Source organism: Anguilla rostrata, chromosome 8, assembly GCF_018555375.3.
Source record: "Anguilla rostrata isolate EN2019 chromosome 8, ASM1855537v3, whole genome shotgun sequence".
Classification (NCBI taxonomy): domain Eukaryota; kingdom Metazoa; phylum Chordata; class Actinopteri; order Anguilliformes; family Anguillidae; genus Anguilla; species Anguilla rostrata.
In genome coordinates, this window is record NC_057940.1 from 50959488 (window position 1) to 51021610 (window position 62123).

The window sequence follows — 62123 nt, forward strand, 5'->3', positions numbered from 1 at the left end:
TAAATCACAACAGAAGAATATATGATGTACCTCCTGTCAAAATGATTGATTGATGCCCTGCCCCCTTGACCTTTTGACCTCTGATATGGTCCGTTTTTTATGGTGCCCATATTGTCAAGATTTGATTGATCAGTTTGAACTTTCGACTTCTGATATGGTTTGGTTGGTGAGGGATAAGGGGATGAGGAAAGGGGGGTTGTGGTTGCCAAATGGTGAGGATACAAAATAGAAAAAAATATAAAATAAATAAAATAATTAAAAATAAAATAAAAAATAATTTTAATGTTCAGAATGCTTGGTGTAACTATACTCCTTGTGGGGCAAAGTGCTTGTGCAACTTGAAACTTTTTTAAATTCTTTACCAGTAAAACAGGCAATATGTGAGAATATGTAAGTAACTAAGTTTTAAAGCAGTGCTTTGGACGTTACACTGTTATCAAGGACTGATGTAGGACCTCATGAGAAGGCAAAGCTGTACACGGCTGTTTTACAAAGATTCATAGCTCTTGTCAAGCAAGGTGAAAAAGAAACAAATCAATTAAAACTATCATTCCCCACTGCTGGGGATTCAGAATCAGAGGCCAAAGATGCTCAAGCGCCCTCTAGCGGTGTGACCGATACTGAAGATGCCCAACTGGTTCAAGATATTATATGAAGTGTTCCATCTAGAAGCAAAAGAAATGGCACCTACTTCTTAGACAACATGTCTAAATCCGGAAATGTTGCAACATGGAACGACAAAGGAGAGTTTGTTTTCAAGGGTAAAGCTGTAACCGGCTCGCATATGTTGGATCTAATAAAGAACATTACAGCGCCTCACAAGGTTGGTGATGATAGACGACCCCTGGGGTGGCAAACATTTATTGAAGCCATAGCCACGATTAATATGCCTCTTTTTGTCATACCTAATCACGGTGTACGTCGCACGATAAGCGCGCACAAAGAAACTACCAATAGCAATCCGGACACCGTTGAAAACTCGAGAAGACTATGAAATCCCAGAGCCTGCTTTTTCAACTCCAGTTTTAGACCGTTCAACATGGTTAGATTTTTAACATGTCTAGTATAAATGATACGCTGACAAAAATGTAATTTTGGTTTAATGTTTTAATAAAATTACATTAAAATGACATTTTACTTTCGAACTTGTGTCTCTTTACTTACAAGCATGACATTTTTAAAGGTTTTAAAAGAGTTCACAGTCTGTATACATGATAGCATATTTTTCACACATGTATCCAGGTATATTTTATCAACATATTTTGAAACCATTGCATCATTCATTTTTAAATTATCAGAGTATAGTGATATAATTCGGCTAAAATGGGTTCCTTTAGCCCGGTGATGTAAATAAAAGACGCAATGTTGTCCACACGTAGCGCTGAGTGTGTCTTGCACTTGCACCGTGTTGTAAACAATCCGATCGCAGTTCTTTTACAGAAATTTACTGATACTGTCTGGGAAATAATCATAGTCTGGAGGGTTTCCGTAGGAGTCAAAGAATTCACCCGTTTTATCCGCACACATATACAGAGCTAGCCAGTGTTCTCCAGGTTTATTTCGGGGGTGCGTATTCACAATGTACAAAGCGGGGAAATTATGCAGGTTATTATCCGGTAGCTCCTCGCAGGCCAACACCCCTTTAAAGTATTTTCCTGTATGTGGGTTGTTACTCAAAACGGCTGCTAATTCTCTGGTGTTCATGATTAATAATAGTCATACAGCACATTCCTCCTCTGGTTCACTTCAACGATATTGTCGAAACACGCGTAAACAACCAAATTTACGGTTCTGGGTAGCGCGTTTCTGAATCTCATCTCCAGTCGCATGTTCCCCGTCTTGATCAGGGATAGATGCTGACTGCAACCTTCTTCATCGGGGGTCAGATTGAAAACATAAAGCGTGTAACCGCTTGTATATTCTTGACGATTTATTAACAAGGGCTGGTCCTTCAAATGTCTACCGGTAGCGAGGATCAGGCTATAAAACTCTCGAATAGCGCAACTGTTACGATGATGAGGTTGAAACGGCTTGGCCGGAAACTGCTGACCACCGACATACATTGCCACAAACTGCATTATAGTGTTGGAAATTAAACGGGTTCTTGCGGTAATCCCCTGTAAAGGCATCGTTATCAACCAATCCTATAATGACCGTTTTTGGTTGCTGCCCCCAAAACATATTCTCCTGATTACAAACTCGACTACCTGTGGCTAATGAGAAAGTCTTCATGCTAACCATTTTAATTTTATACCATTTATCAGCAACTTCTCCTGTAAAAACATGTCCGCGTGTATGTGTCCGAGCATTTCAAAAGTTTTGCTCTCAGCTGTATATAGGGCTCTGTTTTTCAGACCCTCGTTCTCCCCGGTGGGGTCGGGTCGGTTTCGTACATATGTCCGCCGGTATCTTTATAAGAGTCCGGCTGTGAACTGGTTAGACAGTGTCTCATGTCCATAATTCATTAGACATTCTATAACAGCCCGGTAGGGGTAAGTACTGCTAGACTGACTCACCACAGGTACGTAGTGTGGCTTCTCATACGAGATTGTGACGATGTCGTTGTTTGCCCCAGATATATGTACATCTCATAGCAGGGGTACAAAGCTGTCACCTACACGTTGGTAGTCGATAACGTCCGTGTAGACGTACATTGTGTAGAAGCCGGCTCTGATATCGGCAGGGTGTGGCGCCACCGGTTTCACAGTTGTCAAGTCGACTCCTGGTTCAAGACCGAGCATCCTAGCCAGTTTTCCTACAGACACTATTGCGATGTGTGCTTCGCATACGATGTAAATTTTGTTTTTTATATGACTGTAACTTCAAGTCCTTCCAGCATGGGTTCAGCATTGTGGTTAATTTCATCCAGTAGACTAGATACAGTCTTGTAATACCCGGTATTAATCGTATGAACGTTTCTGATTTTTAAAATATTGTTGTATGTATAAAAAGTACAGTCATCACGTGTTATTGAACTCCAAGTGTGTGGGTACTGGATTTTGGCCAACCTCCCACTCCCTACGCAGTTCAATGGGTCTGGCAAACTTGGTTGTATAGCTTGAAATTTTGTTATCGGGGTAAATGTTCATAGATGCATTACTCGGGAGAGTAACTGTATCCTCCATGGTTACCTAATGCGCTTTTAGTGCCATGTAAGCTTCTCGACTCATTTATGGACTAGATATCAGCCACATGGCTTGCCGGTATCCAACTGTTGAACTTTTCAGGCCAGCCGACCCATTTGACTAAAACCAGCTTTTTACCCTTCTGCTTCTTCTCCGCTACTATCTTTTCAACCTTAAACATTTTGTCTTTTCCCCACAATAACCTTCTGTAATTCCTCCTCATAAAATGTGCCTTCGATGTTTTCGCCGTCATAATCCTTCAACCTATATACTGGCGGGGTTCTGTGGACCCTTTCAGCAGCTGTGAAATATTCATCTGTATATGTCTGTTCATAGCCTTTCGCAAACTTTCCACGCACTTTGGAAACTCTGACAGAGTCACCCTCCTCAAACTTAAACTTTAGCTTTTTAGGTCTTTTTAGAAACAGACTGTACATATTTTTGAACACTTTAAAATTATTAGTTTAATTTACGTCAACAGGCTTCATTTTAATTGTACTGTGGTTGCTGTTATTGTATGACCAGACCAAATCTTTTACAGTGTCTATGTACCGTCTAGTGTTGTGCGCTGTGAAGTAACGCCACATTCTCGTTTTCAAGGTTCTATTAAACCTTTCCACCACAGAAGCTTTCACATCATTACCTGTGGCAAAATGTGTTATGTTGTATTCCTTCATCAGCTTTTGGAACCCCTTGTTGAAAAATTATTTACCCTTGTCAGTTTGTAGTTTTTTAGGTACATGTCCTTGTGAGAGAATGTCTTCAAAGGCCCGAGCCACTTTCGCACCACTCTTGTTCTCAAGAGGACAAACCCAAGCGAATATAGAAAAGATATCTATACATGTCAACATAAATTTCATATCATTGTTATGTCCAGATAAACTAGACATGTCTACTAAATCAGCTTGACACGTCCCACCCGGTTCCTACGCCAATGGCTGGAATCGACCCCACAACCTTTGGAGAGGCTGCTGTTTTCTGCACTTGCACCCTACTGTCACCCAACTGTCTGTCCCTGCCTGCTCTGGAGTTTCCCCCTTCCCAGCTGAGTAGCAGTTCCTCATGCTAATGCACCTTGTTGATGTGCATACCCTCCCCCCCACACCAAAAAAACCAAGGAGTGAGTGCGAGTGCATTGTGAGGTATGTGTGTCCCCCATGGGTACCCTGGCCAGTAGGCTGCATTTCACTATTGCAGTTCTGTACATTTTTCTTGTGAATTAAGAAGCTGTATAAACTATATGGACCAGGACGCTGCTCTTACACTTGGATGAAATAACTGCACAGGACAGGGATTTTAAACAGTAAAATGTTTAATAGGAAACAACATTGGTTTGTGTTTCAGCCAAATTTATAATGGAGGTTACAATGCAGACACCTCTATCCTAACACCATCAATGCTCTGAATTGGCAGCCAATTAGAGATAAGCCTTATTTTATCTGCCATCGATGTACAAAGCTTGTTAGGCTGTGGTATTGTGAGCTGGATGGGGCTCATTTTTTGGGTTCCATGTCACACATCATCTTGTAGGATTTCCCAACAAGGTCCGATATCATGTGCATAAACTCATTGATGTCGATTAAATTGTCCTTGTTTTTGTCCAACTTTTTCATAATATCAGCTGCATCTTTTGCCTGTAAAGGGAGAAATTCAAAAGAGGATATGAGTTGGCACTATGGAACTGATATGATATGGCAGAGGAGGAGATACTCAATGAACACACTCATGTTAAAGGTGAGCAGGGGTTATACAATTCCTTAGTGAAGTGGTCGCCGACACCAAAAACCCACAAATCGGTAGAGCTTACCGTGTGCTTTAACCAGTCTGAGCCCCTTGCAAAACACTACGATTGGTCCAATCCAATGAGTGACTTCAACTACATGCTAGCTCCACCCACTGGGCTTTATGAAGCCTCCCTCTCCAATCGATGCAGTACACTTATTCAGGTCGGAAATTAACGTTTTCCAGATGATTTTTCACCGCAATAACTTTGATTAACTATATTTTGACAAAAAAAATGAATAAATCCCAATTGGGGCAGTGACACATTGATGTTGAGAAGTAAGGCAACAATTACCTGAAAAATGAGCGGGAACTCTTCCTTGACAAGTTTCCCGAACTCATCTTTGCTGAGAGTTTTCTTATCACTGTCTCCTGAAGCATACTGGTTGAAAACACCAACGAGTAATATTAAGCTGGTCTCAGTGGCTGTGAGCTCTGGAGCTTCCATACTGAAAGATACTGGGCAGTCTGGAAAGAAAGCACCAGCACAGAGAGCAGAAATGTCTGTTACTGACCGAGAACAAGCATGACCATCACTCACCAGGGGTAGACCTGTTAATCGCTCACAGAGTGTAAACTCAGATAGGAAATGCCCCAATCACTCACAGAGAGCAGGTGCACTCATCATACATGGAGAACAAAACAATCTGATCACTCACAGACTGCAGTTATCACTCACAGACTGCACGCAGATCAAGTGCTTGCAGAAGGCATATTTCCTTACTCACAGATAAAGCATGCATACATCACTCACAGAGTACAGACACTTATATCGCTGACCGCAAACAGCTAGATATCATAAAGACCCTCGTTTTCATTCACCAAGAGCAAGCAGTTCAGTCTCTCACAGAGAACAAATATCACAGCGCTTCATTCAAATCAACTGCTTTTGTACATTGAAAAATTTATTTCAGTCATCATTAAAATTGCAAAGTGCATTGTAAAAGTTTTTTGTACCATATTTTAAACATATAAAGCATTTCATGGAAATGGTCCTGTAGTCCCAGAACAGTGAACTCTCTTAACACACAACGGCAGTTGATCAAGTGAATACACGTGTCAATAGGACACACAAAAGAATGAATATGCTGCAAATGATCTCCTGTCCTCTCCCTCTATGATGCCGTAGGGATTGGTGCTGCTGGTCTTTGCTTTCCTACCTGTTTGGAGAAGAGTGTTCCTTAGGTGAGTCTGTGGGGTAAGGAGGAGAAGGAGAAGCTGAGATTATATACAGTTCAGCCTGACACTCCCTGCAAGTCGTACCTCCCCATATCCTCCTACTTTTCCACTCACACATTTATACATGTGAATTTCAATCCTGTGGTTGATACTCTGTCATTTTAAACTGAGCTTTGGAAATCTTTGATTTGTTTTTGTTTTTTTTACCTGGAAAGTTGTAGGTCGCTGTCTTGCCTCCTGGTTTGACTTAACATTAGCCAATGCTTACTGTGTGAACTGCACTTAATGTCTACATGGCTATGAAAAGCTATTACATAATAAGTATTGTACCTTATCGGACCTGTGTTTTGTAGTTGTACCAATGACCTAATTATATGTAATTATAGCCTTCATTTAGATATTATTTTTCATAGATCAAATGCAGTCCTTAATGAAATTTGTTAAACACATGTAAAAATATGTACCAAAAAAAAAAACCAATAAATTCAATACAATACAATACAATACAATAATCTCTTATATAGCACTCTTTGTCAAATTGTCAAATGTTAATTGCACTCTAGATTAGTAAACAAGTTATATAGTTAGGCACAATCCCTTCAGAGGAAACATATGTGTCTTATGTTCAAACTAGAAAGTCAAATCTGTGGTCAGTAACAGGATATACTTCAGTGACTACAGGCGTGGTTGAATAAAAATGCTACAATTGTCGTAAAATAAATATCCTGCTGGCAAAAAATAAATATGAAAGCAATGGAGTTCTAGAACACTGACTTTGAATTTTGAACAAAAACACTACTCTTCAAAGGGTTCATTTCAATCTATTTCCCCATGATCTCAGTTGAGTTGTTTATTTCAGAAGAGAATTTAGAAAAGGGTGTTCTCTTACCGAACATAATCGGCCTTGAACCAAATCTCACCCAGTATTTCGGGTTTGTCAGTGCTTCTCCTCCCTATGTCACCTCACTCTGCCCAGAATTCCTCAACTGCCAAAAACATTCCCTACAGCTAATTATCCATCTCAACAGTCCATTTGCACGAAGGTTCGGCTGCAAAAACACACCTGTAAACTAAAGTAAATTCAGATTCTGGAAAAACTAACAGACCCTGAAGAATCAGGGTTATACCACAAACTATTGATTGTTGAACCCTTCCTGAAGGAAGAATTAATTTTTATAGACTTTTATTTTTATTAAATTATTTATGCCCATAGGCTTGATTAGTTTTCATTATTCGATGTGTAACAACGCCTTTTTTTTGCTTTTTTAGTATTTTGACAAGTTGTGATTTTCTGCAAATAAATGTTCTGGAATGATAATATTTGTTTGTTTGAATTAAAGGCAAATATGGCCAGTAGTTCACGAAATAATGTCAAAAGTTAGCTTTTACACAGACATATTCCTAAACTGTGAAACTGAAAATTTGATGTGGATTCTCTATTTGTTCCCAGAGCTGTAATCCATAGGTTATGGGGGTATACTAATACTTTTGCCCATAGCACAGCTGAATACAGACTGCTACAGGTGGAGCATTTCTGTGTGGGACCTCACCATATAATTATTCAAATGAATAATTACAGCATACACAATCCTTCTGGTTTCATTCTGTATGAATTTATGTAGTGACAAATTAGATGCAACCATAAAGGTGCAGCTTATTATAATGTGCTTTTCAATGGTAAAACTATCAGTGCTAACGCCTTAGGTTTGGCAAATAAGGTGTGTTAAGTGTTGAATGAATTTAACATATACTTATTCATTATTGAATCAAATGAGGGACATTAAGTATATTGACAGTAGGTGCTTCCTCAGTTAATTAAGCAAATTCAGCTAATGAAATCCCAGCAGGTAAAGACTGTGTATAGGCATACTGGGCAAAGGCCCAGCAACTCATTATTTTTCCCACCACAGAAGAAGAGATCTCAGTAACTTTGAAAGAGGGGGGAGCTGAGGCATGTCCAGATGGAGATTCAGTGATGAAGACAGCCATACTTGCTGATGTTGCACAAGAAACCGCAGCTCAGTCGATGGTGGCATGGAGGTCTGAGGGGAAGAAGTCATCGACTTGGTTGAACCTGCGGTTGAAGGCACACACTCCCCAAACGTGACGCCCATGCACCGGGTTTGAGGAAAAACGGGCGAGTTCACCCCAGGTCTGATGACTGCAAATATCCACGGGCCTGAGCTTAAGTGAGATTAAATCCACTTATAAAGCTGCACTTCAGATAACAGCTTCTGAGTCATGCCTGTGCAATGGCGGTTTAAAAATATGTGGTGTGTGCTGGCAACATCACATGCCTTGGAGGAGTATTCAGGTTTGTCTGCTCTTTCCCACAATCACTGCAATACCTTTATAAGAAATAGGCCACCTTGTCCTGAATGTGATCTGTGTGTATTCACCATTTGTTTTTATATTTTTTTGTTTGTTTGTATTAGCATAACAGAACTTGTACTCATACTTACTGTATGTTCTCTTGCATTGTTAAGATGCAAGAACCTCCGCTAGTGTAGTATAAAGTAAGCCGTGTGTTTGCTTTACTCTCAATTAATTTTAGTTTAAAATTGCTTAATTACAGTGTGGCAAGGTGAGTGCCACCGCTCGGATATAAAGAGAGAGACGAGTTCGTATGGTGCACATCTTTTTATTTTTAGCCGAACACCCAGCTTTTCCGACAACAAGGATTTTTCCTTATGCAGCACTTCCTCCGTGCAACACGTCCTCTGTCACCAGACCCCATCTGTCTCCGAGAACGCCTTTCAAGCACCCAGGCTCACTGTCAAGGTAATCAGCACATCGTTAAACAATGAAACATTTAAAGAGCGGTGCTGATTAGCAATCCCTAACAGCTGTGGCGTAGAAGTTACTATACTGTTGCCAAAAATTTATACAAATAAAATGCATTGTGCCCTCCATAATTTATTTTATTTTTTTATTTTTTTGGCTCTTCATTCTGTATTAGATTTGTAATGAAACAATTCACATGTGGTTAAAGTGTCATGGTTTTGTGTTCCTGTCTGTGTTTCCCTTGTTGGGCCGCCAGATGGCGGCACTTCTGTTTTGTGTCCTGCTCTCCCCTGTTAAATTGTATGATTGTTTTCAATTGTCTAATCATTGTTTTCTGGCTGTCTCGTTTCCCCTTCCCTTCCGTGGCCTGATTGTTCATGGTGCCCTCCTGTGTCTCGTCAGTGTCTCTCTATTTAAGTTCCTGTCTCCTGGACTCAGGTGCTGGATCCTTGTTGGTTGAGTTTTTGCGCGTGTTTCCACATGTGTCTGCCTGAGCGTTTCCCCGTGCCTGTTTTTGTTCACCTGCTTCTGCCCTGCCCGTTTAGCTTCTCTCTTTGGATTTTCTGTTTTCTGTTTTTTTTTAGTTTTTGTCATTAAAGCCTGTATTCCCCTTTTGGAGTTCATGAGTTTTTTTTTAACTCTGCATTTGGGTCCATTCCCTCGACAATCCGTGACATAAAGTGCAAATTCACATGTGGTTAAACTAAATTCTGTCTGCTAAAGAAGCAGTGTGAGAGTTCATAATGGGGACATCAATAAGGTTTTATTTTTACCTTAGGGACAATTGTATGGCTCTATGTTCAAGTCCTTTAAGTAATTGGTCTAGCCAATTATTGTGACCCGGAAGTGGGGTGGGGTGAATTCCTTATTTACCACTCGGGGTTCTGGCGCAGAAGGAGAAGTTTTGCTCTGATCGAAGGACCAAGATGGCCGCGTCCTGAAGAAGGCATGACTAAGGATTCCAGGTACCACTCATAGCTCTACCTTTTGCGTATTAAACAAAGTTTACAGTCATTCAATTGAATCAACCATACGGCACAAACCAATAGCCGGAGAACCTTTTAGAAAACCTGAACCAACGAAGCTGGACGCAGCTAACGCTAGCTTGCGACCGCTTTCGTGACCCTCGAACGCCGTCGTCGATGCGGAGGGCGATCGGACGAAGACGCCGTGCCCAGAAGCTGGTAGCGTCTTCCTGCATCTGCGTTGTGGTAATGTCAATTATCTATTCTTTGTACATGTAAGCAAGCCATGTGTGTACTCAGTTGCATGCCACACTGGGTGGTTATTATGGAGAGATATTAATGCCCCTTTTGACAACAAACCCTCTTCCGTGAATTACAATTCGGCAATGCATTGATATTGATTGGCTTGCTATCTCTCTGCCCAGTGTGACATTGACAACTAGCTAGCTAACAGTCAGTCAGTGGGTTTACATGATGTTTGAAAAAGTTGATTTATTGTTTTAGTCCAGCTAAAACTGGACCTTTAAAAATCATGTAAACATCGTAGTCCGACTGAAATCGTACCAATATGAATTTTTCAAAGTCGGACTAACATACCTAGATAATGCAGTTCGGGGTCGATTTACTACGGCATGTATACGCTTCAATCGGACTACAATTGGCCTAGGCGTTCTGCGCATGTTCCATAATTTACATAGCAACTTCACACTCATGGTGGCCAAGCGGAATCGATAACGTTTCAGAAAATATGTAACGTTAAAAGATTTAATTCAATCTTCTACTGGGACTTTTGCCATTTATTGAGGGTGTGACTTAAATTCCAGTGCCGCTGACTATAATCAAATGTTTTTCACATTTACTGTTCGATTGAGCAAGTAGCCTGCCATTAAAAGTACATTTTTATGGGTTAGTGCTGTCCGATTGTAGCCTACTTCACATTAACCTTGTACGGCGATCAATAAAGGCTATCAGCACAGTACCACTTAATTATTGTCACTTCTATCGCCACTGTAATGACCTAAAGAAAGGCGACAAACAACCTTTTTTGTGAGAAATGCATTGACGTGATTAGAAATCCCTAGCAAGCTGTGGGGCATTTCATACATTCAAACCCAGTATTTCAAGTAGAGAGCCCTGCCAACCTTAAAATTGCAACCATTTCCCAAACATATCTTCTAAATGAATTTAAGTGCTTTTTTGGCTTAAATGTAAATGAAAGAAGTAATCACATGTGCCTCCACCCCTCAAGATACATGATGCTGTAGATCTCATATTATAGACCTACCTTTAGCAATGGGAGAGGTCAGGACGGCTAACGCACCTTGTTTATGTGCACTACCCCCCCAAACCCCCCATCCCCAAGAAAAAAAAAAACTAAAGAGTGAGTGTGAATGCAGTGCATTATGTGGTATGTGTGTCCCCCCCATATACCCTGGCCAGTAGACTGCATTTCACTATTGCAGTTAATAAACTTTTTATTGCAAATTAAGGAGGTGTAGGCTATAAACTACACAGACCATGACACCACTCTTTACACTTGGATGAACAATGACAAAAAATAATAAAAAGCACCGGAAAGGGATTTTAAACAGTAAAATGTTTATTGGGAAACAACATTGATTTGTGTTTCAGTCAGATTTATAATCAGGTTTGAGTTCAGGCACCCCTGTTGGAACAGCATCAGTCCTTTAAATTGGCAGCCAATCAGAGAGAAGCTTTATTTTCCAGCCTTTTTCCCTGCTACGGATTTCAGCAACGTGGCGTGGGACATTGAGCTAAGCACGGACATTAGATTCATGAACTCGTCGAAGTCAATGGTATCGCCGGCAATCTTGTGCACTGCTTCTTTCAGTTGGGCCGCATATTTATCCTGCAAAAGGGAGAATAAAGCGTTTACGTGGGCAGGCAATGGAGGAGTCCTGAAAGCCACACAATAGGTGGAGCTGACCATGTGCTTTAACCAATCAGAAACTTTTATCAAAACATTACAGTCGGTCCAAGCCAGTGAGTGACTTGAACTACATGCTAGCTCCACCCACTGGGCTTTACGAAGCCTCCCTCTTCAATCAGTGCATTACACTTAATCAGTTTGCCAGACAATCTTTTACAACAATAACGTTAACCTAATAAAAAAAAATTTTTTAATCCCAATTCAGGCAGTCACACAGGCTGATGTTGAGAAGCAAGGCAATAATTACAGGAATTAAGTTGGGGAACTGCTCCTTGACGAGTTTATCGAACTCTGATTTGCTGAGCGTTTGTGCATCCCCGTCTCCTGAAGCGTACTTGTGGAATATGCTCACGATTGATCCCAAGGCCATCTCACCGGGTTTAAGGTCACTTGCCATCCTGAAAGAGACTGGGAGACTTGACGAGAGCACAGACACCGAGCGCAGAAACGTTAGTTGCTGACTCAAGAACACGCATTTCCGGAACTCACGGGGAGTAGACCTGTTAATCGCTCACCGAGAGTAAATTTGTCAGTCACACACATGGGACATACGACAATCGCTCGCAGAGAGCAGGTGCATCAATCGCACATAGAGAACAATGCAATCCGATCACTCACAGAATGCAGTTATCGCTCGAGGGCAGACATCACATATGTCACTCACAGACAGCACACAGTACTTTGCATAAGACATAAATATTTCTTTACTCACAAATAAGGCATGCATACATCACTCACACAGTACACTTATACCGCTGACCGCAAACAGCTAAATATCATAAAGACCCTCGTTTTCATTCACTGAGAGCAAGCAGTTCAGTCTCTCACAGAGAACAAATATCACAGCGCTTCATTCGAATCAACTGCTTTTGTACATTGAAAAAATAATTTCAGTCATAATTAAAATTGCAAAGTGCATTGTAAAAGTTTTTTATACCACATTTTAAACATATAATGCATTTAATGAACATGGTCCTGTAGTCCCAGAACAGCGAACTCTCTTAACACAACTGCAGTTGGTCAAGCAAATACACACGTGTCAATAGGACACACAATAGAATGAATACGCTGCAAATTCTCCCCTGTCCTCTCCCTCTACGATGCCGTAGGGATTGGTGCTGCTGGTCTTTGCTTTCCTACCTGTTTGGAGAAGAGTGTTCCTTAGGTGAGTCTGTGGGGTAAGCATGGAAAGGTGAAGCTGAGATTATATACAGTTCAGCCTGACACTCCCTGCAAGTCATACCTCCCCATATCCTCCTACTTTTCCACTCACACATTCATACCTGTGAATTTCAATCCTGTGGTTGTTTTTATTTGTTTTACCTGGAAAGTTGTAGCTCGCTGTCTTGCCTCCTAGTTTGACTTAACACTAGCTTATGCTTACTGTGTGAACTGCACTTAATGCCTACATGGCTATGAAAAGCTATTACATAATAAGTATTGTACCTTATCGGACCTGTGTTTTGTAGTTGTACCAATGACCTAATTATATGTAATTATAGCCTTCATTTAGATATTATTTTTCATAGATCAAATGTAGTCCTTAATTAAATTTGTTAAACACAGGTAAAAATATGTAACAAAAAAATAAAAATTAAATAAATTCAAGGAAAAACACTGTTCAACACACTAAAGGAAAAGAATGGAGAAAGCAAAAGCTATGTAATTGATGGCACCAATAAATACAAAGAAAAACCAAGTAATCCTGTAGAAAGCAGTGAACTGAGGGAGTATATTATTGTCACAGAATCCAGAGGCTGATGGAAGAAAAACATATGTAAAAAACATAACTTGCTGAGTGATCATCAGTATGGCTTTAGAGCTAATAGGTCCACCTTAATGGCAGTGATGGAACTGGTAGAAGAATTATCTATGGCAATTGATAATAAGGAATATACAGTAGGAGAGATTTTTAAAAAGCATTTGATACTATTGATCATAGATTGTTAAGGAAGAAGCTTGGAAGATATGGGATTAGAGGGGTAGCACACTCATGGCTGAGCAGCGATCTTGAAAATAAGCATCAATATGTGCAAATAAATAATGAAAAATCAGAGTGGCTGAAGGTTACTTGTGGGGTTCCACAAGGTTCAGTGCTGGGCCCGAAACTGTTTTTTACTGTATGTAAAATAGGGTTAGAATTCGAAGGACCCTGTAAATGTATTAAATTTAGGTGCTAGTTTCTGACCGGTATTAAGCTCCACAGGATACAAGATATCAGTCGTTCAGGAGATTTATTGAAGACCTTTACACCCAAGTCACCACTCAATAATTTCTTGGTTGCTGTCTTCTATAGCCATGTTACTGTGCCTGTAAGCGTACATTCAGTTCCTGCCTGTTCTATAATAAATAATAAACAAATAAATAAATAATAAACTAACATGTGCTTTTATGGGGTCCTAACAACTACTAAGCCCCTTTCTGCCTAACTAAATGTTCATTAGGGGCACTATAACTAAATGCAGGTGAGTAAGCTGGCCTTTTGTACAGCCGCCCCCAAATCTGGACCACAGGTTTGCTCCTGATAGGCCAGTTAAGTATCAGCATCTTCTTCAGGGAGCGCTGGGAGGCGGATGAGGCAGGCAACCGCCCTGAGAGAGGTGCGGTCCTTGACGAGAACTTCAGCAGTCCTTACTCTCCCATCTGCTCCAGGGTGGACAGCTTTCACAGTTCCGACAAGCCAGAGAGCCCTTGGCGCCTGCTAGTCCACCATCATCACCACTGTTCCGACAGCTAAGTCCTCCTTGTCCCCGAGCCATTTCTGTCGGGTTTGGTGTGCAGGTAAGTAATGGAGAGTGAATTTGTTCCAAAACTGATCTGCCAAAATCTGGCTGTGTCTCCATCTCTTCCTACTGATGAGCTCAGACTACGGGTATATCACCTGGGGAAGTGAGGAGTCTGGCTGCCCCATCAGGAGAGAATTTGGCGTGAACGGATGACCGGATCGGGGTCCACAATGTCAGAAGACACATACCCTAGTGGTTTAGAGTTCAGTATCCCCTCGATCTCTGTGAGAACAGTTCTCAAGACCTCTTCAGAGACCGTCCGTGAGCTAAGAGTGGTATACAGGGTGGCCTTTATCGACCTTATCTCCTTCTCCCAGGAGCCACCGAAGTGGGGGGCACTAGGGGGATTGTACCAGAACTCGATCTGCTGAGCTGCTAGCTGGTCTCTCAGGGATGGTTCAAGGTTATGAACGGCTTCTTGCAGTTCAGTGTTGCCGCCCTTGAAGTTCGTTCCATTGTCGGACAGCACCGCGCAAGGCTTCCCTTGGTGAGCAATGAACCGACGAAGAGACATCAGGTATGAGTCTGTGTCGAGTCATGTAACTGCTCAGGTATGAGTCTGTGTCGATACTTGCCAGTAGGTCGATGTAAACTGCTCAGGTATGAGTCTGTGTCGATACTTGACAGTAGGTCGATGTAAACTGCTCAGGTATGAGTCTGTGTCGATACTTGCCAGTAGGTCGATGTAAACTGCCCTGGTCGTAAGACACTTGTAGAGGATGCCCCAGCGTTTCTCATTCCGCCTTCCTATCTTTATGAGGAAGGGACTGAAACAATCCACGCCGGTGGAATAAAAAGCTGGGCGGAAAGGTCTCGGGCTTGAAGGGGGCAAGTCGGCCATCATCGGGTTGTCAGGTTTGGCACGCCATTTACGACACTCTGCACAGCTGTGCTGGGACTTGCGTGCAGCCTCTCTGCCTCTCAGGATCCACTAGCGTCGTCTGATCTTGGCAAATACCCGACCAGGGCCAGGATGACGGAGCTGGTTGTCAAAATGTTGGATCAGCATTTTGGCAATCTGATGTGCAGGGTCTAGGACGACTGGATGACGAACATCAGAGCTCAGTTCGGTGCATCTGCGAAGACAGCCTCCTACCTGAATGAGCTTAGTGTGTGAGTCGAACTCTGGCGCCAGTGTAGCGAGGCAACTGTTTGACGAGACTTGATTTCCTGCTTGCAACTGAATGTAGTCCTCTGGAAAACTATCCAGTTGGGCCTGTCTGAGAACTTCTAGCTCAGCTTGTGCGAAGTCATCAGCTGAGGGGTTGTCCGTACCTTTTACCGCCCCGTGAACCAAGTGTGCTGTGGGTTCTACCAGCTTCTGAAATGTGTCATGCCGATCCATATCAAGATTCAATGGCTGAACGTTTGCCATGGTGGCACCGCAGAAGGTTGACTTCTGCAGCTCCTCTGTGACGTCAGGCGGTGTTTCTACGGGACTATTCAGCCAGGCTGATTCTGGTTGCCACAGGAAGGCTGGCCCTTGGCTCCAGCGATTGAGTTCACTGATCTGGGATAGTGTCAGGCCGCTTGTAATGTCGTCAGCAGGATTACTTTGGGAATCTACATACCGCCACAGATGGGGATCTATAAGTTCTTGCATCTCAGCAATCCTGGTGCCCATGAACACTTTAAACCTACAGGATTCAGATGTAAGCCAGGTCAGTACCGTTGTCGAATCTGTCCAGTAGGTGGTGTTGTGGAACTCCAGGGTGAGTTACTTTTTCAGAGTAACGGCTAGCTGAGCTCCAGTGAGTGCACCGCAGAGTTCTAGACGGGGCATTGAAAGTTGACGTTTGGGAGCCACTCTAGATCTAGCTGCCAGAAACACAACCTGAACCAGATGCAACCTCAGAAGCATCTGTGAAGATGTGTAGACTTCGGCTGCTCATGGTAGGGTCCAGAGCACTGCTGACATTGCATCTCGGCAATCTGACCTCAAACAGATGAAGAAGCTCCTTGTAGGTTGGGATCGTCCCACTCCCCCTTTTTATCCCACAGCATCTGGACAAGGATTTTGGCTCTTGTCGTATATGGCACGATGAAGCCTAGTGGGTCGAACTGCTGGGCAAGGATCTGATAAATGTAGTGCATAGTGGGTTGGACTTTCTTCATCTGACCGTGTTTGTAGCCCAGGATATCGGACTGACACTGCCAACGTAATCCAAGGGTGCGTTCCTCAGGGTTTGCACTCTCCTGGCTGAACCAGAGCTCACTGCTCTGCGGCCTGGATTCTTGAGGCAGATGACTGATGATCTCAGGAAGGTTGCTAGCCCACTGACGTAGATCGAATCCACCATCGGCAAGGAGATGACACAGCCTGTCCCGTAGCTTCTTGGCCTCCTCAGTGGAGTAGAAACTTTGCAACCAGTTATCCACGTAGAAGCATCGTTCAAACACGTGTCGCTGAAGGGCGAAAGTGGCACAGTAGGGCCTTGAGGTAGTTCCGAAGGGAAGGACCTGCCATTGGTAGACATCAGGAGGGTCAGTTCTTCTTAGGTCTCACCACAAGAGCTCACCACAAGAACCGTTGTAGGAAATACAACATGTATGCAATAAACATCTAGCTGAGAGAGTTAGGATAGCTAAACATGTAAATAGCTTAAGGTAGCCATGCAACATGAGCTAAGTAAGGCTGTACATGAACCAAAAGGTACTTAACAATATTAAGTAAGAGCACTTAGCAACATATCAGCATACACAGATTAAGGATATCAATTAGATATTACACAGTGCTAACTAAACAGTAATTTCCATGTTAGAATGCTAATCGCGATGCTAACAGTATGCATTACAATAGAATCAAATAAAGATAGTGTTAAGTTATACCAAATATATTGTACATCAAACAATATGTAAAGAAATGTAGAATGACTTACATTTTACTGTATGCACAACTTAACACTGACGACCAAATGCACAACAGAAAAGGAGCAGCAGGGGTGATGTCTTCACATTCCACACATTATGGAGAAAACTAACATGTGCTTTCTTGGGGTCCTAACAACTACTAAGCCCCTATCTGGAAATGGCCAAATATGTGCCTGACTAAATGTCCATTAGGGGCACTATAACTAAATACAGGTGAGTAAGCTGGCCTTTTGTACACTGTACATAAATTATATCTGCAAGTTATCTAAAGTCTTAAAGTCTGTTTTATTGTACTTCCATACATACCTACTGTGTGGAGGTATGGGGAAACACTTACAAAACCAACACAAATCCAGTTTTCATGATACTCAAGAGAGCTATAAGAATTGTAAATCAGGAACCAACCAATACATTATTTATAAATAAACATGCTTTAAAATTTTATGATTTGGTAGACTTTAAAACTGCATAAATAATCTATAAAGCAAAAAATGGAATACTTCCTGATTGTATCCAGAGGTTGTTTGAAATTAGAGAGAGGCGGTATGAATTGAGGGGAGTTGGGATGTTTAAAAAAAACTAGAGCTGGGACAAATATAAAGAACAGATGTACAGTACTGTGCAAAAGTCTTAGGCACCTGTAAAAAAAAAAATGCTGTACAGCTAAGATGCTTTCAAAAATAATGAAATGAAAGGTTATGAATATCGAAAAAATAATATAAAGAGCAGTAAATAGTTAAAAACTAAATAAAAACAAAGATTGGTGTGACCACCCTTCACCTTTAAAACTACATCAATTCTCTTAGGTACACTGTCTGGCAGTTTTATAAGAAAATCGGCAGGTAGGTTGTTCCAAGCATTTTGGAGAACTTGCCACAGTTCTGCAGATTTTGGCTGTTTCGCTTGCTTCTGGCTCTCCAGGTAATCCCAGAGACCCTTGATCAAGTTTTTATCTGAAAAGTAGTCTATTACTTAAAATATTACTTTATTTAACAAAATACAAAAATGTATCTGTAAAATTTTATTTTTTGGAAAATTCATGCTTGGAAATCTCAAATTTGCTCTTTTCTACTGACACACTAATGCAGAAAAAATAAACATCTAAGACCAAATATATGCTTATTTTTATAAAATCTAGGTCCTAAGACTGCACAGTCTTATATCTTCAAGGGAACTGGGAACACTGTGACAATGAATTAAAAATGTGTAATACACTTTGCAAAAAAACAAAACAAAAAAAAAAACATTTAAATAAGGTGGTAAACAAATACAAATCTCAGGTATAAACTCTATATGTATTGTGTTTGGAACTCTTGAATATGTTTTTTTATTTTTATTTCTTCATTCTTCTTTTTTCTTGTTTATTTCTTTTTTTATTTTCATTTTTTGAACTGAAAGGGTAATGATATATTGTAAGAAGGGTAGGTCAAATAAGCTAAGGCTTCTTCCTACACCTTTTCGGTCATTTTAATATTTTTTCTTTTTTTTAAACACCTATTGGAAAAATTACTTATTATTTACTGCTATCTATGTACACTCATCTTTGTAAATAAAATGTTAATGACTGAAATAAACTATCTATCTATCTATCTATCTAAACACTGTACAGGTATTTAAAATACAGGGACAATAGTACAATGGATCTGCAATGTGCATTAAAGCCTCTATGTTGTATCTTCTAACATTACAAGGAAGGACTCAGGGGCCTTAGTCTATCCAGGTTCAGCACAAGGAGACTAAGGGGGATTCCATTTAAGTTTTTTAATTTCATTAACCCTTTGAAGAGTAGGTTTTTTGGAATGTTTTTTTTTTTTTTTTTTTTAATTCTAAGTCAGTGTTCTACAACTCATGGTAACATTGCTTTCAGTTACCAGTAGTGATTGTTTCATCAGCATGTTCAGTTAAGAAAATTCTAATTACATAACTGTGATCTTACACCTTAAACGATTAAAAGAGTTAACAAAATGAACCACCATTTTTTATGTTGAGATCTGTTAGTATAAGAAGGGGATATAGGTAGAAATGTATTCAAACTAAGATGTGCACTGATATCAGCATTTTTATTTCATTCATTATACATCAATGTCAATGCATGTAATACATTTGCAGGTAATGTAGTAGAGGCAGAGGATTTTGGAGTGTTCAAATCATGGCATTGTCAAATGTCTGTTACTCTCTAGATTAGAAAAAAAGTAATATAGTCAGGCACAGTCCCTTCAGAGGAAACATATGTGTCTTATGTTCAAACTAGAAAGTCAAATCTGTGGTCAGTAACAGGATATACTTGAGTGACCACAGGCGTGGTTGAATAAAAATGCTACAATTATCATTAAATAAATATCCTGTTAGCAAAAAATAAATATGAAAGCAATGAGGTTCTAGAACACGGACTTTGAATTTTGAACAAAAAAACTACTCTTCAAAGGGTTCATTTCAATCTATTGTCCCATGATCTCATTTTAGTTGTTTCTTCCAGAAGAGAGTTTAGAAAAAGGTGTTCTCTTATCTACCATGATCGGCCTTGAACCAAATCTCACCCGGTATTTCGGGTTCGTCAGTGCCTCTCCTCCCTATGTCACCTCGCTCTGCCCAGAATCTCTCAACTGCCACAAACATTCCCTGAGTTTACAGCTAATTATCCATCTCAACAGTCCAGTTGCACGAAGGTTCGGCTGCAAAAACACACCTATAAATTAAAGTAAATTCAGATTCGGGAAAAACTAACAGACCCTGAAGAATCAAGGTTACACCCACTATGTAACCTTGATTGCTTGAACCCTTCCAAAAAGAAGACTTAATTTTTATAGACTTTTATTTTTATTAAATTGTTTATGCCCATAAGCTTGTTTAGTTTTCATTATTCGATGTGTAACAACACTGTTTTTTTGTTTTTTTTTAGCATTTTGAAAAGTTGTCATTTTCTGCAAATAAATGTTCTGGAATGATAATATCTTTTGTTTGAATTAAAGGCAAATATGGCCAGTAGTTCATGGAATAATGTCAAAAGTTAGCTTTTACACAGACATAAGTCTACGTGAGATTAAATCTACTTATAAAGCTGCTCTTCAGGAACAGCTTCTGTGCTTCTGTGAGTCATGCCTGTGCAATGGCGGTTTTAAAAGATGTGGTGTGTGCTGGCAACATCACATGCCTTGGAGGAGTGTTCAGATTTGTCTGCTCTTTCCCACAATCACCGCAATACCTTTATAAGAAATAGGCCATCTTTTCATGAATGTGATCTGTGTGTATTCACCATTTGTTTTTATATATTTTTGTTTGTTTGTATTAGCATAACAGAACTTGTACTCATACTTACTGTATGTTCTCTTGCATTGTTAAGATGCAAGAACCTCTGCTAATGTAGTATAAAGTAAGCAATGTGTTTTGCTATACTCTCAATTAATTTAGGTTTAAAATGACTTAATTACAGCAAATGATAGTTTTTATTTTTATTTTTATAAAACAGTCTAAGGCTGGGGAAGAAAAGAAAAGCTTTCTACCATTAATATTCTTGCCACTCACTTTTGTTCTTTTTTCTGTATGAAACAGAAATTGCAACATTTAATGGTTGCCTGTTTAATTTATTTATTTAGGACAGGGGATTGTATTTTTAGTGCGGATGTTTTGCACCAAACATTTGCAGAAAATGCTGAGACTTCAGCTAGACCCTGCCTCTGTTGTGCACATTTCACACGTGTGTAATCAGAAGTTACTATACTGTTGCCAAAAATTAATACAAATAAAATGCATTGTGCCCTGCATAATTTTTTTTTTTTGGCTCTTCACTCTATATTAGATTTGTAATGAAACAATTCACGTGTGTTTAAAGTGCAGATTCTCAGCTTTTATTAAAGGGTATTTTTATGCGTTTTAGTTTTACCATGTACAATTTACAGAATTTTTCTTTTCAGCAGGGTGTGGTAGCTTGAATATGCATTGTTTTGTTTTGTTATATAACAGCCTCACCCACTGGAACTAGTGGTTGAACCCGTTTTAAAAATAAAACACAACTTTTTAAATTTTGCAGTCAATGTAACCCTCACATTCCTTTTGGTTTCCACAACTTCTACAATATTATGTGTTGTTATTGTACCTCCTGGTTTTGTTTTGACTTATAAGAGGCCCTGCTTTTTGTAGTTTAATTCAGTAATGTATTTTGATAAGGCCAGGTTATGAATGGTTTACCCCCTGATGAAGCCTTGTGTCTGTTGTGTTTGCTTTATTTGACTTTATTTGACAGTGTATGTTTAGGTTGTGACTGTTTACGTGATGCGAATGATGTGGGCATTGTATTAATGTGTTTTGTGAGGTAGTAGCGCGACACGGGTGACGTGTACCTGATGTAGGCCATGGCGTGAGGTCTGGACTGGAAGGATGGTCCTGGCATTGTCCATGGGGTGAGTGCCATTGGTCGCCAGCAGACCAGGTCATTTTTGGTGTAGGGAACTAAGTCCCGGGGTACGGCCAGTTCCACCGAGGAAGAAAGGCGGTCCTCCTCAGGTGCAGTTAGGCGGTCCACCATCACCCATGGAAGTCTGTCGACCAAGTTGTCGCCATGGAAACCGCCCTTAAGGGAGTCCATGGAAGCTCTCACACAGGCCATCAGCCTGCCGGCGGTATTGTGTGGTGGAGTGAGCCCAAAATGTTTGGCATTGGGGGGGGGGGGGGGGTTCCAGAAGCTCAGAAGTGAACTGTGGCCCACGATCGGAGGAGAGGTTTGCGGGAACACCATACCGGACGACCCAGACGCTGGTGACTACGCAGGGCATGGCGCATGGCGCAGGGCGTGATGAATCCGCTGTGGTTGTCGGCGACAGTGGAATGGCCTCCGGCAGTGATTCCCGCAGGTTGAGAGTTTATTTTTGGCGGTCGACTCCGTGTACGTGTTTGGGGGGGATTGTTTGTACTGTTTTTTTTTTTTAATTGTATTGTAATGTTCACATTTTGTGTTTGGGCAATTTCATTTATTTATTTTTACTTTGGGCGTGTCTCCTGATGCAAATGAAATCTGTATGGCACTATTCGCGTCAAGTTGTACCAGCGAAAGAGAATGGACAGAATGCAAAAGTTAACCCAAACTAAAACAATTTCTCTCAGCTGCAGGCAAAACCTTGTTATGAGAATGATATTGGAGGATAATATAACCACATACACGTTCTAAACATAAGTTAAGGGCTTTAAAGTCATTGGGCCCTGATATCCAAAATGCCCTCATTTCTAACCACAATGATTTGCATCAACCTGTCTGTGGTGCAGCCTATCTGTGATGCAGTTTCTCCCTCCTCCACTAGTCCCCTTTCTTTAAAGAAGAATTTTTCTGTACTAATCGCCATCAAACGTGAAAATGTAATGCTTTCATTAGCTATCTGAGCTAACTTTAGCTGGGTGAATGCTGATTCTTGCAAAATGCTAGCTAGCATTAATCCTAACAATGTTGATAACTTTGTTGTCTTGGTTAGGGCAGTGGACAATTCATAACAATGGATAAATTTTACAGATTTTGAAAAAACTTGAAATATTTATTTACCTGGCACTGATGCAGTTGCGCAGCCATCCTTCTAAATATTTTTGCATTCAGGCTCTGCCCTCACTGCTCTTCTCTACATATGTGGGGGGGGGTGGGCAGCTCACGCAGCGAAACGAGACGGCTGTCACTTCGACATTTAAAAATAACAAATACAAAAGCATAGTGTGTTGATTATAGAAATAAGCAACTAAATACCAAAAAAAATATTTTTGTGTGTTCGGGGGGGGGGGGGGGGAATCTATTTGGGTGAGCCGATCTGCTGCCACGTACTCATAAATAGAGAGCGAGAAATTTGCGGTCAAGCTTTCTTCTCACTTGGATTAAGCTGCCGTCTGAAAAAGGTGAGGCGTTGCCAAACGCCGCTCACCAGTTGTTCGAGGGCGGCACCGACGGCGTAGTCTAAGGAATCTGTTGTCAAGGCAGCGGGAGCCTCGGGCAACGGGTGTGCCAGCACGGTTGCTTCCACGGGGCACCTCTTTAATATCCAGGAATGTCCACAGGCCAGGAAATGGTGCTGTACGTCCGTGGGGCTTGCCCTTAAGAGCTTCATAAAGGGGCCACTCATGGTGGACGGCCCCGGGGAACAAAACAGTGATTAAAAATGGACCATTCTCAGGAACTCTTGTAGGGCTTTGACAGTGAGGGTGTGTGGGAAAATCGATGACCGGCAGCCCGAGCTGTGCCGCCTCAGGTGGCCGAACAGAAGGCGGAAGTGTCACAGGTGTTCTGCCTTGGAAGAGCTGGCGACCAGGACATCCTCCAGGTAGACAAAGACAAACAACAGGTCGCGCAGCACCTGCGTCCGTAGGCCGCTGATAAGTTTGGGCGGTGTTCTTGAGGCCAAATGGCATACAGAAAAATTCAAAAACAGCTGAATGGCCTGATAACCACCATTTTGGGTTCTGAGGCTGAAGGTACCTGGTGGTAGCCTTGGACCAGGACCACTTTGGAAAAAAATAGACTTGCTGGCCAGGCAGGTTGCAAAATCTTGGATGTGTGGAATTGGGTACTGGTCAGGTGTAGTGATGTTGCTGAGGCATCGGTACGCGCCGCACAGGCGAAACCGCCATTAGGCTTGGGTACATGGTGGAGGGGTGAAGCCAGGGGCTCTTTGACTGACGCATAATGCCAAGGCATTCCATGGAGTCAAATTCAGCCTTTTGTAGTGGTGAGTCTGTGGGGCTCGAGACGGCGAGTTTGAGCGTGCACAGGTGGGCCAGTGGAGGAAATGTAATGGTCCATACCATTCTTGGTTGGAACTGGAAGCGAATGTAGGTGCTGTCGGGTCTGAGAACTCTTAACGGGAGGTGGGAGCAATTGTCATTGGGTGCAAGGATGATGGACAGCTTCCTGGCTGCGTCGCTGTGCTCACACTCAGTAGGGAGGAAAAGAATCCAGTGGCATCATCAACACTAGACCACAAAGATTGGGAAAAGGCAGATGCACATCCTTTTAGACCAGCAGATCATTCTTGCCATTTCACTGTAGTCAGGGAAACTACTTTCTCTCTTGTTGCATTGAACTGAGCAGTTCGCACTCAACAACCTACCAATTTGTCTGAATTACTGCAGTTCTGCAAAGAAGAGTGAGCTAAAATTCCTCCACAGCAATGTGAAAGACATATCAAATAATAGGAAGCGTTTGCTTGCAGTTATTTCTGCTGAAAGTTGTGCAACCAGTGAAGTTTAAGGGGGCAATTACTTTTTCACATGGGTGATATGGGGGTTTTATAAGATTTTTCATTAAATAAATGAAATAATTTTTAAACTGTGTTTTGTGTTTACTCAGGTTCCCTTTGTATAACATTGCATTTTGTCTAAATATCTGAAATGACTCAGTTTGACAAATATGCAATAACAGAGGAAATCAGGAAATACCTTTTCATGGCACTGTATGGTTTGGTATGGGTATAATGGGATCCCAGTCAAATAAAGACCGTAATGCTAGCAATGTGGACTGTAAAATTGGATCTGTGCTTTCTTCTCTTTGTGCAAGAAGACAAGCAGCATTAAGGGTAAGTTCAGGTAACTGCAGCATAGCAGTGCAACCGCATTTTTGCCGTGGTGTAGCCTGACAGAAACGTGCGACCCGTACAATGTGTTGTAAGGCAAATGCAAAGAGCACGAGGCAGATTTAATAAGAAGCTGGTATTTCAGGTTTGTCGTAGGCGCCGCAAACATACCGCCACCGTCTTCTAGGAGTGTCTCGGCTGGCACAAAAGTGGGTGCGAGCTTATTCTGTGCGCTAAGACACATGGAGCACATCCTCCCACTCATGTCTGTGCCAGCTTTTCCTGTGCGCTGGCGTGTGCCTGTTCACAATCTCCCACTCAGCCTACATCAGCCTATATTAGAAACAGAAATATGTATATCTATATATACAAATACAAGAAATAGGCTACCTTTTCAATGGGTTCTATGTGTCAACAATTCTGGTGTTTGATTTACTCATCCATCCAACCATTTTCTACCCTGCTTATTCCTGGGCAGGGTCGCGGGAGTGCTGGAGCCTATCCCAGCAGGCACTGGGTGAGGAGGAGGAATACATCCAGGACAGATCACCAATCCGTCACAGGGCACACACACCATTCACTCACACACTTATTACCTATGGGCAATTTAGAGACCCCAGTTAGCCTACCTGCATGTCTTTGGACTGTGGGAGGAAACCGGGGTACCCGAAGGAAACCCACGCGGACACGGGCAGAACATGTTTGCATTCCACAAAGAATGGTCCTGGGTAGCATTCGAACCCAGGGTCTTCCTGCTGTGAGGCAACAGTGCTATCCACTGCAACAGCAATTGCAATATGCAATGGTTGCCAGTGTTAATTATTATTTTTTAGTGCTTTGTATCGGGGCACACACGGAGCCTTTTCAAAACGTTTTGGGAGCATTCTAGAATGTTTTTTGTAGTCTGTGCGTAAACACATCAGTAGGAACCGTTCGCTATCTACACAATAGCCTACCCACGAGTGTTTAAACGATTGACCCCGATCATGGTTTTCAACTCAAGAGGCGTTGTACGCGACCTCCTGAATGTGTTCTGTGAACGTTTTGAGGCGTAGCCTACACATGCATAATTAAATTCCGTTGTAGCACAATCGCTGTGTAGAACTCATTGTACAGCGGATTTGAAAGCTCTGTGTGTACGGGGTTCGAGAAGAAGAGGTGACAATACAGGTTTTAGGGCGAGGTAGCGTGTTTGAGGTTTTAGCCTAGGCAACACATAAATACTGCACTGGTGTGCTGGCTTGGAGCCACTCTAAACTCATCTCTTTTTGTTGCTGTATTGCCACAGGCATGCTTGATGACACTTTACTTCCAGTTGGCTCAGGCTCTGGTTGGCTCAGACTCACATACTTATATATATATATATCAGAGCTGAAATTTAATGTTCACAGTTCACACGTTAGGTTTTCCTTTGTATGTGACTGAATGCCTCTCCCATTTTGAAAAGCGTTGATAGCTTAACAACTACTCTTTATGAAAACTGAACGAGTGAGCAATAAGTCGTGGGTCATATAATGTCTGCATACCCGTGCAAAGGGTATTTCTGACGCCATATTTTAAAATCTTGTTGCAGCAGTTAAACTATAATTATCCAGGGTGTGAACCCTACAACCAAGACAATAGCGATCCAAGCCAAAACACTTCAAAGTTGATTTTTTTTTCACATGCCACACCAATACAAGAGTTTTAATTAACCTATTCGTGCATGAATAATTACAAAACAGAGCAATTTTTCACAGTTTTTTTTACTTCTAAGAACATGTGAAAGGATGTTGAAAATTTGTATAAAGAAATAGGATGTTGAAAGAAATAGAAGGTTTTCACAGTTGCACCCAAGGTACTTGGTGGCAGTGTAGTATAATGGATAGGGAATCTAATGCCAACTGCACACTTTTTTCTTTGCTGCCATATATTAATGTTATAAGATACCATTTGCATGCTGTTGATATTTAATAATTTGTCAAGTGGGTGATAGTGTAGTATAGTGAGTAAGGAACTGGTCTGGTAACCTGAAGGTCACAGGTTCAATTCCTGGGTAGGACACTGCCGTTGTACCCTTGAGCAAGGTTCTTAACCTGCATTGCGTAAGTATATATCCAGCTGTATAAATTGATGTAATGTAAAAGTTATGTAAGTTTCTCTGGATAAGAGCGTCAGCTAAATGCTTGTAATGTACTTTGGATGTTTCCACCTCCACCCACCATTTTGACCTTCAATTTATCAAAACTAGTAAAGCCAATCAAATGTAACAATATGGAGAATATCACAATTTAGGCAAAGGTCCAAGTAATCTGCCATTAAGTAGTTTGGAGATCAGAAAAGTTTTTGACTAGTTAAAAATATACTTTACTGTATTGTAGTGGACACTATGCATGAAAGGGTTAAGGTCACAAAGAGTGCCTTAGCTCTTTGCCTGTACTTAAGCCTGTAAAATACCACCACTAACATGCACTTTTCAAAATGGATTCTTTCACTAATGCACCCATTCTGCTTTCCAGGCATGTCTTTCGACATTGTTCGCCTTTATGAATATTGCTTCATCGTCCGAATGATCAAAGGGCCAAAGGCAGGGAATGTGTTTGGCAGATTTGATTTGGTCCCCTGGCCACCAGTTGAATAGCCCTGGTTCTGTCATGTTTTAGTTGTTTCGGATCTGACCACAGAGGCCGGTATTAGCTTACGTTGGCCCTTAGGTATTTTGTATATTGTGCTTGTGTCAGTTAAGCTCAGCCAGCTTTTGTTGCAACTACAGGTAAGGTTTAATTAATAAACCATTATATTCTACTATGCGTGAGCCCACACTACAAGGGACATTCATAAAATTTAAAGAAATAATGTTTTGTTTTTTTGTTTTTTAATATTTTCACTGCAACTTGTTTTTGTCATCCCATATATATAAAATGAAATGTCCGGTGTTAATTCATATCTAACAGTACATATGAGTCCAAAAACGGACGACTATTATGAACACAAAACGTTCCATTTTTCCCTTCATCAGGTTAAGTACCTTGCTGTGGTTTTCTTCAAATTATACTGCACTGCCCACTTTGTCTCTATGATCTTCACTTTCCAGGTCTGTGCACCACCGTGTGGACTTATTACCGTAGTACAGTCACCATAAAATAAAACTGTTTACCCAATTTTTTTTTTTTTTTTTTTTTTCATTTTAATTTACGTATTTATACCCCGGGGAAAGAAAGACACTGCCGCTACCGTCTGACTGGAATGAATACGGAAAAGGCGGTGAAAAGCGTATGTGAAGAAATCTGCATAAATCAGTTTAAATCATTGTGAAGACTCGAGGGCAAACCAAATCAATATTCTGTACCTAAAGCTGTGTTCATGATTTTTAACTTTGCCAAAAAGTTATTTGCAGCCTTTATTGTTGATAGTAGCCTAATGTAATGCTATAATTACTGTTTATTGCCTTGTAGTTTAAATGTATCATTTCTGATGTAGGCTATGTCCATATTTTCAGGTGTAGCCTAGCCAATATTTTTAATCATTACAAGATATTTTTGAATACATCTCAATACATTTTCATTACTGAAAGCACAAAACGTTTTCTCTCATTTAGCGACCAGAGGTTGCACAGGCACAACGCATGTCCCTTTGACTGTATGACAACGTATATGCGATAATCCTTTTTATATTATTCATACCACCTGTCATTAATTCCACCAGCATTTAGCAGTGTAGTTGCTTAAAAGAATTTTAAAAAATAAAAACATAGGCGGAACAGGTCCAAGGACGATTGCTGCACCACTCTTGTGAACTCTGACGACACACTGATGATAGTCTCAACTAGAACGGGCAGTATAGGCTTCTGTCTCAGCCACAAGGATTCCAGCTGTGTCTGGCAAGTTTCAGTGACAATGCTATGATGGTGTAAGATGTACCTTCTAGTTTGACCTTTAAACAGGGATCGCAGTGGCATTCTTTAAATCACATATTTTGACAAATTAGACACAAGCTGTCCTAGGTGTATGTTTCATTTAATCTATGGGAGAGGCGCACTGCTGGACAATCTAGTTTTGCGTAGTCCAACGTCAAGTCTCACAATCTTAGCCTACTAGCTATAGTTGAGGCCAAAAGTTTACATACACCTAGGCTAAAGATATTCAAACTCAGTTTTTCACAACTCGTCACATTTCCTATTACCATACATTTCTTCTGGCAAGACAATTAGGGCATTTACTTTGTTCACATCAGAGGTTAAAACTATCGATTAGAGACAGATTTCTTTTAGCTTTAATTCACTATATCAGAACTCCAGTGGGTCAAAAGTTTACATATACCAAGTTGACTGTCTCTAAACAATCTGGAAGATTCCAGAAATCGATGTAGTGATTTTTTTGAAGCTTTTGATTGGCTAATTGTCGTAATTAGGAGTCAATTGGGCATTAATTGGCACCTGTGGCTGTATTAAAGGGCCTATCTTTAGAGCCACTGCCTTTTTGCCCTTGATACCATAGGAAAATCCAAGCAACTCAGTCAAGGCCTCAGAAAAAAAAAATTGTGGACCTCCGCAAGTCCAATTCTCCTTAGGAGCAATTTCCAAACAACTGAAGGTACCACGAGCATCTGTACAAACAATTGAATGCAAATATAAAAATCTTGGGACCACACAGACACTGCATCGTTCAGGAAGGAGGCACAAATTAACTCCCAGGGCTGAACAAAAGGTTCAGTTGAACCCCAAGACAACAACAAAGGAACTGGTGAAAGATTTGGAGGCATCAGGTACCAAAGTATCTACATCCACCATTAAGAGAATACTACATCGCCATGGCCTGAAAGGCTGTCGCGCAAAGAAGAAGCCCTTACACCAAGACCGGCGTAAGAAAGCCAGAATGAAGTTTGCAGGTGATCGCCAGGATGAAGACCTAGCCTTTCGGAGGAGTGTTCTCTGGTCAGATGAAACACGAGCTGAACTGTTTGACCATAATAATCAGCGCTATGTATGGAGGGAAAAGGGCGAGGCTTTTAATCCGAAGAACACCATCCCAACTGTGAGGCATGGGGGTGGCAGCATCATATTGTGGGGGTGTTTTGCTGGAAAAGGGAGTAGTGCACTTCAGAAAATACATGGCATCATGAGGCAGGAGGATTATCTAGAAAGACTGAAGCAACGCCTCAAGACATCAACTAGAAAGTTAAAACTTGGATGCAACTGCATGGGTCTTTCAGTTGCAATGAAAAAGCGTGTCTGAGCAAGGAGGCCCACAAACCTGACTGAGTTAGGCTACGTCAGTTATGTCTGGAGGAATAGGCAAAAATCCCCAGCAAAGTATTGTGAGAAGCTTGTGGAAGGCTACCCCAAGCATTTGATTCAAGTTAAGCAATTAAAAGGCAATGCTACCAAATACTAACAAAGTGTATGTAAACTTTTGACCCACGGAAAATATTATATAGTAAATAAAAGCTGAAATAAATGGAAATAAAGTAGATACCCTAATTGACTTAACACAGGAAATGTATAGTAACATGAAATATGTGGAGTAGGTAACCATGGCGTCAACTGTAGTATAGGGACTAATTCATGTGAAAGCATTAGGTATGTCACCAGTTGTTCACCCAAACATGTCACCCCCCCCCCCCCCCCCAAAAAAAAATGAATGCCTATTGTGAATTGCAATGGGCACGGATCACCCAGGTAAGTGTTACGGGTAAGGTAGCAAGTGGCAAGAACTGGAAAGTCTTGGAAAACAAGAAATATGACTTGAAAATGTGGTATGGGAATTTGGAATCAGAACTTCCCCTGATTTTTATAATAATTATAACCACTATTACTATAATTTTTGATGATAATAATAATAATAATAATATCACTGGTTACAGTTGCTGCTGTCGTGGAAATACATAATTTATACCCTTCTATATTTGCTCTAAATTGTTCCCCTCCATGCGTTAATTTTCTCCGGTCCGGTACATGGTTGAGTGTATGATCCATGCAGCGGAATAATGTTGGTACAATGATCTTAGTTCATAGTTTAGCAAACTGCCACTGGGTTGTGTAGATCCTAATTATACAGTGCATCCATTCATGTGTTAAATGGCCACACGCAATCTTACTAAGATAGCACGCGCAAACACGCGCTGTCTCGAACATAACCCCCCCACACACACACACACACACACACACACACACGCAGGGCGGCGCCTGTCTATAAAATGCTGGACGGAACATTTCTCAAACTCTGCCTGTAACTTCTCCTTCAAACCGCTAACACCATTCGTCTGCTCGGTAAGAAACCATTAATACTTCCCGTAGGCTCCGCACTGCAGGTGACGGCTTGCAAGTCTATGTCTGCGCATTAGGATACTTCTCTTAATCCCAAATTGTGCTCCTGTAGGGTTAGATCAGTAATTTCGGAACCTTAAATGTGTCTTGCATTCGCTATTATCCTCTTCTGATTAATTCTGTTTGGATGTCCATGCCTGCCACGCGGAGGGGGAACGTCTTACCAACCTAGGACTGCTGCCACTATTTGAATTTCTGAACTTAATTGGTATATTTTTTAGATTTCCCAAACTAGTGAGAATTGTTCTGTTCGTCAAAACGCTGTTTAATGGTAGCCTACATAAATGAAAATGACTTTTAAAAGTCAGTATATATACTTTTTCACTTCAACATTTTCTGAAATAAAGCTTTAACTGCAAATTGAACAAAACTTAAAACTTGGCGAATCGCTGTCGTGCTTTCTCGATCAGTATCAATTTTTCATTTATAAAAACTTGCTGCATAATTGAGAATTAACTGTGTGCATCCTTTTGTTTCCCACTTCTCCCGTTATTTTACCTTATTCTAACCTCGCGTTGCCTTGCTTTGGCTTTTCTCTCGCCCGTTTTCGTCTGTCACCGCCCTGACTCGCCCTTCCGTTCTCTCAGGCAATCACTATTTACCACTTCTCCTTTAAAACTTTATGTCGACCCAGTAAAATGTTATGCGTTATTAAAATCCTAGAATTAATATTCGATTCCAATTGCATTACACGCTCTCCGTCAAAATTAAATGTGTTCTATTGCCGATTTATCGGTGAATATTCCCCTGCGTAAATTCAGTCTGCTGAGTGTTCAGTATGTTCCTGTCCACTACCCCGTTCGGATGGCAGTTCAAATGGATTGCAAGTATACAGTAGGTTGCACGTGCATACAGAATGTGTCCGGAGTTCTCAGTAGTGCTTGAAATGCGATGTTGCGAGAAGAGGGATGTGTGAAAATGGAAAGATTCTCTTGTGCTAACGCACACACTCACACACACACTCTCTCTCTCTCTCTCTCGATATGCCGTTCCTGTGCATCTTTTCTCCATTTTCAGACAGTTCTTACCCCACCCCAAAAACACTCGCACAGTCAGCCGCTCGAGACTCACGCCCTCCCTTGTGAGCCACTAAAAACTCTCTTGTAATTTACGGTGGCACATGACCACGCCAAACTATTTCTCTTTATCCCCCCGCTTCATTAGTGCCTATTTGTGTCTTAGTATGATGGGAAATCACGTTCACAGAAAGTATATCGATTTGGCATATTTACGCGAACACTGTTTAAATAGTAATGTGGTACGTTTGTAAGAAAAGTCTTTTTCATATAGCTACACCATGACTCATGGTGGACTCATTCCGCAGACCAGCAGAGCTGTGGTCCAAATGCTAAAACTTTCCAACCCTGCCCCCCTTTCCTCTTTCAACTTTAGAACACTTTGGTGCCATGGCTCATATTTCTGCCAGCATTCCCTGGTGTTACAAAACAGACTAGTTTCGGTTATTGCATGAACATTATGTATTGCTGGAAATGCACTTAGCAAATAGCATAAATTAATAGCATAATAAGTAATAAGACAATCGCCATAATGGACTGGTGTACACACTCAGCGTTAAACGTTAAGAACAGATAGTGTCCTTGCTGTTAGCTTTTTGTATTTCCAGTGTGCCCGTGTGTGTGTCTGTCTTCACATGCTACAGCACACCAATGTGCAATACTTCTTTTAATACTATTGTAAGTATGCAGCTGCACTACTAATTCGTATGAAGGTGTTGCATGCAGGGTTTGTCTCACACTCCAAAAGGGTGCGCTAGTATGTTGATATCCAGCACACTTTCTCTGTTACTAAAAAGTGTTAGTAAAGTAAAAAGTAAACTATTTCTAACACCTTTTGTGTCAATGTTGCTACTTCTGTGTTATAAAGTTATGCGTTACCAGGGGAGACTTAAACGCCGACTGTGTTTAAAGTAACACAAAATGTGTTCCCCTTAACTAGACACAAAGGTGTGTTAAAATGACACGTTGTGTATTGTTTTCAGCACATCTGTGTTAGACTTATTATACTGTAAATGAACCCTTAGCCTGTCTCAACCAGTGTAGTAGTTCCTGTCCCTCTTTTTCTCTTACTGTGCGGGCTAGAATCTGTCATCTCTTAGTGTAGCAGTTCCTTTTCTCTCTCCATTCTCTCTCATGGTGTAGTAACACTTTCCCCCTCTGGAAATATATATTTAGCATCATTTAATTCTGTTTTCGGCATTTCCCTTGCTGGCAAAATAACAAAAAACCAATTGCATGACTAACTTAATTCATTTGCATATCTTTGTTTAATTGCACATATCAAACAAGAAGCAGCAAGGGTAATACCATGGTGCAAGAGTACAGCAAGTAATTCACAGTGCTGAGAAGCAACCATTATGTTCTCGATGTACATCACATGTACATGTTATGGAGACAATTGCTTTGCCAATGTGTGACCATGCCAATAAAGCACATATTTGAATGGGAATATAGCTTCTCCAAGTGTAAGGAGCACTGCATAAGGATTATACTCGGGCTGAAAGTGCAGGTTACCCTCTGACCCATTTGCACTGAGTGTGCTTTTGGGATTTTGCTCTTGATGAACAATAACACACTATCTCTCTCTCGCTCTCTCTCTCTCATTCTCTCTCTCTCTCTCTCGTGCTCTCAAATTCAAATTCAAAGTGCTTCATTGGCATGACAAAATTAGCATTTGTATTGCCAAAGCATGGCAAGGAACATGTGAACATGTGAAACAAAGAATTATCGTTCTCTCTCTGTCTGTCTGTCTCTCTCTCTCTCTCTCTCTCTCTCTCTCTGTCTGTCTGTCTGTCTGTCTCTCTCTCTCTCTCTCTCTCCCTCTCTCTCTCTTTCTCTCTCTCGTGCTCTCAAATTCAAATTCAAAGTGCTTCATTGGCATGACAAAATTAGCATGTATATTGCCAAAGCATGGCAAGGAACATGTGAACATGTGAAACAAAGAATTATCGTTCTCTCTCTCTGTCTGTCTGTTTCTCTCTCTCGCTCTCTCTCTAGTGTAGTCCTTCTGTTCTGTAACCATGCCTTCGGAGTTGGAGAGCTGTATGGAGTCCCTCATCAAGGTCTTCCACCGCTACGCCTCCAAGGAAGGCAACAGCAACTCTCTTAGCCGCCGGGAGCTCAAGGAGCTGATGGAGAACGAGCTGAACACGTTCCTCAAGGTAGAGCCTTCCGTTCCGCACCTCCTCTCCCCCCCCCCCCCCCCCCCCACCTCTACCTGTACCTCCAATGATAAAACAAACATATATTGCTCAGTTAGACATTACATTTAGCAGATGCCATATTCAGGGCAACTTTCACCGATCACTTTCTTTTCTTTCTGTCTGTTTTTTTTTTTTTTTACAAGCAATTCATTTCTACGGGTGGATATTCTACTGAAGCAATTCTGAATAAGAACCTTTCAGAAGGGTACAATTGCAATGTGCCAGCTAGGAATCAAACCTGCTGACTTTGAGTTACAAGTCCAGTTCCCTATCCTCTGTGCTACACTATTACAGTCAACCTTAAGGCGTTGCAGTAGGATTGAGGAAGGAGATCCATATCTCCTTCTTGGCTTCATGCAGGCTTTTGCTCTTAATTATTTAACAGGCCCCAGTTGCTGGATTGATCTGACACTAGCTGCTAGTTCTCAATGAGCTTGTGGATGTTAGCAGAACACTGTTCTTTTGTCCCTGCGCAAGAGGTTCTCTTGTGATCTAATCTATGAGTCAGCCGCCTCCGGCATGTAGACCTACTTAGCGAACTGGACCAGGGCAGATGGTGGAGAGGAAAGCTTTCCACACACGAATTCCGCCATCCCTGCATTACAGTTCAGTTACACGGGTGGAAATGAACCTTACCAGCTGAGTCTCAAGTACAGGTTGAGTTAAATCATCAGTTGGTTTATGGAGGACACTGGGGGGAAGCACAAGGTCTAGCTTCTTCAGGGTTTTGGTTCACGGGTTGGCGCATGAGTACTGATGGCTGTCCAACGGCAGAATCCGCCAAGCGTCGCGATCAGCCATAGTTGGGCGATTGCATAGCGGAGAGCGGGTGGTCGCGGGGTGGGAGAAACGGCCGCCCTCGACCACAGTGGAGCCAGACTGTTTTTACACCGCGGCGCAGGCTACATGCAAAGCGGACATTTCACGGCCTTCGGAACAGAGAGCAAAAGCTTTTGTCCTCGCTTCGGTCTTTGTCTGTAGCTTTGATTTTTAAAATAAATGCAAATGCTCCTCGAAAAGCCCGTGCTTGCGTGGTCGTTCTCTCCCTCAGCGGCTATTCTTGAAGCTCTGTTCATTTAAAGTCGCTTTATTGCCTTCGACAAGCATGCGTTTATGTTAGAAGTTCAATTTTTTGAAGTTTTTAATGTTTACTAAGTGAAATGATTCATCTGTGCGGTAGTTTGGTTCCACTCCTTGGCCAAGGACACATTTTTGCATTTAAAAAAAAAAAGAACTCAGGTCAGGATGCATTTGTTTCCTATTTCCTTAAGCGTATACCGGGTTTTTGCCTAAGCCGAGTTTTCGAGTGACCTGTCGGCGTGTTTCTGTGCTCAATTTGCAGCTCGATTTGCAAATGCAACAGCCGTGACCCAGCGTCCCTCCTGCCTCTCTGCGATTAGGGCAGCGGCTGCAGGTCCTTTTTAAAACGTCGGTTTAAATGAGCGTTCGGTGCTATCAATCAGTCAATCAATCAATCAATCAAACTTTATTTGTATAGCACATTTCATACAGCAAGTGTGCGCTTCGCAGAAAATAATTGCAAAGAATAATGAAAATAATTATTTAAGAATTATTTTAATTATAATTGATAATTATGATTAGCGGCCGGCTCGTTCGGTTAAGGCGCCGCACCGCGGTGCGCGGACGAGCCCCACGGTCTCGGATCGAATCTGGGTCGTGCCGGTGCCGGCCGTGACCGGAAGCTTCGCGGGGCGGTGTGTGCGGTTGCCGACTGCGTCGCCCAGGGTACGGGGGGGTTCAGTCACTTGGGGGTTCCGCGTTTCGTCGCTAACCGACCCCCCGCTTGTTGATCCGGCACGCGCGGACTGCACGCTGAAGCTGCATTGCGAAAGGTCTTCCTCCGACTCTGTTCTGTGTGAGCTTGGCCGTAGTCTGCGATGCGGAAGAAAAAAAAGCAGTCTGCTTGTTTCAGAGGAGAACCGCGTACGTCTGCACTCTCTTAAATCGGCTGGGGGCTTGCACACAAACGCGGCTGCGGTTGCAGATCTTTGGACATTCCAAATTAGTATATTGCAGGAACTGGATATGTACAACCCTACACTGGGTGCCATATCATAAATAATTTGAATGAAATATTAATATCAATTAAAATGAAATAAAAAACAGGCACCAGGAGAAAGAGTCAACAGTGCCAGTACGGACTGGCCGTTATCGCACTCTCCATTTACCTACGGTCAGCCTGTGTCTCTGTTGGGCGGCTGCTGGTTCAGAGGACGGCACACCCCGGGCTGCTGGTGCAGCCAGGCCGCAAGGTGCCCGGCTGGCCAGAGGAGGCGCTGTCGAGCCACGAGGCGGAGGGCCAGCGGTCGATTGACGACACTGAGGCAGATTAAGCGTTGGTCTCGGGTCAGAACTGAACTGGCTCAGACCGGATTCAGGTCCGGCCCAAACGGCTCATCACCGGTGCTCTTGATGGGTGTGTCACATGAGAGGCTCCCCGTGTTCTTTTTTTTTGGAGGTGGGGGGGGGGGGGGGGGTTCAGCCTTTTCTGCTCAAATGTCATCTATCCCTGCCCTGGATGCCAAGCTGCATTTCTGGGACTTTTTTTTGCAGCAACTTTAATAAATTGAACCCCAGGAAGTGGCTTTTCTTATGTAAGCCCAATTTAGCTTCACAGAGTAGCTACAATGACTCATAGCAACAACTATGAGGGAAAGACACTTTACCAAAGCACTCTTTCACTTTCTTCTGTCTCATTTCTCTCTCCACTTTCTCGCTTTCTCACCTCTCTGTCTCTTTCTAATCTTTCTTTCTCTCTCTCTCATCTCTTTAAATGATCTCTCCTCTCATTTCTTTAATCTCTTTCTTTCTCTATCTCTCTCGGCCCTCTTCCCCTCTGCTCCACCCCCCTTCTTCTCTTATCATTTTAATCTCTCTCTCTTTCTCATTCCTCCTCTCTCTCAGAGTCAGAAGGACCCTGCTGCGGTGGACAGCATCATGAAGAACCTGGACACCAACGGAGACGGGGAGGTGAACTTTGAGGAGTTTGTCTCCCTGGTGGTGGGGCTCTCCATTGCCTGCGAGCAGTGTTACCAGTTGCACATGAAGAAACAGCAGGCCATGAAGTGAGGGAGGGACAGAGGAGGAGAGGAGGAGAGCTGGAGAAGAGATAACTAACTTTTGTAACGAGTGCACTTTCATTAAACACTCCCGAACCCCTGAAGGCCTTCTTTTGTGCTGTGTCTCCGACTGACTGGGTGTGTGTGTGTGTGTGTGGGTGGGGGGTTTATGTGTGTGTGTGTGTGTGTGCATGTGTGGGTGTGTGTGTGGGTTTATGTATGTGTGTGGGGGGGTTATGTGTGTGTGTGTGTGTGCATGTGTGGGTGTGTGTGTGGGTTTATGTGTGTGTGTGTGTGTGTGTGTGTGTGTGTGGGTGTGTATGCGCATGGATATGTGTGTGTGTGTATGCATGTGGATGTGTATGTGTGAGTGGGTGGGTGTGTGTGTGCATGTGTGTGTGCGTATACACGTGGATGTGTGTGTGTGTGTGTGCGTATACACGTGGATGTGTGTGTGTGTGTGTGTGTGTGTTCATGTGGATGTGTGTGTGTGTGCGTGTGTATGCACGTGGATGTGTGTGTGTTTGTATATGCACATGGATGTGTGTGGGTGTCTTAGTTTTTGTAATGCATTCATTTCATACACATACAAATTTCTTGACTCCAATGGACCACTATTCAACATATTTAGATACATATTTAATATGTACATTTCATACATATATATTTCTATATATTTATACTGTCAATGTGACAGCATGACTAATGGCAGAAAAATAGGTGCTGTGCATCTTCAGTACTTAACTAATGCTATGGCCTAATTCAGAATACAATAAAAACCAGAAACAGGAATATGAAGAAGTGTCATGCTCTTTAAAATGGCAAACTAAGGTTCCATAAACATTTCCATGTGCCTTTCATTCAACAAAGCTCTACGATATTATTCCACGGACAAGAATGAATTGACAATATGGGATTGCACTCATAAAATGGTGAACAGTTTTTGGTTAATTTACATCCTTGCAACATTCAACATTTTTTGGAAAACAGGCCCATGTCATTAGTGTTGTGCAAAACGCATCATTTGTAATTTTCAGGAACAACACAATAGTGTCATTTTTCCATTTAACAAAACAGCATTAGTTTAGTCACATGCCGCAGTTACAAAATATTGGCAGCACATAAAAGGGGTCATTGTATGTTGCAAAACAAAATATGGTACCAAAAAAAGACCTTTTATCATGATACAGTACTGTCCAAACGTCAGACCACCCTTTTTAAATTTAATTTCCAGTCAAATCAGCCATTCATATATTTACTATACATGCTATATATATTTTTTCAGTGTCAGACAATAATGCAGTAAATATATATTTAATAAATTACAGAAAAGCCTCCACCAGATCTCCCAAAGTGAAATAGAAGTAATAAAGGTGAAAGGTGGACAAAATACAGGAAGATTTAATACTGTACGTAGTTGTGGAGGTTTTTGTGTAATTTTGCGTTGAATATGCATTTGCCGCACTGTTTTCTGACACTGAAAAAAAATAAATTGCACTCAATGGCTGCTTTCACCAGAAAGCACATAAAATAAACAGTGGTGTCTGACTTCTGAACAGTATCCCTACAAAAAATACACCTGTGAAAACAAGGATTTGATGCCTGGCTTTTAAAATATATTCCTTACATTTTGCACCTTATATTTTTCAACAAAAGTATGAATTTGAAATCAACTCTGATAAGATTTGGCCTGCATTTATTCTGCACTGGGCTCATATAAACTCTATTAGAGTTGAAGTGACTCTGCGCACCAGCACACATTGTTGGATATTAAAAGCCTTATTGAAGCATGCCGAGTCAAGCTACACTCATGACCTCACCGTCACATATCCTACCGCTCACTCACTTCCTTTTACTCAGATGTTTTCATCAGGTTTGTGAAGCCCGGTCTTGTCCTGAAAAAGCTTTAAATTCCACCTGATAGAGTGGAGCTCAGTTGTGGAGTGGGCGTGGTCTGTGCTCAGATGCCGATAGGACAGCCACAGAACAGCCCCGCCCTCAGTGCTAACCCCCATGGTGACACACTTTAGCACTGTTTCTGTGAGCTGCTAACATACCCTGAGCACAGAGAGAAAAATTAATTTAAACATTTTAGTATATAAGTTTAAATATAAGTCATATGTTGTCAGTACAATTATTTTGTCACCTTATTCCTTCTGTTTACATTATATTGTACAATGGTGCTCAAATACTATTAATTTATTTGTTATAATTTTGAACCATCATTGTGATGCAAGGCTACTGTTTTAAAAGTACATTCAAGCATGCCACAGGAACGATTACAACAAGAACAGCCGGGAGTAAAAGCACACACACGCACACTCACGCACACAAACGCACATATACAGACATCTACACAGACACACACATACATAGACTGCATGCCTGTACACACACGCATAAACACAAGCCTGTACACACCCTCTCTTTCACACACACACACACACATACCTCAATGTATATATCCAGAATTTCTTACGGCTTCATTTTGAATTAATGTCATGATCCAGTACATTTATAGTTACTGCAGGTTACGCAGCTCTCAAAATGGAAAAATTGTCACAGTCAAATAGTTATTTTTCCTCCCATTCCCACAAGGGTTCGGGTTGCAGTCATTTTGTGGCCTACTACTGTTGTTGGTTTCCAGGCAAACAGGAGGGTTGCTAGGCTACAGCGGGGCGGGTTTGGGCGGGGGGAGACTTTGTGTAAACAATCTCTGAACGTGTGTGACACACCCATATATTAAAAAAAAGAAAAACTTTGAATTTCCAACAGTGATCGCTCTTTGACTTAATTCCTGCTTAACCCTTTGTCTCGAGTTAAGTAAATCATTGTTGGGTGACTAAGTACTAGGAAAAGCAGAACTGGGAGTCTAGTCAGAGTCAAGCCACTCTCTGGTTTTGATAAGTTCTCCAAAGGAAATAAGTATAGCCACCTTATAGGATTTTGAATGTTGCACAGAACTCAGTAAAACATTTTGTGTTGTATTTGAACTCTAATAGAGTTTATGAGCCAAAGAGAGATCAAACGCACTCTGTGATTTAACACTGAACATTCTATTGTGTTCTATGACGTAGAGAAGCAGAAACAGGGACAGAATTCACCTTAATTAATGAGTTATTTACTTAGGTAATGAATTAATTAATTCATGGTTAAGTCAAAGAAAAATTGCTGCAAAAACAGGTGTTCCTCATTGAAATTTTTCGTATTGGTCGTGAAATAAAGAAACGATCTCTGCCTGTTCTGTGCGTGGCTCGCCTGCGGGGATTGTTCGGCGATGACAGGCCTGCTGAGTCAGAGGCGTTGAGGAAGCAGGTTTCCTAGCGCCGCGAGCCCCTGCTGTTTCCTGTTCAAAGCCTCGAGCGGCGAATCTCAGCTCACCGATGCTGCCATTTAACTGGGCTGAACTACACCGCCCTGAACACGCGTTTTACGATCGGGCTGCTTGTGAAAAAGGAACGCAAGTCAGGCTTCGTGAATCCCCACGAAAGAGTGTATTTTTAAAGAGTTAGGTGGTGTGAAACTCCACTGCTCTGGTCAAATTCTCAGAGACAGCTGGCTCTCCATATCCAACCACCCATCTGGCGACCCAACCGGTCTTCTGGTTGGCTTTACCTTCCATTCCCCGCTCACTATGTTTCCCCCAAGTCATCACTGCAAATGACAACTGCGCAAAAAAAAAAAAAAAAAAGAAACCATAAAAGAAGATGCCATGAACAGAACTACAGAGACTGCACTGCAGGATGCAAACCGCTGGTTAGCCAAAAAAAAAAAACAGGATGGCCAAGTTACAGTTTGCAAGGAAGTATCTGAAAAAGCCTGAAGAGTTCTGGCTGAAGGTCTTGTGGACAGACGAGACCCAGGTTCACTTGTGTCAGAGTGACGGCAAGAGAAAAATTGGGGAGGCCAAAAGGAACTTCTCAAGATCCAAAGCTCTCCCCCTCATCTGTGAAATATGGTTGTGGGGGTGTTATGGTTTGGGCATGAATGGCTTCCACAGATACTGGCTCACTTGTCTTCACTGATGGTGTGAGTTCTGATTACATTACTTCACAGGCATTTAGCAGACTGTCTTATCCAGAGTGATTTACACAACTTTTAACATTTTTGATAGCAGCAGTTTGATAGCAGCACCAGAATTAATTATGAAGTGTACAGAAGCATCTTATCTGCTCAAGTTCATTGGACGGTGCATCCTACCACAGCAAAACAATGATCCCAAACATACTGCTAAAGCAACAAAGGAGTTTTTCAAAGCCAAAAACTGTACAATTTGTGACAGGTTAAGTCATTCACCTAATCCAACTGAACATGCATTTCATATGCTGAAGGAGAAACTTAAGGCAACAAGCCCTGAAACAAGCAGAAGCTGAAGATGGCTGCAGCACAGGCCAGGCAGAGCTTCACTAGACAAGATTTTCAGCACTTGGTGATGTCTGTAGGTCACAAACTTCAAGCAGTCATTGCCTGCGACAAAGTACTAAACATGACTACTTTCATTTACACAACATTAATATGTCCCAAACATTATTGTGTTCTGAAATAGGAGACCTCCGTATTTAAAAAATAATTCTGTAATTTCTACACAGTGAACTCTTTCATTCCAAATCACCAAATTGTAGAGAGCAGAGCCTAATCAAGAAAAAATATACATATGTCTTTGTCCCAAACATTATGGAGCTCACATATACATATACACTGTAGTGAGCATCACAACATTGACCAAACACAAGATGCAGGGGCACACTGAACTCTTAGATGTTTTTTTTTTTTCAACACAAAAAAAAAGCACATCAGAAGATCCCACTCGCACATTTGTTTTTTTAAGAATTTGCCGATCCAGGGTAGATACCTTGACTGTTTTTGGCTGACTCCCGTTCACACCTGGGGCAGTGTTTGCATGTGTTTTTCTGCTTTTTTTTTTTGTTTTTGTTTTTTTTAAATCAGGGAGTGCCTGATTTAAATTAATCAAAGTCTCCCCTCTGTGGCCAGCAACGTGTTTTTGTTTTAAGCAAAGAAGCCCTTGATCAACTTTAGTGGTGTAACCTTTCATCGAGTTCCTGAGGGTTTGCTTTCCCAATGATTTCACACAACTGAGATATTACAAATTCCTCTGTCCAATTATTACATTATTTTTTTGAAGTATTCATGGAAATGTTTGTGGCAACCTGAAAAGCGTGTATGTGAAATAGTGCCCAGATTAATATTGCAACCAGGGCTGTACATAGATCTTTTGATAGGCAGGTGCTCAAAGTGAGAAATTGTACACCAACCTAGAAAAACAGTTTTACGACATCCAGTTAATGTACAGAATTTACTTATTTATTTTTTTAACAAAATGAATGCAAGCAATTTTAATCAAACCAAAGGGTTACATCAGGTAAAAGGTCACCTGGAGCACCATCACCCCCCTCCCCCCCACCCCCCCATCCACCCCATCCACTGCACACAAATTGCAGCAAGTGTGCTCCACCTGGTGTACAAATAGAATGTGCTCATTATACACTGCTGTCTTTAACCAGGTCCAAATATGATGATTTGAAGGCGACTGTATTGCTGCCGTTAGCCCTTATATCAATGATGGACCAGTACTGTGCAATAACATGACCAGAGGGACGCTTGTGTCGAATTCATTTGTGATTTCATTAAACTTTTTAACAATATTACGATTCCCGTATGTCCACTGAAGAAATAAAATTACACCTCCAGCTTCTGCCACTAGAGGTCAGGAGAGTAACATCATGGTCAATCTCCCTCATGCGATCAAACACTGCCTGGCGCTGACTGATGTGGCCTCAAAACTCAAATAAACGTCATCTACAGGAGTGACACTGAATTTGACAAAGTGCAATTTGGGGCTCACGGATGCCACATGTAATCTCTGTCTCTCAGTGTATTGATGCAGTCGGTAGTTTAAAATAAATGATCTATATCATAATCATAAAGTGCTCAGTGTTAAATTAACTCTAACATAGTATACATTTTTTTTTAATCTGAAGGAGTGTGTAGATATATACCTAAAAGTACTGAGTATAAATCTAAAATATGCTTATCTTAAAAAATACATTTGTTAGACCGCACTTGGAGCATTGTGTGCAGTTCTGGGGACCATACTACAAGAAAGATATGGAGGCTCTGGAGAAGGTTCAAAGAAGGGTGATCAAATTGATCTCTGGTATGAAAGATACAAATTATGAGGGAAGACTTCCTTAATTTCTTCAAGCTTAGTGAAAGGAGATTTAGGGGTGATTTGTTTGAGGCTTTATATTCATAAAGTGGATTAACAAAATAAACTGTAAGATATTCTTCAGGTTGAGTTCTGTTAGTAGAACAGGTGGACTCATAAATTGATTCAAAAATACATTAGGAAGCATTTTTTCCTGCAGAGACTAGTCACTGTGTGGAATAGCTTGCCAGGTCATTTAGTAGAGGTTTTCCAGATCAGTCAAGATCAGGCATGATGCAGTGTTAGATACTAACTAGTCTGCAGGTAATCAGAGCACCAGGTACAATTTAGTGAGGAAAATGGCAAGCATTGCTGGGCTGAATGGCATGTTCTTGTCATTGTGTTTTGTTATGTTATGTTATATTGTGTTGTGTTATGTTATGTTATCTTATGTTATCTTATGTTATGATTAACAAGCATCAATTAAGCTCAAAGCACAAATGGGTCAGGGTGAACATTTCCATAGGTTTACTAACCCAACCTGAGCTAAATCCAAAGCTCCATTTGTTCATTATCTTCTTAATCGTTAAATAGTTGAATGATAATATGCTCTGGATGACAGGCGGCAGAAGGTGCGTCACGATCGCTGCGGAGCGAAGCTGCTGAAATGGAGGGCGGGTTTGGGATTCTCCTGGCTGTGCGCACACGCTCGGGAGACGCGCGCGCACAATGCTACAGTGGTGGGCGTGGTCCTACTACAAAGAAGTAAGAAAGTATAACTTTTCGAAAAAAACATAATACCGCCGGAGCTATGTGCTTGTGCTGGATATGATTCCAGATTTTAACAGTCTAACAATTTAACCTTCTAATTATCCTACAGTTCAGCTAAATTGGCGCAATCCGCGTACCATTGCAGACTGGGGTTTGGAATAAAGGACGACCTGTAACATCGAAGTTCCTCCGAGTTGCCACCCTAAAATTAGTTTTTTGTTGTTCAACACCATGTCACAGATGCATCAAGAGTTAAGAGATCATGCAATTGGCATGCTGACTGCAGGAATGTCCTGTAGAGCTGTTGCCAGAGTAATGGGTGTTCATTTCTCCACCATAAGCCACCTCCAACGTTGTTTCAGAGATTTTGGAAGTTCATCCAACAGGCCTCACAACCGCAGACCACGTGTAACCATGCCAGCCCAGGACCGCCACATCCGACTTCTTCACCTGCGGGATCGTCTGAGGCCAGCCACACGGACAGCTGATGAAACCGTTGGTTTACACAACCGTAGAATTTCTGCACAAACTGTCAGAAATCGCCTCCGGGAAGCTCATCTGCGTGCTCGACATCCTCTCCGGGGTCTTGATTTGTCTGCAGTTCGGCATCACAATCAACGTGAGTGGGCAAGAGCTCACCTTCGATGGCCACTTCCATGTTCTCCCAGTTCTTCCATGGCCTGCATACTCACCAGACATGTCACCTATTGAGCATGTTTTGGATGCTCTGGACCGGCGCATACGACAGCGTGTTCCAGGTCCCACCAATATCCAATAACTTCGTACAGCTATTGAAGAGGAGAGGGACAATATTCCACAGGCTACAATCAACAATTTGATCAATTCAATGCAAAGGAGATGTGTTGCGTTGCATGAGGCAAATGTTGGTCACACAGATACTGATGGGTATTCTGTTCATTTCATGGTGTCTTCTTTTATGGGGAATCTGTGACTAACAATTGCATATCTGTATCCCCAATCACATGAAATTAATAGATAAGTTCTTAATGAATCTATTTCAGTAGACTGATTTACGTTTATTACCTCAATATTCTCAATAAAATCTTCAAAATTGATAAGTGTTGCATTTGTTTTTGTTCAGTATAGTACCGAGGAAGTGTCTCTGTCTCTCATTAGCTGAGAGCAGCTCCTCAGAGAAAGAGCAGTACCTTTGTTTTACCACTAGAGGCACTGATGAGAAGACGACTTGCGGTCCTTGAGGGGGATTCCTTCATGTTTGACTGTCTCGCACTCCTTGATCTTATGATTATAACATTGTGGAATCTTTTCCGAATGCGTAATGGCACTAACACGTAGTTTTAATGCGAACAATATGCAGTCTTGCAGCTCGATCTCCTTTCCCTGCTGAAACACGGTCCTGCTGCAATAACGGAACACCAGCCTTCACCTGTCTTTATCATCCATTTTATTGCTGTTTTCAGGGCAAAATGAAAACGAAAAGGGCAGTTTTAGTATAATTTTAAAGCATAAAATAGCGGATAAGATGATAAGAAAATAGTGTGGACAGGACAAGTGACAAATAAAAAAGTAATAATATATTTGCATGTAAATATAAAACTGTATTTGGACCAAAACAAAAAAAAGAAACATGGAGTGTGTGGTTTCCATGGTGACACAAACAATCTCTGGCTTTTCCCCAGGTGTTCATTGCATTCACTAAACAATGTCGTTGCCAGACGTGAGTCATTTGACTGGGCAGAGTTAGTCAGTCAGTGCTTCCTTCCCTCTTTCTGTATCAGGCAGCTCTTCTATAATGCTCCTTTCGCTCTCTCGTTCTCTTGCTCTCTGTCACTCACTCTCTCCATCCCCCCTCTCTCTCTTTCTTTCTCTGTGTATCTCTGTCCCTTTGTCTCTTCATCTTTTGCTCTCTCTTCCATTTCAGAGGGAAACTTATGCCCCAGACATTCCAGGCTGACACCTGTAACAATGATGGCAGGTATTGCAATGTGGGTCCCTTACAGATTCACCTGAAGAAGTCAGTGAAAGCTGAGTGTGCTGTTCCCTCTCCCTGGGGAGGGGAGCGGTAGAGAGGAAGAGGGATGGATCGCATGGTGACGGGGTTAAATAAAGCACAGCACGACTGCCTATGATGACCCGCAATACTCCTCAGTACCAACATGTGGCACCAGTGAGCGCGAATCGGTTTGTGGTGGTAACAGGGTATGAGGTATGGAAGAGTGCATTCACATATTTGGAAAGAAAGATTAATACAAGAAGCCTAGAGACCTAAAGGAGGGAAAGAAGGTTAGGGCCATGCAGGCAGAGATAAAGTGAGAGAGAGGGATGAAGAGAAGGGATAAGGGAGAAAGAGAGGGAGATGGAGAGAGAGAGAGAGAGAGATCGAGGGGAAAGTCCCTCGAGGGAAACAGAATGATCCTGTTTTTTTTCCACTGTTAGAAAGAAGATACAAACAGAGTCTCCACTGGCAGACGCACACACACACACGCACACACACACACACACACACAATGATGACTCAACACACACTGATTTCCCTGACCGCAGGGAATCCAGCATGCAAACAGCGCGGAGTGGAAACACAGGCAATAACACACATGTGGCACTCTCAGGTTCTCCGGGTGCGTTGTCCACACATAATGTCTGTGAGGCTTAATAAACGATCGTCCGAACAGGTGCCTAAAAGTCAATTTGATTAGTCCTGCTGATGAATCCCATTGCCAAATTTCCTATGCAATTTACCTCTGTGAAATTGTGCTTTAAAACTCAAGGTGCCATGGTGCATGTTGTGAGACTGTGCTTTAAGGTCTGGACTGAAGTAAAGGTAACTGTTTTTCATACCGTCATCTAATTGGCTCACATCGAAATGAACAGAATCAAGGCGAATATATACATATATACTCAAACATGGCTCGTGCAGTAGCATTGTTTTTCCCAAGTGATCAGCTAGTTGATGAGACGCGTTCTCTCCAGGCACAAAACGCAACAAATGGTAAAAACAACTTGTGGAAAGAGATTCATGGTTATTTATGGAAGTACACGCAATGTACCTGCAGGTCTTTTGCCGACGGCAGCATTTTGTTAAAACTCGGGGGGGGGGGGGGGGATGTCTGCTCCAGATCAAACTACAGTGCTGTAAGTTTGTACAGCAGGTCATGTGACACAAAAGAGCTAAAAAAGAGTGCATGTTACAGAACTGAGTCATGCTGACATAACAGACAATGGAAGCGGTATGCTTTTCCATGTGACCTGGTGCGCCCACTCTGAAATTCCAGTGAGTGCCCATGTCCCTGACTGCTGCTTTTGCAGATTGGGAAACAGGCACTGGAACAATACTATCAACAAAACAATTAACACCCTCTGAACAATTCAAACGTTTTTCAAAAAATAAAGCATTTAAAACCTGAATTGTGCGGTCCATCCGCGGTTGTGGCCCCAAATGATGGAATGGACTGTTTATACCAGTAGCACGCTGTGTGTACACACCCTACACATACTCAGCTCATTCTGCTGTGATGGACATGGCTTCATTGCACTTCATCTGGTCTGGCAAATTATTCAATATCAACAGCGTACAAATGGTTTCTTCTAACATTAATTCATGGTCAAAGAAAATAGGTGCAGTCAGTATTAGATTTCATGTCATTTGTCAGGTTGGCACAGAGCTAAAACCAAGCAAAAAGGTGAGAAAAAAGTATTACATGTGAAATGCATATATTCCAACATGTATAAAATTAATATATTCCAACATGTATGAAATACATATATTCCAACATTTAAGAAATACATATATTCCAACATGTATAAAAAATATATGTATTCCAACATGTATGAAATGTCTACTCTCCATCATGTATGAAATTCATATATTCCAGCATGTAGGAAATGCATATATTCCAACATGTATAAAAAATATATTCCAGCACATATGAAATTCATATATTCCAACAAGTATGAAATAAATATATTACAGCACATATGAACTATGTATATTCCAACACATTTAAATTCCATATATTCTAACATATATTCCAATGCCTGTATATGGGCAGAATAGAAGGGTCAGGCTTGTGGGAGGTTAATTATGTGTCTGAAGAAGAGGCTAAATATCATGCCATGAGTGAGCAGGAAGTGGCCACACAGGAAGTGAACTGGGGCGTTTAATAGAGCGCATCCAAACACGCGGCGCGGGGGCCCAAACTTAGCCATGACTCACATGCGTCACGACACAGGAGCAGAGGGCGGAAACCCTCATCGCCAGAATTTTGGCAGTCCGAAAAAGAACGGTTTCTGCGCTGTTTAATCAAATGTAAGACACTGTGTCCTCCAGATCATCGCTAAATGTAAAATGGTTCTTAAATGTAAAATAAAGTGCTGATAAACAGGCATTTTTTAAAAAAATGTAAAGTATTTTTTCATAAGATATGTTGCCAAAAATGTTGAAGCGCACTTTAGGGTTAATGAACAGTGTATATAATAAGTCTTTTTAACAGTAATTTAAAAACATTTATATCGTACTCGTTTAACATTTACCTGCAGTTGTGCAAATACCAACCTTGGAGACATTTAACCACAATTTTACATTTACTGCCTGTAGAAGGGCGGAGTCTTACCCTGAGCTGCTGTTTTATCTTGTTGGATTTCAGGAAACAATCAATGTCAACACTAATGCTCAAATTATGCATTTTTCATTAACTGGTTAGCTGGGCTTACTAACTAAATGGTAGTAGCTGCAATAGTGACGGAGGCACATTGTCTTTCTGTACTGGTCTCTGTTGTGTGAAAGTTTCATCATTTTTGTGTCAAAGAACCACATACAGATTTGATGTATTGCCTTTCATGAGGGTGACTGTTCCCAACATGGTTTCAGTAATTATGAATGATATGCATACGCCTCGAAAGGAATGAATTGTGCGAGGACAGTTTCTTCTCTTCTAGACTGTGTTGATTCAGAAGTATTTCTGTTTTTTTTTTTTTTAATGAATTAAAAAACAGAGATTCCATTCTGTATGAAAATCACAAGATGATGTGTGTCTGGTCAGTGGGACCATTGTACACAGAGAGTATAAGATCCTGTGTGTGTGTGTGTGTGTACACAATGGTGCATGCGCCGAAAAATGTCCAGTGTTTATTCAACTCTAACAGATTACATACTGTATGAATCCAAATGTTGTAAAAGTTTACTTAACATTGAACATTGAACTGCAAGTGCCTAAATAAAAAAGACCAACAAAGCTATGTAAACATTTAAAAAATAGGTATATAGGCTTTTTGACAGATGGTAAAGCTCTTCCCAGAAATGTATCTCTTAATCTAGCCTGTGACTTAACACTGACTGAAGAACCTGGACATTCTCTAGTCTGTTTTTTAGAAGAAATGTGGTAATAGATTAAGTAATTACACATGACTTGGAAGGCTGGGGAAACACATGAAGGTCTCAGCTGCTCCTGGTGAAATTTATCTGTTGCCTTAGTAACACATTAAGTAAATTTAGGATTTTGTAATGCATTTTTTTGTCAATTACTGGATTTGTAAAAAAACATGTGAGAGGAGTCAAAATAACTAAATACAAATCCCATAATCATGGCTAGCCAATAAGAGCAGATTATTTATACAACCATGCCAATTTTGATTATTCATATAACTAGCATAAAGATTATAATAAATATTGCATGTGGTTCGTAGGTAAGCATGTGTACAAACAGAAATGAATTAAAACCAGCCCTTTGAAAGCAGAACCAAATACAACTGCTTGAACTTCTAGCATAAGTGCTGATTACAAAATACTGTGTTAAATTGAAACCAATTTGATTTCAGTAATATATGTACATATATTATATATCCACAATTTATATTTTTTAGTTTAATATAACCAAGCTGGGACCTACTACAGGAAATTATGCATACACATACATTGAATTCTGATATTGCCCACCAGGCTATTTCAAAACTGAAAGAATATATGATCTGGATATGGTCCAGATATGATCTATAAGCTAGTAGAGAAGGGTGGTTTCAGTAGCATCCTCCTCAGGGAGAGAAAAGAGAGAGAGAGGGATGGAGAGGAAAGGAAGAGGGAGGGAGGGATCGAGGGAGTGGTGACAGCAATATAAAACACATGTCCAACTCTTTACTCCTTCACTCTCCTACTTTTTCACTCTCGTTCATCCTCTGCAACTCTTTCCACATCCGGGTAAGTAAAAATACTTACATCTCAATATTATCCCGTGGCTCACGTCCGTACTTCTGATTACTTGCCTTTTTCTCACAGTCTAAGTTGTCTGACAGCTGTGACTGGCTGGTTCTTCTCATCATTATTTCCTTCTCACTTGGACTTCATAACGTTATTATTATTCTCTTACTAATAAGTGCCTTAATTTTATGACTGCTGCTTTGTGCAAACTGTTTTTGTTGATTTTAGTTATGTTGCATAAAGTTGTCAGAACTGTGATATTGAGCTGTGTCCCTGAGGTGTGCATTGTGGCTTGTGCGTTAGCGAACGTTCCAGCTGCGATCTCCCGCTCGCCTCCGCTCTCATTTCCCCCCCAAAGTTCTCAGCCTTCGCTGAAACAGCGTGCTGATGCCATGGATGCAACTGTATCCATGTGTGAGCCGCACCCTACGGACATACAGGCGTACTGAGCCAAACAGAGAGAGAGAGAGAGAGAGAGGGGGGAGGAAGGAAGGAGGGAGGGAGGGAGAGAGAGTGAGATGGAGAGAGTGAGAGAGAGGGAGGGAAGGAGGAGAGAGGGAGGGAGGGAGGGAGGGAGGGAGAGAGCCAAATGCAGAGAGAGAGAGAGATTGGGGAGAGATTCAGGAGAAGCAGGGTGGTCACTGTGACAACAGGTAACTATGGGATAGGGCAGATAGATAACAGAGAGAGAGGGAAAGAGAGAGAGTGAGAGGGAGAGCGGGAAAGACAGAAAGGGCGAGTAAAAAAAAAAGCCAGTATATAGCCCAGTCAAATAAATCAAGTTTGAAAAAATTGTTTAGTGAATGTGATGAATATTGAAAAAAGTACCAGTAAGTGTGTATCCCCAGGGAGACTATGAAAAAGACAGAGAGATTTAAAATATTAAAATTCAGCACATTACCTATGTGTAACGGAAGGGACAAGATAAAGAGTGAAAGTAGAATGTGAAAAAAGAGGAGAGGTTGGAAATGAGAGAGAGGCAGAAAGTGATGTGGGCGTGGCCCACCTACTCTTTGTGTTTGGCTGTTTGCAGTGGTTGTTTGTCCACAGAGAGAACCGTGCTTTGCCACAGTGCCACTTGAGCCTTTTAACCCCGCCCCTCTCTCGTTCTTTCTCTCTACTCCCTCCCCTCATCCACTTCCCTTCTCCCTCCATTCATCTCAATGTCTATTTTTTTTTTTTTGCTTAACCCCTTCTTCCCCAGCATTTAAAATGGCAGTTTTCATTAGAGTGTACTACTCTTAACTAAAGTCTTACAACTTTGAGGCAATGCACAGCAAAGAGCTTATGGCATTATCTGAAGGGCACATGTGTACCATCAAGACTATGTATCAAATGCGCACATTAGAGCAATCGAGAAAGAAGGCGCTCTCTTCAAATCTGCCCATTAACTGCTACCTGGATTAGCAATCTCCGGTCTGAGCAGATGACAAAGCATCTCATTAGCAACACCTAGTGGAGTGCCCTGGTAGGTGCAGCTGAGAAGCTCATAATTATGTCCTTTCTTTTGTTTTGCAGTCACCATGTCTGACATCCAGCAAGCCATGGTGATGCTCATTACAGCCTTCCACAAGTACTCTGGGAAGGAGGGGGACCCGCTGACCCTCACCAAGAATGAGCTGAAGAACCTGCTCCAGGCCGAGCTGGGAGAAATTTTGGGGGTGAGAGGCCTTGCAGTCTCATTAGTGCCAAAATACTGATACTGATTACAATACTGATACCAGTACTGGCATGCATTACAATAACAATATCAATGCTGACATTGATTTCACTTCTAACACTGAATGACTTCAATACAGATACCTATACTAACCCACATTATAATGTAGACACCAATTCTTACACTGATTACAATGCTGCTATAACTATCCTGGTATTTTTTGGACAGTTCAGCATTTTTTAATATTACTGGGCATATGGAGGTGTATGAGACCTATTAGGTCATAGTGGGAGGTGCATATTAAGAGTTATAGCCAATCACATGTAGGGGAGGATCATGTAGCCATTAAAATAACAAAATCTAAAAGCCTTTTCACAGTAATGATAAATTGCCTTTGTCTCCAACTCTTCATCTTCTTCTGTGTTTGTCTACCCTTCTCACAACCTAAGCAGACAGCCAAAGACCAGTCAGCTGTGGACAAGATTTTCAAAGAGCTGGACAGAGATGGAGACAACACTGTCGACTTCAAGGAGTACATCCATTTGGTGTGTTCTCTCACTATGCTCTGCAATGAGTTCTTCATCAAGAAGAAGTGAAGCATCCTCTTGTGACTGTCCCCAGTCCTGTCCCCGTATTTGTACACATTTTCACATAGTTTCACTGAGATTCATCAATACAAATAGATGTACTGACCTTAAGACAAGCTCATCCTTGATAATGCATGTATAAATAAATGCGATGATTTGTTATGATGAAAATAAAGAGATACAATAAACCATTTGTTGTATTTTAACAATGTTTATGTCTACACGCCATGTTTGACCATCTGATTGTGTGTTGCAGTGCACATTTTTGAGTCAGTACAGGAAAGAAAGTGCATTTACGTGTCTCTTGTTCATCTGCTCCTGTGTGAGATGGCTGCTTCCTTCTAAGTGTATCTACAGCCTCCCTGCTAGTCCACGCCCCTGCCCCCTCTTATTTGGTTTACCAGGTAAATTATGTCAGCCAGGGGAGGATTAATTGAAAAATGTTTAATTTTCCGAACCCAGCAGTTTTAACTGTAGACACCCTCGTTTGATGTCAGGCACTCTGAATAACGAACACAAGTGCATCAACCGTTAAACCACCTCACTTGTAACCAACATGTACAATATATTTATTTGATTTAATTTGGTCATTATTATCAAAGGTATGAATTATCAATCAAATCTCCAAATTCGTTGATAGGCAGAGCAAACTGTTTGGATCAACCGTTATCAAAATGTAAAATGAAAAATGAAAATTAAGAAATGTATTAAGTTACAACGAGTATTCACATCTAATCTGAAGGTGAGGTTCAACTACCTTAAAATGATTAACACAGGTTACAGACATGTACAGTCACACAAGAAATGGATCAGAAAATGACCAACCACAGCTTTTGTCCCAAGGAAATCAAAAATGCCGAAACCAAAAAAACAGCAGAATATTTCGAAAGAACCAGAGATGAAATGTAGACCTGATGCAGGACGCCCAATTCCAACTGTTACAGAACTACTTCCTTCCAAGTTTCCCAAACTTTACTAACTTAACTCAAAGAACACCGCATATTTTAAACAGCGAAAAAGAGGAGGGGGCAGGGGCATGGACACCCTCTCTGACACACACACACACACACACACACACAGATACACAGATTCACACTTCAGGTGGTAACCCCCCAGTTCCAGCTCTGCCTTATCTCCAGGCTATGTTGGCCGAGCACTTTGAAGCTTCCTATGGCTGAAAACGGGCAAATGGTGAATTACATGTCCGACAACATATACCTGTACACGGCCATACAACGAATACAGACTTCTACAACGCCGTTGAGATGTAAAATATAGTAATTTGTCCCAATTCTGAAATACAGGGCCCATGTTTTTCCCCACGGCACGAACGCACACACTCAACACGCCAGAGAAAAGGGAAGTCGGCAGTTGCGTTCTGTGACCCCGCCTTTCACTTGACCGTGAAGCGGTATGGCTGTAACGACGAGCACCGCCTCGTTATTCCGCCATGACTGTCCTTCATGTTGTGGAGCCACTGCAAAGCCCTGTGGTCCGTGTCTAGGGTGAAGTCCTTGGCCATCAGGTAATACCGCAAGGAGTCAAGTGCCCATTTTATAGCCAGGCACTCCTTCTTCACAGTGGAGCACTGGATTTCACATGGAGACAGAGAGGTAAACCACTGGCCTCTGATCACCAGGCTCACCTTGAAGCAACACTGCCCCAGGCCCTACCCCAGAGGCATCGGTCTGAACCGCAGAAGGTAGACTGAAGTCAGGATCTCGTAGGATGGGTTGCTGGCGCAAACAGTCCTTCAGATCCTGGAAGGTACTACCACAGAGCTTAGTCCATTGCACCCTGCTGGGGCTAGATTTCCGTGTGAGGTCAATGAAGGCTGCGGCTGGAAGAATTGGGGAATAAACCAGGGACCAGACCCAAGAACGAGCGAACCTGGTGATTAGTTTGTGGTACAGGAGTTTCCTTGTTTGTTGCTATCTGTCCCACCTGTGCCTTGACAACACCACTCTCAATAACATAGCCAAAATACTGCACCTCTGACTGTGCAATGGCACAGGTTTTTAGGGTTTATTGTTAGCCCTGCTTCTTTTATTCCAGCGTGTTCTCATTGTCGTTGACATGTGCCAAGAGTTCCTCCCAAGTGTCACTGGATACTACCACATCATCAGTGCCGAAGGCATTCTCAACCAGCGCCCAGAAGGACACCATCCATCAGGCATTGGAAGGTCACTGGTGCCCCCTGCTGACCAAATGGCATTACAGTGCACTGGAAAAACCCAAATGATGAGCGGAAAGTCCTTTGATGCCTCTGACAGTGGAACTTTCCAGTACCCTTTGCATAAATGCAGAGTGGGGAGGAATCTGGCCTTCCCGAGCCGCTCAATGAGCTCATCCTCTCGAGGCTTTGGATACGGGATACCTCTTCAAGACACAGTTTGGATTGCTGTATTCCCTTCACATTTCATGTAGTTCACCTGGTAACCCGATGGTGAAGTTCCCTTTTGCCTTCATTGTAAGGAACTACCTCGGCAAACACCCCCCTCACCATGGACTCCGCTGCATGCCAGCACAAAAGTGGAGAGACCAGGGCAGTCCCCTTTCCTCCCCATGGTGTTCTGGCATGGAAATATACATGCAGCCGTTTTACCAGGACATCATCGACGCCAGTGAACCATCCAAAAAGGAGGTTCCCCTCGATGTGCATCCTCCACCCAGCCATAAGAAACCTGCAAGACCCAGGAGGCAGAATCAACCCCCGCCACTCACACCACTCACACCACAGACACTGCCCTATTCACCGTGGACTCCCTTGCCTGTCTTGTTGAACCTGGGCAATCATTCATAGCCATGCAGGCAGTACAGGACAGCTCTGTGGGCTTGATTACAAATTTACATAAAGAAAGCATGCCAAATCCCCCTCCCAATGGCTTGAAGGACACAGGAGGAGAGGGATTTATTGGCATCCACGCCCCTCTGCGCAGTGACCAGTGGAGTGGAGAGAGAGCTCTTGAGGAAATCGTCCCCTGGCCGACGCCAAGGGCCTTCACCCCCCCCAGCCAGTGTTTCACCTTGCCCCCCAAAGCAAGGTGAACAGAGCACACATGTTGAAGCTCCAGCTACGGCTATACTTTTCAGATTCTCTGCCCTTTTATGTGACATTAGGTCAGAAATGCTGCATGGCCCCTGAGGAGGTAATAAACCCCAGTTCTCAAGGGAGTGATCCGGTGATAACCACACAGAGACAAAGTTACAGCGGCGTGGTAAACAAAAGCGCCAAGCAGATACTTCAGCTGTGCAAAGGCCCGGGCATGTACATTGTTAACGGCAGGGTCGGGGGGGGGGGGGGACTCTCTGGGTAGATTAATTTACTGCTCAATGCTAGGTAGTAGCGGTAGTGTCCATTACCGATATTGAACCAAGATATATCAACGCGTTTGTAGTCTTACCACAACTCCCCACATCAGACCACAGCCAAACGATCTTGTATTTAAATGAGTCAGTGACACACACTGAGAAACGTACCCAACCCAACCTTTTCCCGCTCCCAAAAACATACAAATGGACAGAACGGAGTATTAATGATAATAACACAGCATTATGCTGTGGATAAATTCAATACAAGAGCACACAGTATGAACTTAAAAGAAAGAGCATAAAAAGGGCTATCAAATTCCAGGCTCATTTAGCACTAAGTGTTCCCGAATCCTACCAACACAGAGCATTCACGAGGAACCCCCTCTGCCCAGAGACAGACCCCCTTAAATCATTTCAAAGATACAAACCCATCTTCAAAACAACGACTTCTACACTCTTTCAAAAAAACGTAAATAAAAATAAGAGACAACAAAAGCAAAAATAAATACATTGAAAACTGGCCGAAGGAAATGAACTGCATTGCCAGATTAGAAGGTTATCGATCGTTGAGCAGAGAATACACTTCAGCACAGTCCATTTAAAAAAAACAACCCACCACAACAGAGATGCACCTCAACAATGTACGGACTCAGTGGTCACAATCTGGAAATTTAAAAAAAGGATGGCATAAGAAAGAGTGGAAAGGAGAGTTTATGTTGTCGACCAGTTCACAGAGGTCTCTTATCAGACCCTCGAAGTAAAACAGACTGTTTATTGTGCTGACAGGGTGTCTTTGGTGGAGTACTGACCAAAGATCTTGATACCTATGGGTCAGCACCCAGCCAAATACAAATGTTAACCCGGTGTGATATGCCTTCAGAGGTAGTGCAAGCAGGATCATTCACCTATGCTGTTTTGCCATGATTGTGTCCTTATTTGATGGCTTGGTCTTGCTCTGATCGTTTTGTATATAAGCGGAAATTTGCAGTGGGTCGGGGAGATTCGTCGACACAGTCTCCTGCGCGTATAAGCCATTTACGCGTATAGCCATTTCACCACTCACATTTTGCACCATTGTATATTGTCATTATTACAAGACACGCTGAACAATAAACTGTATTCATTTTAACCTGGCATTCCTCTTTGGCTCTCACCACTGCACACCTAGCAGTTTTAAGATCCTAGCATACACATAGAACTTAGGATATCTGCACCTCGTAGTCATTCGCCTATACACTAATGTCATTGCAGGATACACAGTCGTATTTATGCAGGCTACACAAGCCAAAGATATGTAGGGGGTTCCCCGGTGTCCTGGCCAAATCCCAGATCTGGCACTCGCAAACTTGCCACTAAAGATCATCCCCAGATTTAATTGGCTAAATAAATGTTCTCTCCCTCTCCACCTTCGCTAATGTGTGGTGAGCGTTCTGGCGCAAAATGGCTGCCGTGCATCACCCAGGTGGGTGCTACACATTGGTGGTGGGTGAGGTGAGTTCCCCTTCACTGTAAAGCACTTTGAGCATTTGGAAAAGTGCTATATAAATGTAATTATTAATAATAATAATAATAATGTCTGAATCTACCAAGCTAGATAGTGATTCGTATAAAGCCACACGACTGGCGGACAGCAGTCTCCTCCATCTCTACATAACTGTTAGCACAGAGGAAAGGTTAAAACACTATTTTGGAGTCAGATAACTGAGATAACCTTAAACGAATCCCGTTCCTGTAGCACCGGGTAAGACTACACGTGTCCCTTCGCCAGTCAGATACTTTTTCTGTTTGATTTGCAGAGAGGTTTCTTGCACTTGGTGACCTCGACGTGATTTTGGTTTTGGTTTCTTCCTGCTGGTGACCTTGACGCACTGTTTGGTGTATCTGAAGGGGTTCTTACGACAATGGGAACAATGTGAATCAGGAGAAATGGAAACTGAATTCCACTTTCTCCTCTCCTGTCCTACATATGTTCATTTAAGACAAACTTTTTTTTAATGTAAAATCAAAACCAGAATTGCGTCATATGACAGCAAAACAATATGTGACTGCTTGCTATGATCTAAAAGGGGGGGGGGGTGTTAAAAGGTGGAAAGAGAGGGAATGACACATTGTATGTCGCCCAGTCAAATAATTCACGTTTGAAAACATTGTCTAGTGAATGTGATGAATATCAAGGGAACAGCCAATGAGTGCTTATCACCAGGGAGACTATGCAAAAGAGAGAGAGATTAAAATTTAAAACCTGCTTTCCTATTTTTGTTCAGCACATTTCAGCAAAACGGAAAAAGCAGCAAGAAAGCGATCCGAGCACACTCCAGGTCCAATGTGTAAAGGAAGGGGCAAGATAAAGAGTGAAAGTAGAATGTGAAAAAAGAAGAGGTTGGAAATGAGAGAGAGAGAGAGAGAGAGAGAGAGAGAGAGAGAGAGAGAGAGAGAGAGAGAGAGATGCATGTGTGGCCCACCCACTCTTTGTGTTTGGCTGTTTGCAGTGGTTGTTTGTCCACAGAGAGAACCGTGCTTTGCCACAGTGCCACTTGAGCCTCTTAATCCCACCTCTCTCTCTCTTTTTCTCTCTACTCCCTCCCCTCATCCACTTCCCTTCTCCCTCCATTCATCTCAATGTCTATTTTTTCTTCTTAAATTACTATGCAGTAAATATCCTTCCTTGTCCAAGTCTGTTCCAACCTTTATATTCCGTCTTGCCTTATACTCAACATTTTTGTGAATTTTCAGATTGATGTACCACACAGTTATATCTTTTTTTTTTTAATTACTACTTCTTTAATTTTTCAATATTTTGTTTTAAACACGCAACATGATGATTACCCCACTTTTACATTTTCTCCTGCTCTCTATTATGTAGTGTCTGTAATTAAAGTATATCCTGGTATGTAAAATGTCTCTATAATTATCCACAGTTAAATTACAGCTTCAGTTAGAAATCTGGGCTTGTGTTTGACTTTTACTGAGGGCCAGTTAGTGCATTTCTTCTGAATCTGTCACCCAAAACAAAGGGTTCTCTAAAGCACAGAGACCAGAGAAAATAAGAAAACAGGCACTCCCTTCAAAAGGTTTCTGTTACATGCTACCTCAGGGGTAACCAACCCTGTCCCTGGAGATCTACCACCCTATAGGTTTTCCCTCCGAACCTAATGAAGCAAACCTCCATCAACAGCTAAAGATCTGCACTGAGCTGAACATTAGTAGTCAGGTGTGTCAAATTAGGGCTGAAATGAAAATCTAAATAATGGTATATCTCCAGGAACTGAACTGTTTACCACGGTGCTGCCTGGAGCAGACCAGCTCTCTGGTTTGAGCAGCAGACCTACAAAAGTCTCAGTAGCAACATCTAGTGGACTGTCTTGGTTGGTGCAGCTGACTAGCTTACAGTATATGTCTCTCTTCCTGTTTCTGGAATGTCTGAAATGCAGCAAGGTGTGGTGATGCTCATTAAAGTCTTCCACAGCTACTCTGGGAAGGAGGAGGACCCGCTGACCCTCACCTACAATGAGCTGAAGAACATGCTCTACACCAATCTTTGGGACATTTTGGGGATGAGAGGTCTTGCACATGTACTACAGCCCCATTAGTGCTGACATACTGATACTGATACTGACTACAATACTGATACCAGCACTCACATGCATTACAATAACAATACCAATGCTGACATTGATTTCACTTCTAACACTGAATGATTTCAATGCAGATACCTATACTGACCCACATTATAATGTAGACACCAATCCTTACACTGATTACAATGCCGCTATAACTATCCTGGTATTTTTGGCCAGTTCAGCATTTTCAATATTTACTGTCCACATGGAGGTGTATGAGAGCAATGAGGTCACAGTGGGAGGTGTGTATTAGAGTTAAAGCCAATCAAATGTAGGGGAGGATTAGGCAGGCATTAAAATAACACAATCTAAAACCCTTTTTCACAGTAATGATAAATTGCCTTTGTCTCCAACTCTTCATCCTTTTCTGTGTTTGTCTCCCCTTCTCACAACCTGAGCAAAGACCAGTCAGCTGTGGACAAGATATTCACAGAGCTGGACAGGGACAGAAACAACCCTGTTGACTTCAAGGAGTACGTCCATTTGGTGTGTCAGGTCATGTGATCGCCAATGAGTTGTTCCTGTGAACGTAAAGTGAAACGCTCTCTTGTGACTGTCCCCCAATGCTGCACCTCCCCATAGTTGAACACACTTTGTCATAGATTCACTCAGGCTCGTCAGTAAAAATAGATACATACTTAGCTCAAGACAAGCTCATTCTTGATAATGAAAGAATAGATAAATAAAAGCAACATTCTTGTTATGATAAAAAAATTAATGGATGAGATAAAACTATTTCTTACATTTTAATCACATTTATGCCTATATGTCCGGTTTGACCATCTGATTGTGTAGTAGTACACAGTTATGAGTCAATACTTTCAATGATAGAAAGTGCATTTGTGTGTCTCTTGTTTGTCAGCTCAAGAATTCAGTTACCTTTCCTGGAGAACAGAACAGTCATAATAGATCTGAGGAGGTGGAACAAGTCTCCAAGATTTTCAAAGAAAAGAATGCTAGCGGAGTATTTCTCAGAATGAACTCTGCCTACAGGGGCCTGTCAGAGTGTTAGAAGCAATGAGATGAGATCAATGTGATCAAACTACACTTGTCTGCATGATATTGTGCATACAATTTACTGAGGGGTAACACACACTCAGTTTCTCTCTCTCTCTCACACACACACACACACACACTACAAATAAGAGCTCATGTGAAGATTACAAACTTAAAACTTACCAATAAAACATTTTATGCTGTGGCACTCAGGTAATACCATCTGTATTACCTGTAAATCATCCAATAAATAATATTTATCTGCGATCAATGGTCAGTATTCATACTTCTTTGCCTATCGTATCAAATAACCAATGTAGATCTTCTATACTAGCTAATTCAAAGCCATTTTGATACAATGCTGCCATCATTCGGTAACTTTTTGTAATTGCATGTAGATATATGGAAACAAAGTCACTCGGACATTGTTACTGCTTTGAATAAGCTGTTCTAGCTTTTGACTGTACTTACTTTGTGTTTCTGCTTTTGTATTGCTCTTTTATTCCTCTATCATGCTCTTTCACACATTTTTCTTTGGATATATGTTTTATATTTATGGTCTTATATTGTCTGTAACTTTTTGTGCTGCTGCCTTCTTGGCCAGGTCTCCCTTGAAAAACAGATTTTTGAATCTCAAAGGGACTAATCTGGTAAAATAAAGGTTTATTATTATTATTATTATTATTATTATTGTTGTTGTTATTGTTATTTATAATTATAATAATAATTATTATTATTATTATGTATAATAATAATAATAATAATAATAATAATAATAATAATAATAATAATAATAAAAGATGGCTTGGAAACTAACCATTTTATTGACAACCTAAATATTTTGCCCTGGTTTAAAATATTTATTGTGTTATCAACCTATTTTATATTTAGCAAATATTTTTTTGATAGTCAATTGCATGAATAAATGTAATTATTTAAACATTGTTTAATGGAAAAATAGGAGAAATTAAAAATATAACTACAACAGTGCATAAGATTAGTTGCAGATCATCTGTGCCTGAGGTGAACTAAAGGTATTTAAACTGCAGATTGACCAGGGTAGACAGGACATTGCCCAACTCCAAATATGAAAATCACAGATCATTGCATCACCAGGATATGCATCATCATTATCTTCATGTTAGTAAATAAATAGACCAGTACCTCCCTTGCTATGCAGTGCCTTCGGAAAGTACTCAGATCCCTTCACTTCTTCCACATTTTGTTACGTTACAGCCTCATTAAAAAATTGAT

At 41.6% G+C, this 62123-nt stretch overlaps 2 protein-coding genes and 3 long non-coding RNA genes across 6 annotated transcripts; 2 read left to right on the forward strand and 3 right to left on the reverse strand.

Annotated features, from left to right (window-relative positions):
* Window positions 1-4419: 4419 nt before the first annotated feature.
* Window positions 4420-6195, reverse strand: LOC135261905 (uncharacterized). Its single transcript, XR_010332062.1, has 3 exons — window positions 6068-6195; window positions 5203-5375; window positions 4420-4759 (listed from the first exon to the last, which is right to left on the reverse strand). It is a non-coding gene; the product is annotated as an uncharacterized LOC135261905 (long non-coding RNA).
* Window positions 6196-11414: 5219 nt separating this feature from the next.
* Window positions 11415-13066, reverse strand: LOC135261906 (uncharacterized). Its single transcript, XR_010332063.1, has 2 exons — window positions 12034-13066; window positions 11415-11705 (listed from the first exon to the last, which is right to left on the reverse strand). It is a non-coding gene; the product is annotated as an uncharacterized LOC135261906 (long non-coding RNA).
* Window positions 13067-31103: 18037 nt separating this feature from the next.
* LOC135261907 (protein S100-A1-like) lies at window positions 31104-37689 on the forward strand. Its single transcript, XM_064348591.1, has 3 exons — window positions 31104-31228; window positions 34300-34463; window positions 37431-37689. Exons 2-3 carry the CDS (start codon window positions 34323-34325, stop codon window positions 37593-37595), a joined length of 306 nt encoding a protein of 101 aa, XP_064204661.1. The 5' UTR covers window positions 31104-31228; window positions 34300-34322; the 3' UTR covers window positions 37596-37689.
* Window positions 37690-38377: 688 nt separating this feature from the next.
* Window positions 38378-40215, reverse strand: LOC135260388 (uncharacterized). Its single transcript, XR_010331565.1, has 2 exons — window positions 40037-40215; window positions 38378-39643 (listed from the first exon to the last, which is right to left on the reverse strand). It is a non-coding gene; the product is annotated as an uncharacterized LOC135260388 (long non-coding RNA).
* A 10348-nt stretch (window positions 40216-50563) lies between these two features.
* LOC135261908 (ictacalcin-like) lies at window positions 50564-53132 on the forward strand. 2 transcript variants are annotated; one of them, XM_064348592.1, is made up of 3 exons: window positions 50564-50694; window positions 52213-52355; window positions 52804-53132. In XM_064348592.1, the coding sequence occupies exons 2-3, from the start codon at window positions 52218-52220 to the stop codon at window positions 52948-52950; spliced, it is 285 nt and encodes a 94-aa protein (XP_064204662.1). In that variant the 5' UTR covers window positions 50564-50694; window positions 52213-52217; the 3' UTR covers window positions 52951-53132. The 2 variants fall into 2 exon arrangements, with proteins under 2 accessions (XP_064204662.1, XP_064204663.1); XM_064348593.1 differs by having other exon boundaries at window positions 52807-53132.
* Window positions 53133-62123: the final 8991 nt, after the last annotated feature.

Bases quoted from the DNA above. Each gene is read 5' to 3' on its own strand.
- LOC135261908 (XM_064348592.1), top strand. From the start codon at position 52,218: ATGTCTGACATCCAGCAAGCCATGGTGATGCTCATTACAGCCTTCCAC. The intron at 52,356-52,803 runs GTGAGAGGCCTT...TCACAACCTAAG, and splicing joins AGCTGGGAGAAATTTTGGGG to CAGACAGCCAAAGACCAGTC.
- LOC135261907 (XM_064348591.1), top strand. From the start codon at position 34,323: ATGCCTTCGGAGTTGGAGAGCTGTATGGAGTCCCTCATCAAGGTCTTC. The intron at 34,464-37,430 runs GTAGAGCCTTCC...CCTCTCTCTCAG, and splicing joins AGCTGAACACGTTCCTCAAG to AGTCAGAAGGACCCTGCTGC.